The 69,857-nt window shown below is 40.1% G+C and overlaps 3 protein-coding genes and 2 pseudogenes across 7 annotated transcripts in view; 2 read left to right on the plus strand and 3 right to left on the minus strand.

Moving 5' to 3' along the window:
* Positions 1 to 359, minus strand: part of BTNL2 (butyrophilin like 2) — a 12,025-nt gene extending 11,666 nt beyond the window's left edge. Inside the window, exon 1 of the mRNA XM_012804739.1 lies at positions 281 to 359. Coding sequence (XP_012660193.1) covers positions 281 to 359 — 79 coding nt within the window. The remainder of the gene's footprint in view (positions 1 to 280) is intronic.
* A 31,050-nt stretch (positions 360 to 31,409) lies between these two features.
* On the plus strand, positions 31,410 to 36,177 carry LOC100957422 (HLA class II histocompatibility antigen, DR alpha chain). 4 transcript variants are annotated; one of them, XM_023512954.1, is made up of 5 exons: positions 31,410 to 31,597; positions 33,683 to 33,928; positions 34,388 to 34,669; positions 34,937 to 35,112; positions 35,779 to 36,177. In XM_023512954.1, exons 1-4 carry the CDS (start codon positions 31,516 to 31,518, stop codon positions 35,095 to 35,097), a joined length of 771 nt encoding a protein of 256 aa, XP_023368722.1. In that variant the 5' UTR covers positions 31,410 to 31,515; the 3' UTR covers positions 35,098 to 35,112; positions 35,779 to 36,177. The 4 variants fall into 4 exon arrangements, with proteins under 4 accessions (XP_023368722.1, XP_023368723.1, XP_003789115.1 ...); XM_023512955.1 differs by having other exon boundaries at positions 34,937 to 35,098; XM_003789067.3 differs by having other exon boundaries at positions 34,937 to 35,108; positions 35,779 to 36,167.
* A 10,349-nt stretch (positions 36,178 to 46,526) lies between these two features.
* Positions 46,527 to 46,667, minus strand: LOC111725115 (annotated as a pseudogene).
* A 1,090-nt stretch (positions 46,668 to 47,757) lies between these two features.
* Positions 47,758 to 58,168, minus strand: LOC100957117 (HLA class II histocompatibility antigen, DRB1-1 beta chain). 2 transcript variants are annotated; one of them, XM_012804740.2, is made up of 7 exons: positions 57,998 to 58,168; positions 51,467 to 51,741; positions 50,412 to 50,417; positions 49,600 to 49,870; positions 48,866 to 48,976; positions 48,381 to 48,404; positions 47,758 to 48,085 (listed from the first exon to the last, which is right to left on the minus strand). In XM_012804740.2, the coding sequence occupies exons 1-7, from the start codon at positions 58,095 to 58,097 to the stop codon at positions 48,072 to 48,074; spliced, it is 801 nt and encodes a 266-aa protein (XP_012660194.1). In that variant the 5' UTR covers positions 58,098 to 58,168; the 3' UTR covers positions 47,758 to 48,071. The 2 variants fall into 2 exon arrangements, with proteins under 2 accessions (XP_012660194.1, XP_003789114.1); XM_003789066.3 differs by lacking the exon at positions 50,412 to 50,417 and having other exon boundaries at positions 49,600 to 49,881; positions 51,472 to 51,741.
* Positions 58,169 to 63,212: 5,044 nt separating this feature from the next.
* Positions 63,213 to 69,857, plus strand: part of LOC100966036 — a 13,739-nt pseudogene continuing 7,094 nt past the window's right edge.

The raw sequence follows: 69,857 nt of genomic DNA on the forward strand, positions 1-69,857 counted from the left end.
CTCATTTAAGCCCAAAGCCTCCGCTGGCCTCTCCCACGTGGGGACTGTTGTTATTCTCATCATAAAGATGAAGAGGCTGAGGCACAAAGTGCTCCAGTCACTTTCAAAAGGCGCCACGGCTGGGCGTGGAGAATCAGTTCCCTTTTAGGAACACAGGGGCCTGGGCGCTGGACCTTCACTCTCAGATGTCCTAGTCCTTTTGAGTTTAGAACTCTGCGCAGGACTGGCTGCCTGGTACGTGAGAGCACGTTACACGTGCAGAGGAGGGAGGGGGTCCTACCTGACTGCCTCACGGTCAGCAGGACGAAGAAGAAGGAGGCGGCCACAGCACACAGACTGGACCCTGGGAAGTTCACCATGCTCCCTGGAGCAAACACAAGGGAAAGTGTGACGGTGCCTCAGTGAGGCTGTGACAAGCCCAGGAGACTCCATGGCTTCCCTGGCTGTGTCCACATCAAGCTCTTCGCAATCAGTGAACCCGGCTTGGCTCCATTTCTCTGCAGTACGGTCACAGCCGACCCCCTAGCTAATGTGTGGTATGTTAAATTATTTTTTAAGCCCTAGGGAACCTTTCTGGTTGGAATGAAAAACACTCTTTAGCTGAATGAACAATAATATTAAAAATAAAAACACTCCTTAGCCCCATCTGTTGTGAACATCCAGAAATTATAGAGGAGAATTCAAGTATTTTTTTCTCATCCTCCTCCCACCTTGTCTTGCAAAGTCCTTCCTCACTACAGTGAAACAGAACAGCAAAGAGTAGGAAGGCTCAGCCTCCCCACTCTGCAGCCAGTAAGCCAACATGGGGTCTCAACATCCAGAGAAGCCAGGGCCACAGGGAAGTCTTGGAAAATGAAGGAGAGTGGTGGAAATCCGGCTGCAGCAGAAGACAAACAAGGAAACCCCTAAACACCCTTTTAAAACACCCTAAATTTAGTATCTTGAAAACACATAGCAATGAATAAAAGAAATAGCCCAACTGGCAGAGACTGACAAACACGACAAGCCCACTGTCCTAGCATGATAAAAATATTCCACACAGCTCAGAAGTCTAAAACTGATTAGGAAGGGCAAACACTGAATGCTCAGTTTAGTGCTGAAAGAGAAAAAAATCAGAGTGAAAGAAGTCTAAGCCTTATTATAGCTGACGTGGCAAGTATTTTACTGATGGAAATTTGCTTCATACCAAGTAGAAGAACCAACTCAGGGGCAATGTTGAATTAATTACCGCTTCCTTTTCCCCAGAAACTAATTCTAGTAAGATTTTATGGGACGGGAGAAAAAATCAGCAGTCTGAAATAGAAATTAATAATCAAATAATCAAGGAGATTATTATTACTGAAATATTACTTTTATTTTGTTTTCTTAAAAAAATAAGTACTTTCATTATAACATAGATATAACTGATATGAGCCCAGTCACAATACCTAGAACTAAAAAAGCACTGAAATATTTGTATTAAAATGGGACTGAGCCTAACAAGATAGCACAGCCATCACCATCTTGCTACCTGAGATGTACCATTCAGCTCCTCCTCTACTGAAGGTCCTTGCAGATGTTTGCTCAGTCCCTCTTATGAGAAGCAGAAACATTATTTTTCTGCCGAGTAAGAGCAAGGAAAGCCCCACACAGACCACACCATGAGCCCTTGGTCAGTTGTGTGAACTAAAAAGAGCCCACACTTGCTACAAACCACTTGATAGGTTTGTGTTCTGTCTTTTATATTAAAGCAAGTGGTGGGGGAGCCTACAAATGAACTCTAATAAACATGGCCCTAATCAGTGCAACTTCTGAACAATGTTGGGGAAATGCAGCATAACCTCCTCTGGTGCTCAGGGATGCATTTGTGAGAGAGAGAAAAGGGAAGAATACACTGCTGTGGACCAGGGTTCTCAGTGGGGAAGGTGATGGTTTTGCCATTACAGGACATTTGGCCACCTCTGGAGACATTTTCAGTGTCACATCTGGGGGAGGTAAGTATAATGGGTGGAAGTCAGGGACCCTGCTAAACATCCTATAATACACAGGACACCCCCCAAACAAAGAATCATCCAGCCCCAAAGGTCAATAATGCCAAGGAGAGGGATGCACCTGTGGCTCAAGGAGTAGGGCACGAGCCCCACATACCAGAGGTGGTGGGTTCAAACCCAGCCCCAGCCAAAAACTGCAAAATAATAATAATAATAATAATAATGCCAAGGAGAAACCTGCCATAGGGTTGCTGTCGGTGTGTTCAAAATATTTGGCATTTCTTTTGTAAATAGGTAACTGGACCTAAATTGCAAATTTAAATAAAAACATTTTAATTGTAAGCTTTGACATCCCTGTTGTACTATTTGAATATAGAGCAAGAATCTTCTGAAACTGCTATTCTTATTAAATGTGTAAACTTTGTTAATGTCAAGATATAGGATCTAATGTGTAGATGTATTATCAAATTCTCAACTCCCATATTTAATTTCATTTTCTGGGTGAAGTGTAAGTATTAGAATGAAACAATAAGGGAGAGTTTCTGTTTAGGCATTAGGTGAATAACAATTCTGAATTTTAAGGCCTACCTTGCACTACTAAAACTCATATTGATGAAAATTACAAATCACTACATATCCTGCGTCATTAGAATTTTTTTCATGTAAGAGCCCAGAATATTTTAATCCTCAAAATGACAAATAGCTATAGTTAGGAAGTGGCGAGAATAAAGTCAGTTCATGAGGTGAGACGCTTATACGTATATGTATCCACAATATAGACTTTAAAACAGCTACAGCTTATCCTATGAAACAGCACATTTTTATGAAGAGAAAGCAAAAGAAGAGTTCTAGGACTCAAGGTGACATAGGACATTTTACTTTATTTTGCTAAACCTCTAGTTTCTCTCCTCTCTGACGGAGACCATCATCCTAACATTTTTCTAACTGTGTCATCACCAGGTGACAGATGAGGAAATCAAGGCTCAGAGACCAGACAAAGGAATAATGCCATCCTGGTTTTTAAATTTGTAATCTAGAGCCTGTTCCACACCCTGCCAGCTTTGCAGGAACCCTGTGAGGATCAAATGAGCTAGGATAGTGCTTTGAAAAATACATAGGATGGGATATAAGTACACAATGTATAGGTGGAAGGCAGCGTTACAAGTAGCAGCACTTCCCTACCCCTACGGGGTGCTGACATTTCCCTACAGTCGACTTCCCACAGCCATCCTTCACCAGGGACTTTCCAAACCGCTCACACATCTCCCTCTCTCCTCCAGGGGTGAAACCCAAGGCTGCAGGGTCTTCTTACCTGGTCTCAGGTGTAACCTTCATCCACAAGCAGGTGTCCAAAGACAGATCAGAGCTCTAGGGTGCAGGGATCTGAGAGAGAACCACGGGAGACAGAGCCAGAGGGGGTAGAGGTGTCCCACTTCCCCCAGGCTTTGGGTAAAGGAAGGATTTATGCAGGCTCACCCAAGCTGAAGGCAGAGGCAAATCCCTGAGGCCCTCTGAAAAAGAGACTCCAGTCAGAATAGCACAGTCATCTGTCAGTTCTAAGGCGCTTAAAAGTGAAACTCAGAGGACAAGTGGACTTTGGGTTGTGCTGTGGTTCTCAGGACCTGCAGACAAAATTGTGATGCTGGTGCTCATCCTCCTCCCCCAGAAATCCGGGACTCATGCTGAGCCCCCACCTGACACTGGTCTGTGCACAGACGTCTCCAGTTAGGCCCTCGCACAGACCTGCTGTCCCTGCAGCACCTGTGCCAGTGTTGCTCTTTCCCCTTCCCTCTGCCCCACCACACACCAAAGATTCCCCACATAGTGCCAAGTTGCCACCAGAACACGGCACTCCTAGGGCTGGAAAGGTGGAAGCAAGACTGAATATGGAATGTCCCATCCCGCATTAACTGATGAAAAGCTAGAGGCCAGGAGAAAGGAATCTCCTCCCGATCAGAGCCCCGGGCCAAGGTCCCCTGTGGGCCAGTTTATTACTCCTCTTACTTTGGTTCTTTATCTCCCTTTGCCAGGTAATAAAGGCTTTAATTACTCTCAGATACTTACCTAAGAAATGTAAGAAACTTTTCAACACAGTGTTTGGGCACAAAGTGCATAACCACAGAGATTTATAGGCATCTTTTTTCCTATTAAGTCCGTTTCCCTTGCTCTGGAGTGTGGGGCAACTTGCAGATATTGTCTCAGGGTCTCAAGAGTTCTACAGAATAATTTTTAATTTAATTTTAGATTTTTATTTCAATGTAATAATATAAGCATATGCTGCATAATGATGTCGTAAGTCTTGAACTAATTTTTTTTCCTGAAATTTCCCTCCCTTCTCCATTATGATCAGCCTATAATTGGGCCACCTAATTTGAAGTTACTGTTCTAAATATAAGGATCTCCCCCTCCACCCTTCAGTGCAGATAAAGACCCTCCCCACTCCGGCGGATGAGTGGTTTAAAGAAGAAATAACATTAATGAGGTTATGAGGTCTCTTTACTCCATCTGTCTCTCAGAGTAGAGGGGACTGCACCCCACTTCACCTCTGGCCTCCAGAATAACAGCGGTGCCCACAGATGTCCCTCCTGCAGTGACACTGAAGAGTAACAACAAAAGATGGACCCTAAAAGGCTCGAATAGTGGAACAAAAGGTTGCCTAAAATGCTGTCATGGAATGTTCTAGCAAGAGGAATGTGGAGTCATGGACATAGCAGTCATGGTCACTAGTATGGGAGGGACAGTGACATCCAGATGAGCACCAGGGGATATACAGGCAAGAACCTTTGTACCAATCCTGCACTACCTCCCACCTCAAAATTCAGAAGTAACTCTGGGCAGGGTGGCAGTGGTGGGGGAAGTGTTTTTAAATTAACTGTATGAAAGCCACTGAATTCATCTGGAAATTCCCAGATAAACTCCTCTGCTATAAGACATACTAGCATCCGGCATAACCATTAGAATAATTAATAGAAAAACACAGAAGTTTATTTTTTCACCTCTCAATGGTGTGAAAATATACTATCTGTTACACACATTCTGTATCATCTTGAGATACACAGTGTTGGATTCTTCTAGGAGTCTTAGTATCCACCTTTGCACTTTTGCTTGTGATCAGTCACCTAAGCACCAACTGACTGTGCAGAAGCTCTGCTTGAACTCTTGTGCACCTTTTCTCACAGACCCCCTACATTCACTTCCTCAGAGGTCCACTTGAGCTGAGACAGAAACTGTGCCCTAAATTATGCTATGCATTATAGATGGCCATTTTGCATAGGGACATATGGATATATAGGAGAGAAAAAAGAGTCACAATCTCTTTGCCATTCTGACTAGAGTCCACTTCTGGGAGAAGCAGGACAGCAAGACAAATGCAGCCCTGAGGAGAAGACAGGAAAATAACGGGAAGGGGCGGCATGGATCTACACGGCCACCAGAGGGCAGCAGCGACACACCCACGGTCTTGGTCATCAAGGGCTTTTCTTCCCAGGCCTGACTCACTTGGATGATTCCTCGTTCAGAAGCAGCTGTCATGTGTGGCCCACAGTCACCACTCCTTCAGACGGTAGATGACAAAAAGAGGCTTGAGCTTAGGAAGACTGGCATTTTAATTCTAGATTCGCTATGAATTTGGGTAAGTTTTATTTTGGATAAGTCCATTCATTTCTGGGGTCTCAATTTTCTTAGTTTCAGCATAGGGATAATGGTGCACTGCTCACGTGAAAATATTGTTTAAAAGAAGAGTGAAAATATAATCATGGCACAAAAATCCCCATTTAGATATAAGGCATCGTTATTGGGAGTGGAAGGTCTTGGGAGGAAAGTAGACTAGAAACTAGAGGAGATAAGAAATGAGAATAAGAAAACATTAACGCAATAGATGTCAGGGTTTTTGCTGCGGATATGGAGAAAGGCAGGTGGGGATCATCAGCTGCTTCTTTCGGACCTGGTGGAAAGGTTTTCTGAAAGTTGTCAGATCAGCTCACCAGAAAGATAATTTATTTGGTAGAGTCGCTCAGTAATGGGACTTAGAAATGCACTTCCCTGGGGAAAGGAAAGGAAAGTCAGCAGCCCCCAGCTCCTGGTGGTGTCACAGTTAGTTGTTCCATAGTCCTCTTGTGTGCTACTGTCTGGGGGGAGAAAGCACTGACAGGAGCCCTGAGATGCCCATCTAGATTTTGTGTCATGGGCCTGGCATTTCCAAGGACACTGAGGGGAGGACGATGCTCACAGGTGGACAGAGGCCTTTCTTCACGAGTGACCGCAGTTCAGGGAGCACCTCAAGAAGGATCCCAATCTTCCCATCCCTCCCCCCATCACCTGTTACACCCTGGAACCACCAGAGACAAGAACCCCACTCTCTATTGTTGCTGTTCTTACTGTCAAGGAACTGGATTTGTTCCTTTTCTAAAAGTATTTTTCTCAGACAAGACTGCAGATAATCAGCTTTGGAAGAGGGGAATGAACCTGGAATGATGGGTTCAGGCTGGACATTGTGGGGTCATTCCGGGGTGGAAGCAGATCCTGGAGTGGGCTATGGGCACAGGAGGACCATTCAGCTGACTAATCAGGGGCAAGTCAACACCTCCAACTTTCAGGAAGGTTGTCCCCACAAAAAGGTATGTCCCAAGGCATAAATAGTCTGGGGATCAGCTCAAGTCCTGTAGGGACAGGAAGGAGTTATTCTTTGTCTGTGAGTATTGGGGGGGGGCTCCTCTGTGTTATCTCAGGATCCATAGAAATGGAGGAAGTATGGGAATAAACCTGTGAAATGTCTGATTTTGATCAAAGTTTATTTTATTAGAGTGGAACATCCTCTTTCAATATCAGGGGAAAATACATTTGTGGGCACACGGAGAAAAAGAATAATTAATAGATTAGCAGAGAGAAAGGAATATAATGCCCCCAAAGATACCCTAGCCATTAAAGTTGATATAAGCTGGAATATGAAAATAATTAGTGGCTATTTAGCCTCATGATCATTTGTAAGACAAACAAATGAGTTTAACAAACTCTGGTTATGATTTAACGGAAAATTGGGTATAGGAAACAATTTAAAGTATTCTTTAATTTTTTAATTAAGTTGACTTATATTTTAAAATAACGTTATTTCAAAATAATTGTGCACACCTGTAGTCCCAACTACTCAGGAGGCTGAGGCAGGAGGATTGCTTGAGCCCAGGAGTTGGAGACCAGCCTGCACAACACAGCAAGACTCTATCTCAAAAACATAAAATAATTTAAGCCAGGGAGAGTACACACAATTTCACACTCCTTTTGGCAAAGAATAAACATTGCAGCCTGAATGGCATGACTGCCTTCCTAAGAAAGCTATGAAAAAATGCCTAGAACTTAACTACAGCAAAATATAAAAAATTACAATTCTGTATACAATCAGTAGAATCTTGCATATAAAATAAAAAAGTGATTTAATTATAATAGCAACTAAAACATAAAGCACTTAGTGATGAGTTGAGCCAGATGTGTTACGTCTCTTCAGTGAAAACTACAAAGCACAGATGAGAGAAACTAATGAAATCCCAAATCTGTGTCTTTTTTTTTTTTTTTAAGAGACAGAGTCTCACTTTATCCCCCTGGGTAGAGTGCCATAGCATCACAGCTCACAACAACCTCCAACTCCTGGGCTTAGGCGATTCTCTTGCCTCAGCCTCCCAAGTAGCTGGGACTACAGGCACTCACCACAACGCCCGGCTATTTTTTTGTTGCAGTTTAGCCAGGGCTGGGTTTGAACCTAACACCCTTGGTATATGGGGCCGGCACCCTACTGACTGAGCCATAGGCGCCATCCCCAAATATGTGAAGGGATATGTTATGTTTTGGTTTAAAAGAATCGGTATTGTTGAAATACCAATTCTATCCTGATCAATGTTTCCATCAAATTTCTTTGTAGAAAAAGACAATTCTAAAATTCAAATGAAAATGAAAAGGATCTAATATAACCAAGCCTATTTTGAAAGAGAAGGACAAAATGAATATTCAAAGTGTGATTCATACATAGTTACCATTTAATAAAAAAAAAAAAAATTCCCCCAATCCTGAGGGGGGAAAAAAAAGTGTGATTCCAAGTTACACTTCAAACCTACAGGGAATATGTCAGGGCTAGTGATGCGATTTAGACTTCAACAGAAAATATGCTAAGCTGCAGGCATGAATGAAAGATTCTAGAGAAGGACGGTACACAGACAACAAAGCAGCAGATGAGCCCTGAGCCCTCAGTCATGCAGGCGTCCTCAAACTACGACCCCTGCAGGCCACATGCAGCCTGCCGAGGACATTTATCCGGCCGGCTGGGTATTTTTGCTGCTGCTGCCCGTCCTGCTTAGCCGCTGCCTGTCCTTTTAAACTATAGTCTGGCCCTCCAACGGTCTGAGGGACAGTGAACTGGCCCCCTGTTTAAAAAGTTTGAGGACCCTTGAGAGGTTGGGGACTCAGCATAGCAGACAGAGATAGGACTATCGGTCTGGTGTGATGAGAATCCCAAGAGAGCAATGTTTACTGACAAATCAAGAAAATATGTTGATTATGCAGCAGTGATTAACTATGTATAATACTTCTAATACAATGAATAAATTGACATCCTAGAAGCAACCATTGGAGTTAGCAACATTGAGCTAACTTAGGACAATAGCAGGGAGGATGTTGGTTAAAGATGTGGACTGTTGGTTACCTGATTTGTGTAGGTTGAAGGAAGGATGGGAGGGGATGAAATGGCAGGGGCAGCCAATATTTTTAGGGCTTTTCTTCAAAGTAGAAGTAAAAGTCCATTATCATAGTCAGACTTAAGAAAAAGAAAATGCTTTTGCATGTTTGTGTGCTGATGGGAATCATCTCCTGCAGAGGGGAAAGCCCTAGTACGCTGGGTAAATCAGGTGCGGCATGTTAAACCATAAAAGGCTCAGTATCTAGAACATGTAAAGATCTACAAATCAAGTAGTTAAGGTTTATACACAAATCAACTAGTAAAGGAATGAATTTATCTGAGGGAAAAACAGTGGGAAAGGCAAGGAGAAAATTTCTATAGCATAGGATTGGATACACAAATGACACATATATACATGAAAGTTTATCTAACTCCTCATGGCTAATCAGAAAAACACAAAGATAACACTGGAAAAATAATAAAAATGTCAAAATGTATCAATTGGATGTGGTACAATATTTATACCAATGTGCTATTGGTAGAAATATTATTAGGATCATTCTGGAAAACAAGTCAACATTATGTGGTAGCACTGAAAATATATTTGTTATAATAGTTCATTCTACTCTTGAATATATACCTGGAGAAACTATTGCAAGTTCCTAACAACTTTATTTGTAATAGCAAAACATTGAAAACAAGTAGCCATTAACAATTGAATGGGTAAATAACTTTATATACCTTCGTGTCAATTATAGGTAAACAAACATGAATAACTTTTGAGGGGCTGTTGAATGCCTTTCATCTAGATTTTATAAACAGTGCACCTTGGTGAACTGGCCCTCTCCCTTGGGCTGCGGCGCTGTCATTATGAGTGTCGTCTAACAATGAGTGTTCGTAGAATTTCTTTCCTATATTTTTCCAATATAAAAAGCATGCTCTTATTGAACATTGGTAAATAAAAGGGGCAGGGGCAGTGCAGAAAATAGAGACCATAGTTAGGATAGAAGTCAAGTGAGATTGGTTCATTAGGAATGATCATGATTGTGTCAGTGCCGAGGCTCCTAGAAGGCTGATCCAGTCACACTGCTGCAGTAATCACTTTCTGACAATGTTCGGTGCTGACCACACTGTATAAGCACTGAAGTAAGCCACCTTAAGGAGGCAACCACCTCCCAGATGACCTCACTAGTCCCACAGCCTTCGTTCCTTGCTCCAGTAAGACATGAAGTTCATTCCCTGTGAATGATGACTGCCGTGTAGGTGACGCAATCAGAAGGCTTAAAAATGAGACGCGTCACATTACGAGGAGCAAACCCACATGGGGAAACTACTGATTGTGGCTGGTGTTATGGCTATGTTTTTCTTTTGTTCAGATAAATAAAGGATGAAAATAATTTTGTGTTTAGTCAAAGAAAAATATCAAAATAACTGGAAGGTAGCAGTGGGGGAAATCCAGGACTGGTTGGTAAAACTAGACAACTCCATGGTAAGTTAGACTTTTTGCTCTGGTATTTGGTCACATTATTGCTTTCTGGAACCAGTTCCAGCTGGGCCTAAACCCTTCTCCCTAGGGTGCTCTGCATCCCCTCCTGACCTCGTTACTTTAACAGCTGCACTCTGCTGCATTTGTTCAGTGAGTCCTGTGTTAACAGACATCTGTTTTCAGTCTTGTCCCATCACATGCAGTTCTGCACTGAATAGCTCCATGTATCCTTGGGCAACAACGTTCTCTGTGGTAGAAGTGAGGAGCAATGAAACTGAGGAGGGAAGAGAGAGGACAGAGGGTGGCAGGAGGCTTCTTCAGCAAAGTACTGGAGCCCCTGCCGACCCCAGGACACCCCCAGAGCATCCGAGCCAGTCTTAGAGCCAATTCCTTTACTGATTCCTGCACTGTATCTATGTTGCTCCAAACTTGCCACAGCCATTCACTTTGAGGTCTGCTGAGCAGGTGGGTAGCACCACCTTCTTCCTCAGATTTTCAATGGCCAAGGACACCCTCAGAGCTTGAATACCATCCTAAGAACAAGCCTCTCTCTCAGGAGTGCATATCAAGCTGCCAAACCCACACTGCCTCTTCTCTGATGTGTCTTACGCACCGGACCTGCGCTGAGACTCATGTTTGTAACCATGAATTTGGGTCTGAACAGCCAGGGTGATACTCAGACAGCCCTGACAACTCACCTCCACCCTTATCTCACCACCCAGCTCTGAGCATCCACCCTGCCTGAAACCTTGTCCTGACACCTTCTCTGGTTGGGGGCCGGCAAAAAGCAGCAGCTCTGACTGTTGTAAAGTCGATGGAGGGGCCTGGTTATCACAAGGCTTTCTCGTGACCTCCAGATCTGTGTTCAAGGCTCTGCACAAGCAGGCGTGGGTCTCCAGGTGCTGACCCTGACCACCAGTTCCTCAGCTGTCTCATCCACAGCTAACCAGCCTTGGATGCTGCAGCTGGAAACAATGAGTTTTCCCACATGAGACGTTGATTTCATGCGAACCTACTGGAAACCCTACCCAGCTGCCATGGAAATCAGCCCGGTAGTGGGACTTACAGGGGAAGTGTCACCAGCTGTCCAGATGCTTACTGAGGCACAGCGAGTGCAGTGGTGCATGGTCTGCGTGAGTTATGCATGGAACATAACCCCAGCATTCATATGGGGTCACTGTCAGGGACCCGCACCGAGTGCTAGTAAAGCTCCTCCCCAAGACTAGAGCCTGCAGGTGGTGGGCAATAAATGTCCAAAGGGTCAATAATAGCAGCTCTCATCTCCCTTTTTCACAGGAGACCCTCTGCTCTCTGCATCTCCCATTCTCCAGCATCCAGGATAGTTTAGTGCCCAGGTGAGGGCCAACACAGCTGCACAGCTGCATCTTAGACCTGAGCATAGCTCCCTCCACACACGGACATCCTGAGGGGTTTCTGGAGCTGAGAACTGCTGGTAGTTCACAGGTCTGAATGCCACTTCCAGAAACAAATATGGACTGGGAAAACCTTCAGGAGTGGAAGGTGACATAGAAATGGACATGGACTGGTTTTTGAAGCAGTAAATAGATTCTGGAGTAGCCCTAAAATAAACCAGACATTTTTATTCTAGAATGCATAAAAGTAATATTGTAATTTCTGAGAGTCCCTCCATCTCTTCTTAAATCCAAAAGCCTATAACTTGGTTAAGATCAGTTTTTTGTTTATACTATACCTTGTTGATTCTCCCTACAGCTCCCCCCCCCGCCCCGCCCAATACACACACTTTGATGTGCCGGCTGATTCTAAGGCAAGTTATGGGCTGTTCTCCTTTCCTTTGGTCTAAGAGCTCTGCGCCTCAGTAAAGCAAGGAGAGGCTTCCCCTTTCCACAGGCCCACTCTTAAAAATACTGGGAAGGGAGCTGAGAGCTGGCCCAGCAAATGCTGAAGCTCAGGACTGAATCTCTCACTGACATTTGCAGGGATGAAGACCTCCTGGGGTGTTAATTAAAAGCTCTGGAAGGGGAGTTCTGGCCTCCAGGTGGAAGAGCTTACATTGAAATAACCCTCTTGCTGGTAACAATTATAAATCCCGAATCACTTCTTTATTTTTTTTTCAGTTCATTTTATTTTGTTATTGTGACAAAAACACTTAACCTAAGATCTTCTCTCTTAGCACATTTTCCAGTGTAGGGGACAGTGTCATTACCTATAAGCACAGTGTTGTTTAGCAGATCTCTAGAACTCATTCATCTTGCATAACTGAACCTTTATATTCATTAAACAGTAACTTCCTATTTCCCCACCCCCAGCTCCTGGCAACCGCCACCCTACTCTCTGTTCTTGTGTGTTTGGCCACCCCTCGTAAGTGGAATCTTGTACTATTTGTCCCTCTTTGGCTGACTGACTTCCCACAGCATCACCTCCTCCAGGTTCATCCGTGTTGTTGCATGTGGTAACATTTCCTTCTTTCTAAGGTTGTATGATAATCCATGGGATGCTTATGCCAGATTTTCTTTATCCTCTCAGCCACCATGGATATTCATTTCACCGAATGTCTCGGAGGCACATCTGTAGTCCTGAGCTTCCTATGGCCTTGTGATAGGAGTGCCAAGTGCTGGAAGCCCTACCCAACTGACATGGAAATCAGACCGGTAGTGGGACTCACAGAGGAAGTGTCACCAGCTGCCCAGCCGCTTACTGAGACACAGTGAGTACAGTGATGCATGGTCCGTATGAGATTCTCTTGATCAATCCCTAATCAGCTCAAGTTGTGTTACCACTGGAAGTTTACATGGTGCTGTAGTTTGAATGTCTGTGTCTCCCAAATGTATATGTTGGAACCTAAGACCCAGTGTGGTTGTATTAAGATATGGGGCCTTTTGGAGGTGATTAAGTCATGAGTGGGATTAGTACCCTTATAAAAGGACTCAAGAGAACTGGCCTGGACCTTTTTACCCTTCTATCTCTTCAGCCACAGGAGAACACAACAAGAAGACCACCAGACACCAAATGCCGGCCCCTTGACCTTGGATTCCCACCTTCAGAGCTATGAGAAATAAATTTCTGTTCTCTATAAATTACTCAGTCTAAGGCAGTGGTTCTCAACCTTCCTAATGCTGCAATGTATTTTCATTGTTACAAAGGGGTTGCAACCCACAGGTTGAGAACTACTGGTCAAGGTATTTCATTGTAGCAGCAGGAACAGACTGAGACACAAGGCAAGTTAGATGGCCCTTAGGGAGCTGTGCCCCTCCCCTCTCTGTCTTCAGGCCACAGTTTTTCTCCTGTCGCAGCGCACAGCTCTCTCAGATTGATGTTCTATTAAGTGATCAATGTCATGGCTCGCTATCCCTCTCTCTCTCTCTCTCCCCTCCCTATACACACCTTTCTCTAATTAATGTGGATCTGCATGATGAGTTGATCTTATTTATTCTTACTTGAGATTCTCAATTATTCTTCCTTAATTTTGTCACACCCCTTTTATATCCTCCCCTGTGGTGTTGGTGGTAAGATCTGATAATACTACAGACTTTCTTGCCTTCACGGTCTGTACCCACTAAGCTGGGCACTTGCTGTGAGCTGCTGTTCTCTGGCTGGAGGTGCTTCCCTGAGAGGTGAGCATGGCCCAACCCACTGTCACTCTAAATTTTCCAGCAGGTGGCAGAAGCTGAGTATCCATAATGTTCCTTTTGAAAGTTATAAAATATTGCCCCCAAATTCTGTGAGAGGTGGTGTCTATATCCACCTCCCTTAAATGTGAGTTTTGTTTGACCAGCAGATGCAGTGAAGGGACACTATGCTAGTTTCTGAGTTCTTGCCTGGAGAAGGTGACAACTACTCTGGTTGTCTTTGTCATGTCCACACATGGAACATGGTCACTATGCCATGAGGAAGCCAAGCAGCCTCATAGAGGGGCCACCTGAGGCAAATCCCCTGCAAAGGTTCTGGCCAATAACCAGAGTCACCTACCACACATTTGCCTGTGTGAGGCTGCTCAGGCCAGAACACCGCTCCACACAGAGCCTGACCCAGGTTTATGTTCATGTTCATGATCAAAATAGTTCTTTGAAGTCGTTAAATATGTTAGTGATTTCAAACCACTAATCCGGGGTGGTTTGTTACATAGTAATAGATAACTGAAGCAATACCGCTAGCTGTCTACATTAAACTTATTTCTGGTGATCTTGCTAAATTTGCTTTTTAATCCAAAAAGTTTTCCTATAAGGATTTTCATGCAAGATAATCGTATCATATAATAATGACAATTCTATTTGGCCCTTCCAAATCTTTCTTTTGCCTGGAAAACATTTTTATTTTACCTTAATATTCAAAGAACATTTCACTACACATAGAATCCTAAATTGGCAGGTTTTTTCTTGCTCTTAGGTTCACTAATCCTCCCTTCTACCAGATCTAATCTTCCTACTTGGTCTTTATTCAGGATGAAGTTTTTATTTCTAAAGAACCAATTTCAGTGCTTTTAAAAATATATAGTTATGTGAAAATCTCTATTCTGTTTTCTTAATTTATTCTATTTAAACATGTTAATTATAATAATTTAAAGTCCTTTTCATTTTATTCAGGATTATCGGTGGATTTGTTTCTATTAGCTGTTACTTTTTATTTGATTACCAGTCATATGAGTGAGTATTGTCATTCACATCATATATTATAATTTTAATTGTATGCTAGATATTGTGGAAAAATAAATTGTAGTGAGTCCAGATGATGTTTTCTTCTCCCACAGAGTGTCATCCTTTTCCTCTGTTAGGCAGAGAAGATGGGCTGTTGGCCACCTCTATTGACTCAGTGATTGAGCTGGTTAGTGCTGGACATGGTTTGCTATGACTGAGACTACAGTCATGTGCTGCATAAAGACAAGAGACCGTATGTAGTATGGTGGTCACATAAGACTATAATGAGGCTGAAAAGTCCCTATTGCCCAGCGACATCACAGCAATCATCATAACATCATAGCACTCATATTCCTCACATGTCTGTGGGTGATGCTGGTGGAGACACACCTACTGTGCTGCCAGGCATATACATGGGCCATCCATTGCTGCCTATGGCTCTGTAGCTCACTGGCAGTGTTGGCTTTTCCATATGTTTGAAGACCCTCAGGCATATACAGGCATGCACAGTCATAATACTTGATAATAAATGATGATGTGACTCTTACACATGTTTGCTGTACTATATTTTTGTTATTTCAGCACGTACCTTTAACTGTATTAAAAAAGTTCACTGCAAAACCACATGCATGTTACAGCAGCAGCCCCACACATCTCATGCCTCTTGATTGCAGCATTTCCTCTTATACATGATTTTTTTTCTTTTTTCTTCTTCTTTTTTTTTTTTTTTGTAGAGACAGCATCTCACTTTATTGCCTTCAGTAGAATGCTGTGATATCATATAAATCACAGCAACCTCCCGCTCCTGGGCTTAGACAATTCTCTTGCCTCAGCCTCCTGAGTAGCTGGGAGTACAGGCACCCACCACAACGCCCAGCTATTTTTTTGTTGCAGTTTGACTGGGGCTGGGTTTGAACCCGCTGCCCTTGGCATATGGGGCCAGTGCCCTACCCACTGAGCCACAGGCACTGCCCCTCTTATACATGATTTAATGTCATGTTGTATTTTTCATCATGATTCCTAAGATACAAAATCCACTGCTAATGTTGCCAGTAACAGGCCATGCAGAGTGATTGACCTGGAAATGAAATTAGTTAAAAGTGATTAAGGACTAGCAAAGTGGAGAATCAGTGATGGTTATTTCCCTCCAGGTAGGCAAGTCCTGGTGCAGCACAGGTATGCGCTAAAAGGACAAGAACAAAGGAATTGCTTCATTGAAGGCAATGAGACTAACAAAAAACCTATATCGGTTATGGAAAAACTTCTAATGACTTGGATTGAAGACCAGACACAGAAGCATATCCCTCTCAGGAATTGTTAAGATTAGCAATCATTACCAAAGTAAAAAGTTTGTTTGCAATGTTGAAATGAGGCCTGACTATGATATTGAATTTAGGTCAGGCATTGAGCTCTAGGTATTGTAAACAATTCAAAAATCATTATTCATTACTTGCCATGAAAGTGAGTGATGAGTCTGTGAGTGCTGATGTGAGGACAGCTAAAGAAATTCTGAAAACTCTAGATAAACTGTGGGGAAAAAATTACTTGCCAGAGCAAATCTTCAATATGGATAAAACCTCCCTATTCTGGAAAGGGATGCCTGAAAAAACTTTCATCCATAAGGAGGCAAACTCAATGACAGACTTTTAAGGACAAGATAATATAGTCCTTCTTGGGGGAGATATTGCAGGTTACACATTGAGATCCTTTGTGATCTGGTATGGTTAGAACCTGAGGGTCTTCAAACATATGGAAAAGCCAACACTGCCAGTGAGCTACAGAGCCATAGGCAGCAGTGGATGGCCCAGCTCTCTTCTAGATGTCTCCTTGAATTGCTGTGCCAGCAAAATGGAGAAGTACTGTTTGGAGAATAAACAACAAAACAACATTCTTTCAAGATTTTGCTTATTGTTGATAAACACCCTCCTTTTATCGGTGGTCTTCATCTCAATTGAAAAGTGGTGTTTCTCCCTAATACCATCTCTTAGTGCAACCAATAGATTCAAGGAGTTATAGCAGCTTTTAAGGCCTACTTCCTATCTCAAGAAGACCTTTTCCCAGGCTACTGCTGTAACTGAGGAAAACCTTGAGCAATTCTGGAAGGATTACAGCAGTTATGATGACATCAAGAATATTTCTTGGGCCTGGATGATGTCACCAAGGACATCATGCATGAATGGCATCTGGAAAAAGACATTCCAGAGATTCATCCATGACTTTAAGGTTTGCCAAGGGTGAGGAGATTGCAAACATCAACAAGGCTGTGGCTGAGATGGCAAGCGACTTTCATCTGGGTGAGAATGACATTGAGGCACTCCTAGACCTAGAGGTAGTTCCTAAGGAATTGACTAATGGACTAACGAGTTGCTGGAACTGGAACAAGAATGTATAGCTGAAGAAGAGGCAAGAGAAAAGGAAACTGCAGGAGAAGAAAAAGAACAACCACCAAGAAAATTCACCACCAAGAGCTAATCAGAGATTCTTGCACACCAAAAATCTCCTTAAAAAGTTTGAAAATATGGATCCCAACATTAATACATTTTTATTAATAAAGAGGAATGGTCATTGTGTATTATCTGCCTTATAGCAGATCCAGGGTGAAATAAAAGCATCAGACCAAGCAAACCACCATGAACACATTTCTGAAAAGAGTGACACTGCCCCAGGAAAAGCCTCAGGCAGGTCCTTCAGGAAGTAGTCCAGAAGAAGGCATTGTTATCATAGGAGATGACAGCTCTTTCCAGTGGGACAAGATGTGGAGGTGGAATACAGTGATGGTGATCATCCTAACTTTGTGTAGGCCTAGGCTAAAGCCTACACAAAGGTTTCTGTTTCAGTTCTTAACAAATAAGTTTAAAAAGTTTAAATAGACAAAAAAGCTTATGAAATGAAAATATAAAGAAAGAAAATAATTTTGTGTAATGTATTTGTGTTTTAAGCTGTTATACAAAAAAGTCAAAAAGTTTTTAAAAAAATTGTAAGTTTATGGAGTAAAAAAGTTACAATAAGTTAAGGTTAATTGATTTTTGAAGAAACCAAGACTTTTTCATAAATTCAATGTAGCTTGAGTGTACTATGTTAAGGTCTGCAGTAGTGCTCAGTAATGTCCTGGACCCTCACACTCACAACTCAATCACCAGAGCAACTTCCATTTGAGGTAAGTGACCTGGACAACTGTACCATATTTATCTTTTATACTTTATTTTTACTGTACATTTTCTATGTTTACATACACAAATATTTACCATTGTGTTGCACTGCACACAATATTCAGTATGTCACATGCTGCCTGGGTTTGTAGCCTTGGAGCAGTAGGCCAGCAGCCAGGCTGCACCCTTGAGTTTCCTGTTAGTGCACTCTTGCAGAATGACAAACAGCCTAACGGTGCATTTCTCATGCTTCCCCCCAGTGAAGTGACGCTTGACTCTACTTGTGTTTCTCCTCCTTCCTAGAGCCTGGTCCTCCATGACTTTTAATGACAAGGCCAACAGTTTTCATCTTTTCAGTCCTGAAGGGCTGGAAGGAGATTAAGGCTGAACTTGAGAAATTTTCAACTTAGCTCATTAGTCTTCTACTCTTTACATCTTCAGTATTTGCCAACTCTCAAATATCGCCATTTCAGTACTACAGCAAATGACCAAATATCTGCTATTTTCTTAATCCATTGGGGGTGGGGAGCCAATTGTTAGAGGCCAAACCTGGATTTTTAGCTACTTAGCGAGCATTCAATAGTTGCCCTTGGGTGATATAGTATCATTTCATCCCTTCTTCCCAAAATTATATCTCTGGTCTGTTTAGTTTTAGGGTCCCTCCCCACAGTAGGTCTTTGTTTCCTAAACACCATTCAGCTTCAAGAGAGTTTTGTACCACCTTTCAGAACTTGTCAGTCTAGTTTTTTCTTTGTTTCACCTTTCACCATAGCATCAGAATTTAATAAATGTGTTATGAGTAGAATCAAAATGTTTGAGGTGCCAGAGTCTTCTAATTATGTCACTTCAGCCCCATAATTGCTGCTGGTCTCATTCCTCCTGCAGTAAACCTGTGCCTGAGATAAGCACTAATTTGTAGCCCAATATGCAATCAGCAAATGTCACCAAGAGTAAAAGTCATGTCCAATATTAGTTTCTATTTGAATATCTTCTTGGGAATTTTAGTTCACCTAGTACTATTTGCTTTCTTAGCTAAGAATGCCTCTAAAAAATATGAGTGTTAAAATTTATCCCTGTTTTTCTAGTTGTTTTCAGTAGGCAAATTTGTTTTACCATGACTTAATGCTTCTTATACTAAAGTGGAAGGCAAAAAAAAGATTTTTAGTTGTTCTTACAGAGAGACTGAATATAGAAAGACAATGCCCAAACTCTAAATACAAATGGACCTTTTGATACTGGACTTTGGGTTCTTGGTCTCTAAGTCAACAGAAATTGGCACAAGACCAGAAAGATTTAGGCAGGCAAGGCTTTATTCGGGGCTTTTGCTCAAATAAAAGGGAGAGAGTACTGGTTAAAAAGCAAATAGACTGACTCTGTGAACAAAGGGCTAGGAAATTTAAACAGTAAGGAGAGAAAGTTCAAATAATAAATCAATAAATAAATCACAGCATGTGAGGCAGGGTTTTGTTGGCAGCTACACACCCAGTGATCATGCTTCTTCATATATCACATGTCTCAGTAGCATGTTAAATTTCCAGCCTTTGGTGTGATTTTTAGCATTAAAATGAGGGTAAAGTTCTGAGAGGTCAACTTTGGCCTTTATCTTGGCAGTAACCACTTTGTACTGGTTTGACTGGGGCCAACAGGCTCCTGCTCCCCTGCTGGCCCCATCCTGTTGAAGAAAGCAGAACTACCTTCTATTGAAACTGGATGTTAACCATTTTTAAGGCTTTTGCTCAGTATTATAAGCAAACTTAAGCTTTGGCTCAAGGCTCAAAGTTCATCTCTCATATTACTTATATCACTTTGACTCAGAACCTGTAGCAACCTGTCCAGGGAGTCAATCCCCTTGTCTACAATAAACAATCCAAGAAGCCCACCTGCTTGAGGTCAGACTCGCAGGAAGCCAGATGGCTGTTTCTAGTGACAATCCGGGAAGGTAAATAATAACTTCTATAACAATTGGTCCAAAATGACAAGGGCTTAATAATGACAGCTTTCTCAATATTTGTCCCTACTGCTAATTCATTTGGTCAAGCCGCATTACTAAGCTTCATATAAATTAAAACTCAAGAGGCTGGGCAGTGCCTGTGGCTCAGTGAGTAGGATGCTGGCCCCATGTACCAAGGGTGGCGGGTTCAAACCCAACCCTGGCCGAACTGCAATGACAACAAAAAAATAGCTGGGCATTGTGGCAGCACCTATAGTCCCAGCTACTCAGAAGGCTGAGGCAAGACACTCACCTAAGCCAAAGAGCTGGAGGTTGCTGTGAGCTGTAACTCCATGGCACTCTACCAAGGGCTACAAAGTGAGACTCTGTCTCTAAAAAAAAAAAAGAAAAAACTCAAGAGGCTAATATTTATCTAATAACGATTAAGGTTTATATATCAGATAATGTTATACCTAATGTAATTAATATAAAAAGGATTAATATCCCCATTGAATATAGAGTCAGTAAGCTACTAAAATTGACAAACTTTTATCGATTTTATATATGTATAAACAAAGCAAAAATTAGGAAATATATAAAGGAGGCATTACGTGATATATTTGCAAATAACTAGTCAGGAAATTTGAGGTTGCAGATACTTCCTTTTGTTACTAAATCCATTTCCTCTTTTTTGTGCTCTTTTTCTGTATCATGTGAGGCTGAAGCCTGGACAGCGTGTTTTCCAGAGCCCCTTGCTATGAGAGGCATTTACTCGCAGTTATAAAGCAGAGGTAAAATAGCTGCCAGTTTCCTTCTAAAAGCAAGTAACAGCAGCCGCCAGGAGCGTGGGTCTATTGACTACTACAGGGCCAAGGGGAGCTTCCTGCAGTACCTGACACCTGGAAGCACAATTTCTCAGTTTCTGTCCTTGTATAACTTTTGCAATCCACTTTACTGTAGTCATCTCTCTGGGCTTCAAATACCTTGAGTGTTTTTTTTTTTTTTATTCTTGTAAATCTCGGCCAGACAGAATCATATAAGCACACAAAAATAAGCAAGTAATTTTGTTTAAGCTGGACACCATTAATTGGAAGGCAAGTGATTTTAAATGACCCGGAACGTTTTTATGGAATACAGATGTTCCTTAACTTACTATGAGATTATGTATAAACCTGTAAAACCCAATGGTGGGTTTAAACCCATCATAAATGAAAATGTAGAGTATTTTTTATTTGCCCTCATGGTCGTGTGGCTGACTGAGAGCTGCAACTTGCGGCCACTCACAGGCATCACCACACAGTTTTGTACTGCATGTTGGTGGCCCAGGATAAGATCAAAATTAAAGTATGGTTTCTACAGAATACACACCACTTTCCCATTCTAAGTTGAGCCATCATAAGTAAAGACCTGTCTGTACTGAAAAAAAGTCTAAAAAGCTATTCAGTGCTGTTGGGAGTGCAGAGAAACATTTACTACTTAGGTAAACATTAATTTGTTCAAAATTTGAGAGAAAAAAGATAATAGGCACCATGATTTTTTAATTTAAATTTTGAAATAATTATATAGTCCCAGGATATTGTGAAAATAGTACAGAGCGGTCCCTTGTACCCCCCACCCAGTTCCCCTAGTGGTTACATTATATATAACTACACAACAACATCAAGCCCAGGAAACGGACATTGACACAACAGGTTTGTATAGCCCTCTACTTTATCATATATGTAAATTCATGTAGCCACCATTGTGTTCAAAATCCAGGACTCCACACCATTACCACAGGATCTACGCTGCCTCTTTATATCACACCCATCTCCCAACCTCCACCATCCCTAACCTGTGCCAACCACTAATTTTATCATCTGTATAATTTTGTTCTTCTAAAAACGTTATATAAATGGAATCATACTGCATATGAGTTTTTGAGATTAGTTTTTTGTGCTCAGTGTATTGCCTTTGGGGTCTGTATTAGTGTGCTCCAGAGAAACAGAACCAATAGGATGTGTATGTATAGAAAAAGAGTTATTTTAAATAATTTGCTCACATGACTATGGAAGCTTCCATCAGACTCTGATGGAGGAAGCCAGCAGTGGGAAGATGGGACAAAGCTGCAGTGTGAGTCCGCAGGCAACCTGCTGTGGAACCAGCACGAGCTGATGATTCAGACAAGTCTGAAGGTGTCTGATGGAGAAGTCCTGCTTGTGTGATTCAGGCCACCAGCTGATTGAACGAGGCATACCCGTGTCATGGAGGACAATTTGCCTCACTCAAAATCTACCAATTTAAATGTAATTTCCCAAAGCTGCCAGATAGATGTGATATTCCAGATACTCTACTTGGCTCCATTGACACCAGACTGAAGAGATTAAACAAAGGAATATCAGTTGCTTCAATGTTTAGAGAGACATTTAGTCCTCACTTAACATCATTGATTGGTTCTTGGAAACTGTGACTTTAAGCAAAATGCTATATGACAAAACAATTTTATCATGAGCTAATTGATTCAAACAAGATTTAAGTTCCTACAATAGATGTCTGCTCACAAAAACATCACCAAACTTTTAAACAAAGATCCAAAGCACTTCTAAGATTAAAATAAACGTGAGCTATGCATACACTTAAGGAGGATTCGTAAAAACCATTTACCTGATTTTTGGTGAACTAGTGAGTGAAGGAGGTCACAGTGGTGGTGAGTTAAATTGAGGAATAACTGTTTGCAAAGTGACAACTGTAAAGAGCATCCCCTCCCACCATGCAGTTCAAAAACAACCACGAGCACAGTGGGCTCACTGAGTGCCTTTGTAGGACGTCATTACTGCCATTCAGTTGTATGATTACAGGAGCATAACCCTACACATTTTTGTTTTACAATAATTTGTATTCATTTATTTATTCATTTTCTAGTTATTCTAGTTTAGAGTCTCAAGTGACCTGAGCCTGTCCTGGCAGCTCACAGGCAAGGCAGGATCCAACTTTGACCAGGATACCATTCCATTGTAGAGCTCACTCACAAATCACCCACAATCTCTCTACTGGGACAATGCAGACCTGCCAGTTAATGTAATATGCACATTTTGGGGATTGTGGCCAGACCCAGGAGTCTATCCTCCTGTCACCCAAGGCAATCAACAGAGAGGTGGATGAGAGAGCAACAGTTTCACTTTTGTACCAACATCATACTTTAAAGAACTTGAAAAAATAGTACTTCACTTCATGTGAAATCAGAAAAATCCTTGACTAGCCAAAACAATCTTAAGAAATAAAAACAAATCTGGAGGCATTGTGTTACCAGACTTTAGGTTTGGCTACAAGTCTATAGTGATCAAAACAGCATGGTACTGGCACAAAAATAGAGATACATATCCGTGAAATAGGAAAGAGAACCTAGAGATGAGCCCAGCCACATATCTTTGATAAACCAAACAAAAGCATGCACTGGGGGAAAAAAACTCTATTTAATAAACGATGCTGGGAAAGCTGGTTAGTCACATGTAGAGGACCCAAATTGAACCCACGTCTCTCACCACTGACAAAAATTGACTTCTTGTTGGATAAAATATTTAAATTTAAGTCATGAAACAATAAAATTTCTAGAAGAAATTGTAGGGAAAACTCTTGACAAAATCAGCCTAGGAGAGGATTTTATGAAGAAGATGCCCTTGGCAATTGCAGCAACACCAAAAATAAATAAATGGGATATGATCAAGCTAAAAAGCTTCTACACAGCTAAGGATACCCCAACTAAAGCAAACAGAGAACCTTCATAATGGGAGAAAGTATTTTTATGCTATGAATCTCACAAAGGACTGATAACTAGAATCCACAGAGAATTCAAGTTAATCAATAAGAAAAGAACAAACTGTTCCACTTTTATTTACAGAAAAACCAGCAAGTAAGGAAGAGTGAGGATATCTCTGCAAAGAGGTGTTCTGTTCTCCTGTTACCTTTTGTTACTTTTATACAGCAAAAACATACATCAGCAATGTTATTAATCAGCACAATATACATTAAGCAGATCCCCCCACCCCTACGGGTTACAAAGTCAAAATATCTCTTGCTTTCAAGGTGGCTATATCTTCAAAATATTTCTAGTCAGACTACATTTACAGTCAGTTAACACTCCACTGGGTGCACAGAATGCCCTGGGTCCTTGACTGGTACCATAGAGTCCAATTTCCCAGTTATCTATGACAGTAGGCCTTGGAAGTGAATAAACCATCTCAGTTGTTGGCATGTAGGCCCATCCAGGCTTGTTAGGGCCTAACCAGCAGCACTCTGGATGAAACAGCCATTCAGGTGAACAGTGACTGCTATCAGAATGTGGGAGGAAACAGGGGTACCCAAAGAAAACCAATGCAGACATGAATCAATTATTTTTCTCATCAGCATTGTAACAAAATGACATTGAATAAAACAATGCTATTTGAGGATCTGCCATATTTCTCACCGTCCTGGAGGCTGCAAAGTCCAAGAGCAAGGTGCTGACAGGTTCAGTTTCTGGTGAACTTGAAACTCAGAGCTCTCTTGTGGGGGTGCCTCGTGGCTTCAGGGTGCTATAGAAATTCAGGATCCCCGCTAGGCCTTCACTTAAACAATCCAGATTGGGAGGGTTAGAGACACCTCATTGCTGTTCCCACATGGCCTCCTCTGGCAGCACCCTGGTGGAGTGGGTGAGTGGGTGAGGGCTCCCTCATGACAGCTGGTAGAAGTCCAGTTTCTTCACATAGCACCAGAGCGTGGAGAGTGTCAGGTGTTACTGACAGGCAGTGGTAAAAAGCCTGGCTCCTTAGTAAGCTTCCTATGACACAAGCTCCATGGGTTCAGGGAGTAACTCTTTATATCCAAGAGATGGAGGCTTTGCTGATGGAGGCCACAGTGAGAGCCACAGATTTTTCTGTGGTGTTTGGCTGGAGTAGTGTGGTCATTGTCTAATTTTTCTGCCTTGCTGGTTTGCTCTTTCCTGTTCCTTTGGATAAAGAAAGTATACTTTCCTCAGGACATTTCTGTCTGTGCCTGTTGGTGTTTCCTGTTTTTCAGTTTCTTCAGCACCTATTCCTGAACATATTTGGCAAAAAAGAATATCCAGAGAACTCCTGGCATATTCTTCCTCAATCCCAAGGTCTCAGGCAATTTTCCTCTTCTCTCCACTATTTAGTCTTCATATGTTTGTAGCTGTACTTAACAGGAGGATAGGAAGAATTGCATCTACTCCATCTCATCCTGAAACCAGAAGTCTCTCACCAAAAATTTGTAGTATGTTTCTTACATATATCAAAATATTGTGCATTTATCCTTAAATAATTATGTTTATCTGATACAAGTTAATTTGCTAACAAAATAAAATAAAACTAAAACAGCATGAGATTAATTATGCTGTTTTACGCAGATTGTTTTATATTTTTTATTTCAAAATATTAAGGAGGTACAAATGTTTTTGTTACATGGATAACTTTTATAATGCTTTATTCGAGGCTAATAAGTGTGCCTGTTACCTAAATAGTGTTCACTGTCCCTGTCAGGTAGGTTTTTGCCCCTCCCCTTCTCCTCCCTTTCCCATTCTTGATTTCCAATGATTTTTACTGCTTTCTCATGGGCCTCCACCAATTAGCTTCAAATTATTAGAGATACATGTGGTGTCTGTTTTTCCATTCTTGACATACTTTGTATAATGGTCTCCAGTTTCATCCAAATGGCTGCAAAAAAACCTTTATTTCTTTTCATGGCTGAGCAGTACTCCATGGTATATACATGTATATATACCACATTTTGTTAATCCACTCATGAATTGATAGGCACTTGGATTGATTTCACATCTTTACAATTGTGAATTGTGTTGAAAGAAACATTCAAATGTAGGTGTCTTTTGATAAAATGACTTCTCTTCCTTTGTAGATATCCAGTAGTAGGATTTCTGGATCAAATGGTAGGTCTATTTAAAAATTGGTTCTTTGAGAAATATTGATACTATTTTCCATACAAGTTGTACTAATTTGGAGTTTTACCAGTAGTATTCCTTTTTCTCTTACACAGGTTCTTTTAAAAATATCATGGGACACTGTGTGTGTGTGTGTGTGTGTGTGTGTGTGTATACATGTATATATATACCATGAATACATACACAGTATTGCACATATAGATATGTACCAAAAAAAGAAATAAAATGAAAACTTTCCATATCAAGACCCAGCATGTCTTCTTAGGTTTCATTAAATACTCAGATTCACATGATTATCATAGGCCACATTTGGCTCTCAGATTCACTTAGAAGGATATCAGACAGGCAGCAAAGCATGCCAAGGGCTCTGCATTGAGTATTTCCTTTCAGTGGGAGAAGTTTTGAAACAGTCCATAATTTAGTCCAGGTCTGATTTCTTCCCACCTCATCTCCCAAATGCCAACTTGGCTTAGAATCCTCATGACACAGAGGAACCAGTACCTCTTATAAGAAGTCCATGGGCAAAGCTTCCAGAATCTCTGTAAGGAAATAATCAGTGTCAAGGGTCAGTGCATTAAGATATACTCACACTATGGGTTCCCACCAAGTGTTATAGTTTATCCAATATCCTTCCCACTCAATATTCTTCCCAGCCAATTGCTAATCAAAGGCCATTGTTTCTTTTTACCACAGCAATGTTATCTGGAAATCCAGCTGACATCGTTTCTTTTACAGATTTTTGGGAGACAGCAAGAAAATTAGCCTAAGATGAATTTAGCCATAGAGAAGTAGAAAGGATATTATTAAGTATGAATAATTATCTACAAGAGTAAAAAATGGTATAGTTAATTTTTTCCATTTTGAAAAATTATTTCTGGCTGGGTACCCATAGCTCAGTGATTAGGGCACTGGCCACATATACTAGGGCTAGTAGGTTTCAAATCTATCCCAGGCCTGCTAAACAAGCAAACAACAACAACAAAAATAGCTGGGTGTTGTGCCAGGCGCCTATAATCCCAACTACTTGGGAGGCTGAGGCAAGAGAATCTCTTAAGCCCAAGAGTTTGAGGTTGTTGTGAGCTGTGATGCCACAGCACTCTACCTAGGGAGAAAAAAAATGAAACTCTGTCTTAAAAAAAAAAAGAATTATTTCAATTTCTAAATTATTTTTAATAACTACATACTATATTTTGTGTGTTTATTCAAAAAAGACATGGTGATACTTAGTATAAAAAGACTTGAAACATTTCAACATTACAATAAAGCAAGCTAATGAGATCAAACACACCTGAGAAGTTTTGAGTATGTACATAAGGAACAAAATTAGTTAAAAGCATCCTGAATTAAACAATACCTGACCTTTCAGAAGGTATCTGAAAAGTCAAACGTCAAAAACATTTATGTAGAAATAAATACACTGACCACAAGAGGGTAGCCTAGTCTCACTTACAAGTTAGAAACTGGGAAAGGATGTTTTCTGAGAATCTTTCAAATAGTCACCTAAACCTATGTGCCTAATGTCTTAGTGTACAAGAAAAAAAGCAGCTGTCATCCCCACCCATGGCTATGTTTGTTGCTGAGTAGTCTTAGTGTTTTGAGTGGACTGGTTTTTAGATTCTACATATTACTGGTTACAGAGCTAGTAATTCAGAAGGCCACAGTTCCCACTCTCAAAAAAACTAGACTTTTAAAAAATCTAGGTTTCTCAGAATGAAATGGAAATACAATTATTCTTCAATAAACATAATGACATGGTTTCCTATGTGTCTATTAGTCTTAGCAGTATTTTTAATTTTTGAGAAAATGTGTTCCAAAAAGAATTTCCGTGAAATCAATGACAATCCTCCAACAGATTTCCACCTTTCTTTCTACCTTGAAAGTTTCAAAGTTCAAAAGTAACTCCAGAAACCTAACATAGGTTATTCTCTATCATTACTCCTGAGGTTTAAAAACATTTTGCAGTATTGGTTACTTCTCATGTACAGATGCTCCTCCACTTATGATTGGGTTATGTCCTGATAAACCCCCCGTAAGTCAAAAATATAAGCTACAAATGCATTTATTATGCAATAAACCCATCATAAAGTTGAACCACCGAAAGTCAGGGACCTTCCTTAGTAGTTCCCTCTGTATTCTTTAGATGCCATTTATCCACTCCCATTCTCCCCTCTCAAATGGTAACAACTTAACCAATTTCCCTCTTACACTCTATGCCTGACTCCTGCTATACACAATGCAAACAAGACCCACCTTCTCCACATGAATGTATTTTTGTGAATTTTTTTTCATTGGCTTATGACATTCAGACTAAAATCTTAACTACTTAAGTAATTCTCCATCATTCCTACTACATTTCTCTTCCTAATCCAATTACGCAGGAGGCTCCAGTCTAATGATTGATCCTGCACATTACTTGACTTCCTGACTTCTTTATGATAAGTGTTTTGCTTGTCTAGGGCCCAGCTCCCATATTATGATTGCTGACCAAATACATTAAATAAACCATCTTCAAGGTTTCAGTTTCTTACCCTCAATTATACCTCTTAGAAAAGCATAAGAGTAGAAAAGGACTACTACACAGACATTCTTTCAGACCAGAAATGAGCAGAGATCATGCTTAATGGACAAACATTTCCGAATAACACTGCATATTCCCAGAGAAAAAGTGGCAGAAACGACTATTGTCTGGTGACACTATTGTCTGGACATAGTCAGTTCTCAGAACTCCAGTCCCTAAACTACCTCCTGACTTTAAAAAAAGGTCCTTATAGAAATCCAGTTATTTTCCCCAAAAGGATAATCTTTAATTCTACTCGGTTGTGCCTCAGCACATGCCCAAGAGTAGACGTCTTTCAGTAACTTAGAAACCCACTGACACTGTAATGCTGAATGATTGAACAGAGCACAGCAGTGACTGGTGCCTCACATGTCAATTTTACTCATGGGGAAAAAAGTAGGATACTTAAAAGAGGTTTAAAAAAAACCCCTCTTGTTTATTCCTTAACGAGAGACAGCTGTGTGATGCTTAGTCTGGGAAGGAAATGCCTAGGTCACTATCCTCTCAGCACCCCCGGTAGGAAGTCCTCAGTAGGAGAAAACACCTGGAAGACCCTAAGTGCAAGAGGAAAAGAGGAGGGAAAGGGAGTTTAAAAGAAGGGGCTGGAAGTTCTCAGAACATGAACTACACAAACAAATGAATTATTGAGGTCTCAGACTTGATTTTGACCCAGTATGAAAGGTTTCTCAATTCTAAGCCCTAATCTATTCCTCCAAAAAGTATATGTCCTGGGGTTTTAGGCGTGGCACTGTGGGGGAGAACTAGAGTGAGCTACAGTGAAGATATACATATGCATATTCATATATGAACACACAGATACACATATATATATTTGCGTTTAGTAATTTTTATAAAATTCCCACTTACTTCTATGGTCCTGTCTGCATCTTAGAAGTAAGAATATTACATCTCCCAGGTTCTCCTTGTCCACAGGCTTCTGAATGTGGTGCACAGTTTTCCAGTGAAACTTAATATTACGAGACTTGGGAGGTGGAAGTTAGGCTGACGCCATCTCCTGTGGTAAACATGATGTTTCACAGACATGAGTTTTGGGATCAGCCTAGTGTTCCCAAGACATTTCAGTCTGGAGGAGCTGTGACATCAGCAGAGCTTCCCCTGGGTTCCTGACCTTTTAAAGCTAGGGATCTGCGCTGACTTGAGTTCCTCCAAGCTTCCTAACAGTTTTAAGGGACAATTCCCATAATAGATTCAATTCTGTTAAGGGTGTCTACAGGGATTTCTATTTCCCATCTGAACTCTGACTGTTGCTGTGGATCCTCACCATTTAATACACCAAGAAGACCTCATTCAGGTACCTTCAGAAACTCCCCAAACACAGGAAGTTAGCTTGGGAGTAATGTCCAAATCACTTGTGTCCAAATAGAAATTTCTCTCCTGCCACGGAGGAAGGGAACTGAAAGTCTTTCTAAAGTCTCCCAAATTTAGTAATGTCACTAGAAGAACCAATTGGTGTTTTAGGACTAAACAACATCATAAGTCGCTGAGCAACACCTTGGGTTGAAGGTGCTATTATGACATGTAAAATGTCTTCAAGTTTGCCATATATTTATTATGCATTTCTTAAGGACAAGGAATTATGGTAGCCAGCAAAGGATAGACCCAGTAAAGTTTCACATGATTTTGCCTTTGAAAGAGACAGCAAGCCTAAATCATAGAATCAGACTCTCAACACAAACTGATACTGTAGAATTCTAATCTAGCCCATTCTTCAGCTTCTAGGAAATGTACTTCTGAAAAATTTTAGGATAGAATCGTGCTGTGGGCCTCCTCTTAATGATCTAGGGGTTATTGTCAGAGGGTGTTCAGAACCCTTTGATGTGATCAGATAACTGATAATGTGAAGGGTGTTTGCCCTCATGATTTGTGAGGGCAGCTGTGTGGCAAGATAAGACCTCGGGATAACAGTGTGAAAATCAAATCTAAGTAAACGTGTTATGACTGGCATTTAAAGATGGACTCACCCCCTTATGGGCTCCCTCACTGCCAAGTCATTATCTTTGGATGTATTTGGCTTCAAGTCCTTTCTTTCATTCTTTTTTTTTTTTTTTTTGAGACAGAGTCTCACTATGTCGCTCTCGGTAGAGTGCCGTGGCATCACAGCTCGTGGCAACCTCAAACTCTTTGGCTTAAGAGATTCTCCTGCCTCAGCCTCCCAAGTAGCTGGGACTATAGGCACCTGCCTCACCACCTGGCTATTTTTTTGTTGTAGTTGTCATTATTGTTTGGCAGGCCCTGGCCAGGTTCGAACTCACCAGCCCCAGTGTATGTGGCCAGTGCCAAGCCAGATTCAAGTCCTTTCTATGTATAAACATTTTCCTTTCTCTTTTACTGGAGCACATGACAGGAGAAAAACTTTCATGACCCTACGACATTAAGGAAGAAATAGCAAAGCCCTCCTGTGGATCATCATTCTTAGTGTTCCAGGTAAAACAAGCTCTTCCCAGTTACTCTACCCTACTCATTGACCCAAGTCATCAAATCAGGTGTGTGCAATCTCCAGTCTGTGGTCATATTTAAGAAGGTAGGGATTAGGAGAATGTACCCCCTTTACAGCCCACTGCTTCCTCTAACCACTGCCTGTGTTCCAGGGTACAGCTTCCCATCCTTCTCCAGCCTTGGGAGTACTGAAACTCAGTGTTTCCTCCAAAGTTCTCTTAATACAGCACAATGCCAGCAACCCCAACCTCTGGGGCTCAGTTGGTCATCTTGGGGTCTAGGACACTGCAGAATCATGAAGCAATAAGGGGCTTCTTCTCCATGGCCTGTCTACCTTCTCTTTAGATGATTTTTTGTCCCTTCAGTAAACTTCCCAGCTGTCACGTCACACAGGTTTGATCAGTATTTAGCTCTCACTTTAGGGCATTTCCATTGATTCTGTCCTCACAAATGTACTTCAGGTATATCTCTTTCTAGAACGTGGATTGGGATGGAAGTCTGTGACTGACTGATTAGAAATCTCGAAGACTTGATTTGTTTACGAACTTATTTCATCTGTACCTTCTGTCCTAGACCTTTTGCAAGAACCCTACCCCTAGCAACAGATGTGTCATCTCATAAGATTTTTCTGATTGGCTGGAGCTTGACTGATTTGAATTTTAATCATGCCAGACTCTATCACACCCCACATTCTCTTATATTCTTAACTTCTCTGCCTCTCTCCTGAGCTGTACTGACCCTCATCAAAGCACCCAAGAAGAAAATGGCTGTTAGTGGATTTTCTGTGCTAGGATTTTTCATCATGGCTGTCCTGATGAGCCCTCAGGAATCCTGGGCTATCAAAGGTAAGTGCTGAGAGAATCAATACTGGGGACCATAGACTATGAAGCATTGGAGAAAGAACTGAAAGCATTTGCAAGACATTCTTGGAAGTAAAAGAAAAGTGGGACAGTTATGATGTGTGTCTAAGTTGGAAAGCATAATAAGTTGCAGTTTAGAGTTCTCTCACTGCAAAATGAAGTAAGTCAAATTCAGTTTAGAGGAACAAAACTGAGCTGTAAGTTGATTATTGTCACCAACTTTATATTAGACAAACTTTAGGGGGAGGTAGAATATTTTCTGACAGGCATTAACAAGCTACATCTGTGAGCTTTAATTTTTCTTTCTGTGGCTCAAAGGAATAGGGCGCTGGCCCCATATATCAGAGGTAGTGGATTCAAACCCAGCCCTGGCCAGAAAAAAAAAAAAAACTGCAAAAAAAAAACTCATATAATTTTGTTAGAATTAAATGAAAAACTTATGAGAAGTTCTTAGCACTGTTCTTAGCTAAAAACATCATACATTGTTATTTGGGGGGCATATAGTTTCTGTCAGCATATTTTAAGCACAGATGCTGTGTTGAAGATCATTGAAAAGAAAAGTCACCAAAAAGCAACAATCAACCCAAGGGAGGTGGGAGTGCATTTAATTTACTGGCCCTCAGGACAGTGACAGCCATCGCTCCACCATCACCACCCCCAACCCTGTGCTACAGTAGATATTACATAATCTTTGCTCACTGTTACTTAGTAATATTTTTTAGAGAGTAGAAAAATGAATAAGGAAGTGGGGAGTCTTGTAAAGATGAATTATGAAAAGGTATTCTTCATGTAGAATAACCTCTACAGGGGGTGTCAGGTAGACTGGAAATAAGCAAAAGTTATAATGCAGCTCCCAGACCCATAATGGCAATTACAGGTTTCTACTGCCCAGAAAGGGCCATATATGGGGTGCTTACCTGGAAAGATAGAGGTTCTTCTCTTGATTTGGAAAGGGGCAGGTAAAACATTTATGTGTGTGCATGTGTGCATAAATTCAAATGATAAATAAATCCCTAGGTTTATCAATATACAGTCAAACATTAAAATCTCTCACCTTATTTGTGAAGACTAAGGAGAAAGACAGCCTCCGTCTCACCCACACACACCATGGAGGCTGCATACTCTCCAGCTGTAGCCTTTCTCACTCAGGCTGATTATTCTCTTAGTGTTGGTTATTCTTAGTAACAACTGGAACAGAATATGCCCCATAGTAACAGTCTCAATTTAAGGAACATTAAGATATTACAAAAGGTTGAGTTGCCAAGGTCCATCCAAAGGGGACTCTTGTCACAGAAGTATCACAGTGTGGGTTTGGGCCCAGGGAGCACCACAAGGTATCATTGCTAATTTCCCGGATACCTCTGGCCCAGTTATATTTTCTATGGATTTGGTTCATAAATACAAAGCAGTCTTTTATCTCAAATGGTGAATAGTGCCTGTTATAGGCTTGTTGATGCACATAGAAATTATTTACCTTATTTCATTTAATCATACAAACAAGTCCACAACAGAATATAACAGAATCAGAACCACAGCAGAACTATATAACCACATGTAAGTAGGTAGAAAAATCTACCGAGTTCACTAGGTAGGTAGCTTAATAAGAATTTAATATTTTACTTGATTCCGCCATTCAGTCCCCAACCTTTCAAATGGTGTTTTTATCTTCTTAGAATACAATGTGCTGAAGATGCCCTGGAATTCTGCCTAAGTGTATTTCATGCTTGGGTAGAGAGTGAGAGAACATTTCTCTTTCAGGGGCTGCTGCTGGATTTCTAAAGGGAAAGTTATTTCTCAGCTAGTAGCAAGGAGCCAGACAACAGACAAAAGACTGCGTTTTTCAGCCCTCATCTCCTTCAATCCACCCTCTCTAACATGGATGCTCCTATTTTTCCCCTGACCCTCAGTCTTGTTCAGAATGGTGTCCTCCACCCAGACCCAGTCTTTCTCTTGTCCCTGCTCTGTCACTTCTCTATTTCACTTGGCCCAATCTCTCTCCACCATCTCCTGCCACTGTACATGGTTCTTCTCCATCTCCCTCTCCTCACTGCCCCCTTCCTGCCTTTCCAGAGGAACATGTGATCATCCAGGCCGAGTTCTATCTGTCTCCTGACCAATCAGGAGAGTTTATGTTTGACTTCGATGGTGATGAGATTTTCCATGTGGATATGGGAAAGAAAGAGACAGTCTGGCGGCTTGAAGAATTTGGACAATATGCCGGCTTTGAGGCGCAGGGTGCATTGGCCAACATAGCTGTGGACAAAGCCAACCTGGACATCATGATAAAGCGCTCCAACAACACCCCGGACACCAATGGTAACTCTCTCTCTGCTGCACTCCTGGGTATGGGGATCCATAGCTTTAGAATAGACACTTAAGCTCTTTGTGTCCTATTGTTGTGACTGACTTTCCCAGGGGCCTAACCTTGTCATAGGCTCAAGAACTTTATGGGTTTGCTCCTTTCTTGATGTGCTCAAGCCTGACTCTGTCATCCATGGTCACTCACAGGCACTGCCCTCAGTCCATGCTGGAGAGCCAGGAGTGAGGTCTTCAGATATCTTCTACTCCAATGTTGGCTCCAGTTCACAGGAGAGGGTGCCAGAGATTGGTCTTTCAGAATGTGGCATAGACTTCTCAGGGTACAATGTCAAATGCTTTTTTTTTTTTTTTTTTTTTGCAGTATGGCCTTTAAATAGATGTGTACCACAATTCAGTGTAGGAGGGGGAGGCATGAGACTAAGCAGCAAGGGCTAACGTCAGTCATGTGTCCCCTAGTGCCTCCAGAGGTAACTGTGCTCACGAACAGCCCAGTGGAACTGGGAGAGCCCAATGTCCTCATCTGTTTCATTGACAAGTTCTCCCCGCCGGTGGTCAACGTCACATGGCTTCAAAATGGAAAACCTGTCACCACCGGGGTGTCAGAGACTGTCTTCCTGCCCAGGGAAGACCACCTTTTCCGCAAGTTCCACTATCTGCCCTTCTTGCCCTCGGCCGAGGACGTCTATGACTGCAGAGTGGAGCACTGGGGTTTGGATGAGCCTCTTCTCAAGCACTGGGGTATGGACCATCCTCCAATCTGTGATGCTGTGTCTGGACCTTTGGGACCCAGAGTGTCCGGATTCATAACATCTGTTACCACTCATTTATCTGCCTTATCCCGCTAGTCATCTTACTCCATTTTTTAATCTGCAATTTTCTCAGTACATTGCTCTGTCTTCCTCCTCTTTAATCTAACTATTCTTTTGACAAAGTACCCCACATTTTGCCCTACATGTTATTCCCAACCTCATTCATTACCATGTACACTCTCTCATTTTTCTCTAGAGTTTGATGCACGAACTCCACTCCCGGAGACTACAGAGAATGTGGTGTGTGCCCTGGGCCTGGTTGTGGGTCTGGTGGGCATCATTGCTGGCACCGTCTTCATCATCAAGGGCGTGCGCAAAAGCAACGCTGCAGAACGCCGGGGCCAGGGCCCTCTGTGAGGCACGTGGAGGCAGGTTAGGTGTGGGTGGAGGAAGACATATACGGGGAGCCTGAGGGAGGAAAACAGAGTAGGTGGGGAAAGGGAGAGAATGACATGTGATGCTTTTAAGAGAAAGGGTAGGAACAGATGAGGCTCTTGAATTCTCCTTGTTAGATCGAATCAGAATTGGCATCTTCTGGTGTCCCAAAGCTTCAGTGTCTCTCAGGCATTTCTGTAGATGTGCACCTAGAACACACTTTCAATCATGGAAATCATCTCCAGTGCCCCAGTACCTAAGGCCGTGGTTTCAAATTAGAATACTAATCCAGAATTCAGTAATCTAGGAAAATGCCTCAGGTTTTTCCTGGCTTCTATTTCCTCAGGCAGGCCATCAATTCAGAAGGTTTTACAGAGCTTGGCTCCTTAGGGGTTGGGGTAGATTGACTGCATGAAATGGAAATCTCTTAGAGGTCAAGGGACCAAATGCAATCAGAAACTCTAAAAAAAAAAAAAGGTAAAGCATGGTTGCCTATTCATGTTCAGTTGGAGAGCAGAGTATACACTTCATGTTAGAAAGTTCAGACGAATATTAAAAGACTTTCTAAAGTCAAATGATTAAGAGAGAGAGGATGGAATTTGAAGGAAAGAGCTCAAAAGACTCATCTTAAACTGTTTACTAACAATGTGTGTCCTATTACAGGTGATGGTGTTTCTCAGGGAGACCACTGAAAAAATTTCTGCTTTAATAGTTTTACAAAGCTGACAATACTCCCAATTGCTGATCTCAGTGAAACCAGCCACCTTCAGCCATTTCCAGACCTTTAGCCACCCTAAGAGTGGTGATCCCTTCCCTGATCTCTCCATACTCTAACATCTGGTTAGATTCCCTGACTGTTGCCCTTTCCTGTATCAGTTTTACTTCTGTTTTCCATTATTTTATTATTAACATGCATTGCCTCTGGAATAAACTCCATAGGATTCTCTTCCATAGAATGTTCTAGTCATCCCACAGAGGCTCTCTTGTGTCCTTGTTGCTTAGAGTTTCTTCAAACTGATTTTTCTAAATACAATAAATTATCCTGATGGGTCTTCAGTGGAATTTTTGTCTTTTGAGCTAGTTCTTTGGTTGGGGGAGAGGAAGGAGCTGGGGAATATGTGTGATCTTTGCATCTTGAAATATCTGAGTGCTGAATGTATCTTATAAGCTCTGGAGTAATAGAAATATCCAGGTTCATTAGGGCTTGGTTTCATTCCAAGCATCTACAAGTGACCCTGTTGCCGTGGTATAGTCCTCAACAGGAGAACCCTAATGCTGGTTGTCTGTGAGCCGTGGGTTCAGAATCTGGTTTTGGTTCTTGAGACCGCAAGTCAATGACATATCTGTATCCTCAGTAGAGTGAACTTCAAACCCCAGGTTTTAGCCTTTGCAGATGGGTGTACCAGATGGAGAGGAGCAGATGAGGGTGGAGTGGGGAGCAGAAGAAGAAGAGGGTCCACATACATTACGGGATTTGCATGTCAAAACCACCCATTCCAGACTTAATGAGGAATGAGACTGGACACTGAAGACTGGTATTACCCATTTGATTAGACATGGCCTCAGATGCCCATTTCACTTCTGGGAGAATAGATTGATTCATGCTTGGAACCATATTATATTTGGAGATGTGTTTTCTTGAGTGGAAAGTAGAAGGGGAGATGGGGACAGGATATGGCACTAAAATGAGAGGCAAGTATGTGAAACACAGTGAATTATTGCTCATTTATAAGTTTAGTTTTTCTGAAATGGTTGTGAGAACCTACCAAAAATCATAAAGAATAACTATTCATCACAGTATTGTAGACTTCAGGTGGCTCTACCATTTACTATGTATTCATGGGTATCTTAATTTAGCCTCAGATTCCTCATGAAAATATTGATGTTAATTTTTATTGCATTGAGTTGTTTTCAGACTTAAAGGGAAAATGTAAGCAAAGTAATTAGGTACTATGCTTAGTAGTAATAAAATATTTCACAAAGTATATATTCCATTGTTTTTCTCAAAATTTCTACAGCCTGATGATAAAATAGAAGTGACATAAACACAAACTAAAGCATCATGGCGTTATAAGATTCATGAGTAAATAACAAGATTCTCTCCATGTGGTACAGAGAACCAAAGCAGAATCTTTTTTTTTTTCTTTTTTGGTAGAGACAGAGTCTCACTTTATCACCCTCAGTAGAGTGCCATGGTGTCACACAGCTCACAGCAACCTCCAACTCCAGCCTCCCGAGTAGCTGGAACTACAGGCACCTGCCACAACGCCTGGCTATTTTTTTGTTGCAGTTTGGCGAGGGCTGGGTTTGAACTCACCACCCTCAGGATATGGGGCTGGCGCCCCATCCACTGCACCACAGGTGCTGCCCCCAAAGCAGAATCTTGAGAATGTTGAATGTAGAATAGGCAAAAGTGTTTTTTTCATGTCTGCTATTTTCATTATAAAATAAATAGATGAACAATAGAGAATACAGTAAAACTCAGAATAAGAAAGCAAAAAGTAAGCTCATATTCTCCAATATGAGAAAATGCCTTTTAAAATATACTTTATGTTTTAGAATAGGTTTTTGTTTTTGTTTTTTTGAGACAGAGTCTCACTGTGTTGCCCCAGCTAGAGTGCCATAGCCTCAGCATAGCTCACAGCAACCTCAAACTCCTGGGCTCAAGAGGTCCCCCTGCCTCAACCTCTCAGTAGCTGGGACTATAGGCACCCACCATGATACCTGGCTAGTTTTTCTATTTTTAGTAGAGACAGGGTCTCCCTTTGCTCAGGCTGGTCTGGATCTCCTGACCTCAAGCAATCATAGAGAAGTTTATAGACAAACTTCAGAGAAAGTGCAGAGTTTTCATACACCCCCTTCCCTAAAACCACCCACCACCTAGTTCTCCTATTGTTAACATCTGCATTAGAAGGGTACACTTGTTACAATTGATGAACCAGTACTGATACTAGTATTAACTCAAGACAATAGTTACATTAGGGTTCACCCTGAATTATACAGGTCTCTGCATTTTGACAAATGCCTAATGTTATGTATCCACCATTGCAGTAAAATAGTTTCACTGACCTAAAAACGCCCCCACGCTCCACCTAATCACCCTTCTCTCCTCCCCTGAACTCCTGGTGACCACTGATCTACTCACTGTCTATAATTTTGCCTGTTCCAGAATGTCATGTAATTGTGATTATATAATATACAGCTTTTTTGGAATCATTTCTTTCACTTGCAATATGCATTTAAGCTTCCTCCATGTCTTTTCATAGCGTGATACTTTATTTCTCTTTAATGATGAATAATACTCTGTGTTGGATGTACCACAGGTATCCACTCATTGAAGAATATCTTGGTGGCTTCCAATTTTTGGCAATTATGAATAAAACTGCTATAAACATTCATGTACAGGTTTTTGTGCAGACATAAGTTTTCTACTCATTTGAGTAAATACTTGGGAGTGCAATCTCTGGATCACACAGTAAGAATATGTTTAGCTTTGTCAGAAACTGCCAGAATGTCTTCCAAAGTGTCAGTACCATTTTGCATTCCCACCAGCAACAAATGGGAGTCCCTGTTGTTCTACATCCTTGTCAGCATTTGGTGTTGTGAGAGTTTTAGATTTCAGCCAGAAACTCAGTTTTTACTTTGAAATAATTATAGATTCACAGGAAATTGTAAAGACAGTACAGAGAGATTCTGCACACCCCATCACCCAGCTTCTCCAAATGTTTGTATTTTAAGTAACTGTAGTACAATATCAAAATCAGGAAACTGATATTGGTGCAATATGTGTGTGTGTCATTCTGTGCCTGTTTTATCACATTTGTAGACTTGAGTAACCACCACTGTTGTCAAGTGCAAAGTGATTCCATTGCCACAGAGATCTCCCCTGGGCCAGCCTTTAGTCACAATCTCACCTCCTCACACCATCACCCTAACATCTGACAGCCACTAACCTCTTCTACATCTCTGTGACACTGTCATTTTGAAAATGTTAGATAAATGGACCCATGCAGTAGGTGACTTGTTGAGACTGGCATGTTCACTCAGCAAGATACCCTTGAGATCCATGCGAGCTGTTGCATGTATCAACAATGCGCTCTTTTTTCTTGCTTAGTATTCCATGGTATGCATGTGTGATACAGCAATTTGTTTAACTATTTGCCCATTGAAGGACATTTTGACTATTTCTAATTTGAAGCTACTATACATAAAGCTGTTATGAACATTCGTGTAAGGTTTTTGTATAAAGGTGAGTTTTCATTTCTCTGATATAAATGTTGTGCAATATAATTACTGGGTCAAGTGTTGAATATATGCATTTGTTTAGTTTTTTAAGCCAACCTGTTTTCTGGAGGGACTGTACTATTTTAAATTCCCACCAGGAGGATATATGAGAAATCCAGTTTTTCTGCATTCTCACATACTTACCAATGTCAGTATCTGTTATTTTAGCTATTTTAGCAGGTGTGCAGTGACATTTGCATTTCCGTAATGAAGAGTGATGCACATAATTCAGTGTGCTTATCTGACATCAATCCATATCTCTTTGATAAAATGTCTCTTCATGTCAGGCTGGGCACGGTGGCTCATGCCTATAATTCTAGCAGTCTGGTTGACCAAAATGAGTGGATTGTTTGAGACTGGGAGTGTAAGACCAGCCTGAGCAAGAGAAAGACCTCATCTCTACTAAAAATTGAAAACCCAAGGCAAGAGGATCTCTTGAGCCCAGGAGTTTGAGGTTTCTGAGAGCTATGATACTACAGCACTCTACTGAGCTGTTCAAGCAGGTGAAGTGCATTTCCTGCGACTGGAGGGTGGAGATGATGAGGGCTAAAAAGTGAGACTCTGTCTCAAAAAAAGAAAAAAAAGCCTCTTTCTGTCTTTGCCCATTTTGTAATTAGGTTTTTTCGTACTGTGGAGTTTTGACAGATCTTTATATGTTCTAGATAACATGTTTTTTTGTGATATGTGTGGCTCATAAACACGTCCTCGCTATCCATAGCTTATCTTTTCATTCTTAACAGGATATTTTACAGAACAAAAGTTTTTAATTTTGATAAAGCCCAATTTATTTTTTAGATTGTACTTTTGGTATCATGTCTAAGAACTCTTCACTAAGTCTGAGCTCCGGAAGGATTTTCTCACATGTTTTCTAGTAAAAGTTTCACATTTAGGGGTGGCGCCTGGCTCAAAGGAGTAGGGCGCTGGCCCCATATTTCGGAGGTGGCAGGTTCAAACCTGGCCCCGGCCAAAACCTGTAAAAAAAAGTTTCACATTTAAACTTATGATCTATTTGGGATAAATTGTTGTATAACGAAGAAAAGAAAATTTACTAAATGTTTTTCTTCTTCTCCTCCTACCCTTCCCTCTGCCCCTCCTCCTCTTCCTACTCCTCCTTTTTTTTTTCTTTTGGTTTGGTTCAGTTTTGGTTTTGTCTATGTATTGCCACTTGCTCCAGCACCATTGCTTGCAAAGACTATACTTCTTCCATTGAATTGCTTTGTACCTCTGTCAAAAATGAGTTGGTGAAAATTTCTGGATTCTCTGTACTGCCCATGAATTCCTGTGTCTATCTCTGCACTAGCATCAATCAGCCTTGATTACTATCACAGTGAGAAATTCTTACTTGATTAGAGTTACTTCCCCAACTTTTTCTTTACCAAATTTATCTATTCTAGTTTCCTTGCTTTTCCACATAAATTTTAGAATAACTTTGTCTACAACTATTAACATTTTTTTCTGGCATCTTAGTAGAAATTGCATAAACCCGGCTATTAACTTGGGGAGAATTGACATCTTTCCTGTGTTGGGCTTTCTAGTTGATGAACACAGTAAGTCTGTCCATTTATTTAGATCTTTTATCAGCACACAAACCCTGTATATATTCTGTTAGAGTTATGCTTCTATATCTTTTTTGGAGTGATTATAATTCATGTTGTACTGTTAATTCTTTTGTTTCTATTTCTTCATTGCTACATATAGAAATGAAATTAATTTTTTAGTTGATCTTTAATACCATGACCTTTGTGAACTCGCTTATTAGTTGGAGCTGAACAGGAAAAGCACCCAGTCTTTCACTGTTAAGTTTGATTTATCTGAAAGATTTTTGGAGAAGTTATTTATCTAGTCAAGGAAATTCTCCTCTATTCCTACTACTTTGGGGTTTTTTATTACGAATCTATGTTGAATTTTGTCAATTTTTTTTTCTGTATCAATTGTTATAATCATGTCATGTTTCTTCTTTAGCTTGTTAATATGATGTATTACATTCATTTAAACATTCAAACAGCCTGGCATCCCTAGAATAAATCCTATGTATCAGAGTTTATATTTTTTATTTTTTTATTTTTCATTGAAAACCTGATATCAGACTAAATATATGTATTTTTTAATTAGGCTGATTTTTATTTGCTAATATTTTGTTGGTTTTTTTTTTTTTTTTTTTTTGAGACAGAGCCTCAAGCTATCCCCCTGGGTAGAGTGATGTGGTATCACAGCTCACAGCAACCTCCAACTCCTGGGCTCAAGCGAGTCTCCTGCCTCAGCCTCCCAAGTGGCTGGGACCACAGGCACCTGCCACAACACCCGGCTATTTTTTGGTTGCAGCCGTCATTGTTATTTGGCGGGCCTGGGCTGGTTTTGAACCCGCCACCTTAGGTGTATATGGCTGGCACCTTAGCCACTTGAGCCACAGGCACCGAGCCTGCTAATATTTTGTTAGGGAGATTTGCACCTATAGTCATGAAGGTATATTGCTTTTTCATTTTTTTTTTCTGTTGTACTATCTTTCTCTGCTTTTGATATCAGAAAATGCTAACCTCATAAAATAAGTTGGGGTGTGTTTCCTCCTTTTCTATTTTTGAGAAAAAAATTTATAGACTTTGGTTAATTCTACTTAAAACGTTTTTTAGATTTCCCAGCTAAACCTTATGGAGCTGGAGATTTCTCCTGCGGTTTTTAAATTATAAATTCAATTCCTTTAATAATTAATGTAGCTATTCAATTTGTCTACTGCATACTGAATTGTTTGCAATAGTTTGCACATTTGAAGGAATTTGTCCATATCATCTAAGTTGTTGTTTGTTGTACTCCTTAGTGTAATGTTGATATTTAAAGGGTTTGTTTCATTCTTATTTTGGCAATTTGGTAATTCTTTTAGTCTTTTCAAAGAATGACCTTTTTCTTTTATTGATTTTCTCTATTGTGTTTCTATTTTCAATTCCATTGATTTCTACTCTCGTATTTATTATTTCCTTCCTTTTGTTTGCATTTGGTTATTTTGCTCTTCTTTTTCTAGATTATTTTATAGATTTCTAGAGGTAGGAACTTAATTGATTATTGATTTGTGATCTTTTCTCTTTTTCAATGTGTACATTTAGTACTGTACTATACATATTTTTTCCAAGTACTGGCATAGATGAATTGTATAGTACTGACGTCAGGGCTTTCTTTTGTCATGTCCCACAAATTCGTATTTTCATTTTCACTTAGTTTGGTATTTTTTATTTACCTTAAGAAATGCTTTTTTTTTTTTTCCTTTTTAACTTTTTTTGGACACATGGTTTACTTACGAGTATGTTATTTAGTTCCCAAGTTTTGGGAGTTATACTGTTTATCTTTATGTTTTTGATTTCTAGTTCAATGTCATTGTGTTCATGGAACAAAGTCTGTGTGATTTAAATTCTTCGACATTTGTCGAAGTTCCTCCTATGGCCCAGGATATGATCTACCTTAGTAAATGTTACATGGCTACTTGAAAAGAATGCTGTCGTTGGGTGGAGTGGTCTGTAGGGTCAATTAGCTCTTGTTGGTTGATGGTATTGTTGAGTTTTATTATTCTCACTGAATTTTTGTCCAGTTGTTTCATTTATTGTTCAGAGTGAGGTGCTGAAGTCTCCAAGTATAACTGTGAATTTGTCTAGTTCTCCCTTAAATTCTATCAGAGTTTGCTTCACTTATTTGTGACTCATTTGTTTTGTACATACTCATTTAGGATTGCTATGGCTTCTCTGTGGATTAACACTATAATCATTATTTAATGATTCTCTTTGTCTCTCATAGTATTTTGAAAAATTTATTTCAGTAGATTTAACGATACCCATGGTTCTTTGTCACATAGATGAATTGGATAGTGCTGATGTCAAGGCTTTCAGTGTTTCCATCAAGGAATACCTAGCACTATAATTTTTGTGCTGAAGTTTACTTTATCTGACATTGTAGCCTTTTGTGCTTTCTTTGATAAATAATTGCATCATTTTTTTCTATTCTTCTATTTCAACCTTCCACTGTTGTATTTAAAGTGTATCTACGTATATAGATAATATACATATGATATAATTTTTTCCACTCTGACACTTGTCTTTTTGATGATTTAGAAGATTGTTGTGTAATGTAATTATTAGTATATTAAGGCTTGTGTCTGCCATATTGCCTTTTGTTTTCTGTTGTTTTCTCTGTTTTTCCATCTCTCTTTTCTTTTTCTACTTTTCTATTGGTTACTTAAACACATTTTGGAATTCCAAATTTTTGACCTATTGTGTTTTTTAGTGTATCTCACTGTACAGTTTTTGTGATTTATCTAAGTATTACATTACATTACAAATACATAACTTATCAAAGTCCACTGTTGTTGATGTTTCACCAATCTGAGTAAAATGTAGACACTTTACCTCTTTAAGTCCCTTTATCCTCCCCCATTTATAATACATTTGTCTTAAATAGTTTCTCTACCTGCAGCAAAACCCACATCTGACAATGTCATAATTTTTGTCTCAATCATCAAATTTATTTAAAAAATTGAAGAAGAGAAGTCTATTGTATTTGGCCATATTTTAACTTGTTCTATTGTTTGTTCTTTTCCCCTGATGTTCCAAGATTTCTTCCAGTATCATTTCTATACCAATTCAAGTATGTCTTTAGGCCACTGTTTTAGAGTAGATCTACCAACATCAAATTCTCTTGCTTTTCCTTCCTCTAAGAATGTCATGATAGCCACTTTATTCCATAATATTTTTACTAGATATATATTTTAGGTTTATGTTTTCTTTCAGCAACTGAAAAATCTCATGCCACTTGTTTCTGGACTTCATAATTTCTGATGAGAAATCTACTGTCACTTCATTAACTCTTTCCCCTGTACATGAGATGTCATTTCTTTCTTTTTACTCTCAAGATATTTTTGACATCAATTTATTTGGATTTATTTTCTTTGGAGTTCTCACACCTTGAATCTTTAAATTTAAGTCTTTTGCCAAATTTGGGGAATATTTAGTCAATATTCCTTGAAACATTCTTTCAGCATCACCCATTTCTCATTTCCTTCTGGGATTCCAATGACATGAATTTAATGTCTTTTGCTATAGTCACACAGATTCTTCAGCATGAAATAATAATAAATAGTATGAAAACCATCACAAAAACAGATTTGTGTTTTATGAGTAAATTACTCAAATGTACCATGTACTAAGCTGACAAATAATAAAAAATATGAAGAGTTCCTCATCTAATCAAGAAAGTAAATCTATTCTGTATAACTTTCCCACAACAAAAACCCAGATTCATCTCATTTCAGTAATTATTTTAAAATGTTTAAGGAAGAAACAACACTAAAAGTTCTAGAAGGAGAATCAGCTGTCAGAGAAGAGTAGAAACACATTATATGGGGACCTCTATAGATTTCAATCCATCACATAGGTCCATAGGGCTATTTAATACTTTGCTGGTTTCTCCTTACCCCATCACTATCTCCTTTTCTGTGCCAGGCCCATGTCAAGATTCAGCAGATGACCCTAGGGATAAGTGAGTCCCTGTTCACCTAAGCAGAATTTGTCCATCTCTGGAATTTAGAATTTGGAAGCTTCCTTTCATCTATGGCTTTTTGGAGTCTTTAAAGATAAGATTCTTTTCTAATTTATCCATTTAGTTTAGTTTATACATTTTTTGGTTTTTATAGTGACAGTAATAATTCTTGTAATTTTCTATGTACTTACTGACATTATGATTGATGATTTTTTTCCAGTCCATGCTTCATTCATTTAAAACACAATATATTATTCCTTTGTATGGCTATGCCACAATTTACCTTTCCTCTGTCTAGAAATTCAGAATATTTCTTTCCTCTTCTATTACAGTTTTCATACATTATCTTGGACATATATATGAGAGTTCATCTAGATGTATAATGGCTACAGTGAAAGTACTGAATTATTCAAACTACCTAAGGGGTATAACAATATGTGCTCATATTGCCGTACACAGTACTCAAATGTCACCTTGCAGTATGCTGTCACTTCAAATATTTTATAGTTTTCTGATGTACAGAATTTCTATAATCAAGACTAATTTATCAGTTTGTCTTTTAGAAATTTTATTATTCCAAATCCTACTGCAACAAACAGCCAGTTTTGTGTCCTTGAGCACATGTAAGATTGATTTGTTGAGAATTTTACATATGTTTCAAAGTTTTCCTGGGCCTCCCAAATTTCTTTTAATTTTATTTTCTCCATGCAAAGAAATTTATAATTTTATTCAAATACTTTTTATTTGTGTCTTCTGGATTTTCGGTCTTGCTTAGGGAACTTTAGTTTTTAAAAAAGAATTATTTTATTACGGCTTTTTCTTCCATTCTTGAGATACCTTGCTAAGAAGAATATGTTCCAGCTCCATCCGTGTAAACATAAAAGAAGTAAAGTCTCCATCTTTTTTAAGGTTGCATAATATTCCATGGTGTACATATACCACAATTTATTAATCCACTTGTGGATCAATAGGCACTTAGGCTTCCTTTCACAAGGGTACATGTTAAATCTATTAAGTGTAGAATATAAATGTCTTAACACAATAACTAAGAAAATGAGGTGAAGGCTATGTTAACTAGTTTGATGAAAAAATTTCAAATTGTATATAAAACCAGCACATTGTACCCCATAATTGCCTTAATGTACACAGCTATGATTTAATAAAAAAGAATTATTTTAGTAGGTTTATTAAGACATAATTTATATACCACAAAATTTACTCACTGAATATTTAAAATTCAATGATTTTATTAAATTAACATGTACAACTGCCATCACAATCCAACTTTAGAACATTTCTATCACCTCCAAAATTTTTCTATTTATAGTTTATTCTCATCCCTACCCTAAGCCCTAGGCACCTGCTGATCTGCTTTCTGTGTTTATAAAGGTGCCTATTCTAGACATTCATGTAAATGAAATCATGACATGTGGTCTTTTGTGTCTGTTTCCTTCACTTAGTGTAAGTTTTTGTAGCATGTGTATCATCATTTTGTTACTTTTTATTTCTTTTCTCCTTTTTGTGTAAAGGAGTTTTGTGTATCCCACTTGTGTGGGGTACAAGTGTACTTTTGTTACACACATAGATTGAGTGTGGTGGTGAAGTCAGGGCTTTTAGAGTATCCATCACCCAAACAACGTGCACTGTACATTAAATAATTAAATAATCTCTTCTCTCCCGGGAGTGCAGGGGACAAGCTTTGCTCTGGGGGAACCACCTTCATGATCACAGTGTCTCCCCTGCCAGATAAGTATATATTTTTGTTTCTTTCCATTGTTGAATAGCATTATATGTATAAATATAGCACATTTTGTTTAGCCATTCACTAATTGAAGGATATTTGGATTGTTTCCACTTTGGGTCTATTATGGCTCATGCTGTGGCCATTTGTACACATATCTTTGATAGATTCCAAGGAGTGAAACTCCTGGATCACATGACAAATGTATATTAATCTTTTAAAGAAATTCCTAAATTGTTGTTCAAAGTACTCTCACCAGCAATTCATTAGGGCTTAGTAAGTCTATTTGTCTTCTGACATAATTATGATGATAGTAAGAGAAATAATTATGTTTTATTAATTCTATACTTTCATGTTTCAATTTTATTCACCAGTGATCCATTTTGTTGAAAGTTATGAATTTGGAATATACCATACTAACAATTAAAACTCTCCACTTATCTTAAGCTAAATCTCAGCTGTTTGAGATTATAATTCTGGACTCTATTCTACTGGTGTATTGTATTTATCAACAATGGATCAGTACGGTCCCCGAGTGTATTTACTAAGATAGGTGTATACTATATTTCAGCATCCTATAGAGCTAGTTATCCCTTATTATGCTTCTTTTTTTTCAATACTTTCCCTAGAAAGTACATTTTCCTCACAAAAATTACATATCAGCATACCGCATTAAATTCATTTTGTTTGCTTTTCTGTTTTATTGTAATTTTATTAATGGCTGGAATTTAATATACAAATTAGTTTTAAAAAAAGACTCAGAACCTTAAACTGAGAACACCTATCAAGAATCTATAAGCCTAGGCAGGTGTCTACAGTCCCAGCTACTCGGGAGGGTGAGGCAAGAGGATGGCTTGAGCCCAAGAGTTTAAGGTTGCTATGAGCTATGATGCCATGGCACTTACTCAGGGCAACAGAATAAGATTCAATCTAAAATAATAATAATAATAATAACTTATAAGCCTTCATGGGGAAATTTACTAAAACACTAACAACTTGGTGATCTGTAAATGAAAACCACTATCGTATTAGAACATGATTTTCCCTTTCTCTTTCCTATTTCTTGTCCTTGAGCTATATGAGGCACATAATTTTTCACTCAATGTTTATTTGAGAAAAATTTAATAAAGTAATTTGACATAAGGTCACTGCAGTTGCATGGGAGGCAACAGGGCTGGGTACAAAGGGGATGGGAAAGAATGGTGATAAGGTGCTGAGCTAATACTGGGACTTCCAGGCCAAGGGCATGGGCTGAGGAGTCATCAGGGAGGACATTGGTCTGCAGGGTCTCTAAACAGGAGCAAACAAAGTCCTGAGAAAGCACTGTCTGTGAGGAAGAACAGAAGCCAAGCAGGAAACCTTTTCATGCTGCGAAGCTGGAACAGAAGTTTCCTCCCTGAGTGTCACCATCTTCACTTCAGCTCAGGAGTCCTGCAGGAGACAGAGGAGAGTGTTGTTTTCAGGCTCTACTAATAGCTTCCTTTCCCCTCTTGCAGGGCCTCATGTGAGAGAACCACAGGAAGAAAAAAATAATATTAAGTCTTCCTGAGCAAGTGCTACCTCAGAGCACAGGACTTTCATTAAGCGGAGAGCAGCTTTACTGTGAGCTGCCTGAGAAGAAATTCAGATCCGAACTGTTTCCCATTACTTGTCTCGTGTCTTGTCACCTTTACCATTGTTCTAAAGAAACCGAATCTGTCTCTAAATAAGAATTAAAGGGCATTACCTGTTGGCTGAAGTCCAGAGTGTCCTGGGAAAGAGAGGGAAAGGTACATACTTAAAAAATAGGGAATCAAATTTGTCCCCAAATACAATGTCCCCAGTCCCAGATCTCCCACGTGAGATTTCTCTAATAACACAACCCACACCAGGGAGGGCTGAGAGGGGAGCAGAAACTGAGAGCTTGTGACTCATGAAGCGTCTGTCACACAGACCCTGTGTAATGTCATTAGCCTTTGTGGTTCTCCTTTCATCTGCCCCCCGGATCTCCACACATTAACCTTTCTCACATCTCTGCTGGCCATGAGCCCTTATGCTTTGACATAGTAACCAGGATTTGCTAATTTTAGGATTTCCAGGAAATCTGAGCTCAACTGTGGAAAGAAAGGCTTTGTACCAGGCCACTGATCCACTGGGAACCAGCCTCAGCAAACCCTTATTTCTTCCTCCAGAAAAGCCCTTGGAGAGACTCAGCTACAGCAGGTTCCTCACCTTTCTGATTCCTGAAGTAGATGAACAGTCCTGCCCCAAGGAAGAGCAGACCCAGAACAAACCCCCCGACTCCACTCAGCATCTTGCTCTGTGCAGATTCAGACTGTGCTCCTGAGAGAAGAAGCCAGGGTTAGTGATTTTTATCCCCAATCCAACTTCTCTAATTGAGACCCTGTGATTCAGAGCTTTGAGAATGGGGGAAGAAGTTTGCTTTGGAAGAACCAAAATACTTGTTCATTTCTGGAAAAGAGATTTCAAAATCCTACTCAGTAGCTACAAGGTTCAGGCATTGAACTCATTCAAACATTACTGCCCTGCCCTGAAGCATGACTTCAACATCTGACAAAGAAATAGCCCAGGATTCAGTGAGTTCAAACAACTCATCTAGAGTGACAGAGCTAATAAGAGGCAGAGCTGAGACTGGATTCCCCTTCCATGAGGAAGCCCCTACATTGCTCCTCTTCTCAGATCTCCAGGAACAACTCAGAGCAACATGCCAGCCCCAGGGCCAAGAGGGTGACCACTACCTGTGACATCTTGCCTGACAGACAAGATTACTTCCCCAGGATGTATAAGTAGTGTCTGGAAACTACCACAGAGCTCCCCCAGTGACCTGTGCTAAAGGAGAGGAAAGCAAAGAACAAATGAAAATAAGATGTGGGAGTGGAGAAACAGGGATAAGCAAAGACCCTTCTTGGTGGATAAAAAAACTATGAGGTTAGGAAGTTGCTCACTCCATTCCACTGTGACAGGATTCATCAGGCTCGGATGCTCCACTTGGCAGGTGTAAACCTCTCCACTCTGAGGAACTATTTCAAGCATCACCAGGGTCTGGAAGGTCCAGTCTCCATTCTGAATCAGGCCTGTGGAGACCACCCCAGCCTTCTCTTCCTGGTCATTCCGGAACCACTTGACTTCAATCTTGCCTGGGTAGAAACCATGCACAGAGCAGACCAGGAGGTTGTGGTGCTGCAGGGGCTGGGTCTTTGCAGGATACACAGTCACCTTAGGCTCCCCTAGGAGAAAAGGTAGAGGGATAAGTGAGGAAGACATGGTGAGTCTCCCTGGTTGGCTGTTTCTGCCTCTCTCCAAACCCAGGCTTTGGTCACAGGCAGGCTTCCAGCAAAGCTACCATGTGATCTAACAATGTCATGAGACTTGAATTTGATCTCTACAGCAGGGACTTATTAGATGTCAGAGATGTTGAGGAAAATTGTGTTTGTTTTGTTCATAGCTTGAAACTGTTATTATTGACTTGAAAATCTTTGCAAAGCATATAGTGTATTAATTAACAGTGTGATTCCCAGAGCCAGGCTGCCTGGTTCAGATCCAGGCTCCTACTGGTTGATCCTGGGGAAGTTTCTCAATTCTTCTGTGCCTCAACTTTGTCAGCGCTAATGAAGGCTAATAATACTAATTTCTCTCATGGGATTATTGAGGATCAATGCACCTAGAATATATAAAACATAGACTAAGTGCAGCCTTCAACTGCACTTATGTTAGCTATTGTGCTTGTTTACTATGAGAGAAAGCAGTATGGATAGACTGTGGGACAGGGTAGGGGAGATGGGGACATGGAGTATGAAACTTTAGGAGTGCTACCTCCATGTGCTCACACCTTAGAACACCACAGAAATGGTTCTACCTCCAGGAAGGAGGAATAGAAAGAAGTGATGCTCTCTTTGTGAACTGAGCCTTTAGAAAAGCATGAGTCCTAAAAGAGAGAGAAAGGAGTAAGGAAAGGCATTCAGTTAAAAAAAAGTTGTTATATTTATATTCAGCTGATCAACCTGTCTCCATTGTTAGATAAGCATCATTATTATTAGAGCTATTATTTTTGCATATATATTGACTGATTGTAATTATTGCTCTAAGAAACATGTATGCAAAATGTTCAAGAGCCTTAGAAATCAAAGAAGTATAAATTAAAAAGATAAATTTTCAACTGTTAGGCAACGTTGTAAAAAATCAACAAAAGGGAATGTGAGCCACGTTGTGTCAGAATTCTATGAAGTAATAATATGTAACTACATAAATACTGTTAGCATTGCTACAAAATGGTAACAGTATGTTGAACAAATTGTAATTCCAATTGCTAGATCCCCAATAATTTCAACTACAGTCTATAAAAATGTATACACTAGGAAAAAAACAGGAAGAATTTAGAACTGAAAGAAGCTTCAGAAAGGTCACAGTTGTCTCAGGAGTCTCCTCACTGTGAAAATTAGTCTAACACCTTCCGTGAACCACCTGCTCACACAGACTCTGCACCCCTTCATTTCGGGGGTGTCAGGGCTATGAAGGGCGTGTGCGGACAGTCTGGCCCAGATCAGCCTCCTCGCGTCACCCCAACTCTTCTCCTTTGAATACTCAGCCCAACCCCGGGTACGTCACGTTTCCCTCGCCGGTTTCTCTCAGGGCCCCCACAGTCAAGGTCCCCTCCGGCCTCCCACCGCCGCCACCTCCCGTCACTACTCCCGCCGGGTCCATCAGGAGCAGCCCCGACCCTCCTGCCTCCCCGCACCCCAGCCGCTCACAGGAGGCGCCCAAAGCTGACTCTCGCTCTCCCGCACTCTCCCTCCGTCTCTCACACACCCCGCGCTCACCTCGCCGGGGCACCAGGAAGCGGTCGAAGATCTCGTAGTTGTGCCTGCACACCGTGTCCACCTCGGCCCGCTTCTGCTCCAGGACGTCCTTCTGGCTGTTCCAGTACTCGGCGTCCGGCCGCCCCAGCTCCGTCACCGCCCGGTACTTCCCCACGTCGCTGTCGAAGCGCGCGTACTCCTCCCGGTTGTAGATGTTTCTGACCAGTAACCGCACCTTCTCGGTCCCGTTGTGGAAATGGCACTCACCCTTAAACTGCACCAAGAAACGCGCTGTGGGGACAGGAAGAACCCGGTCACGCGGCGGCCTCCTGAGAAGACGCCGACAGCTACCCCAGCGGTCCCGGCCCTTGGGGCGGGGTGGGGGCGCCAGGACGGGCTCGGGGTCCTGCGGGCTCCTGTCCCCTCTGCCGGGCCGAGCGACGGGGACAGGGGGAACCCACCCGACCCGGAATGTGACCTTGAGCTGTGGGGGATCGGCGCGCCTTCGCCCCCAAACCGCCGCCCCGCCCCGTCCTCCTCCCGGTTCCCAAACCCCCCCAGTCCCGCTCAGCCCTGGAGCGTGTCGGGTCCCCCGAATCAACCCCCGGCCCCCGCCATTTTAGCTGCTGCGGGGTCACAGTGACAGTACAATCCCTTGGGACTGAGGGACGGCAAAGGAGAAATCGGTGGTGGGTGACAGAATAGCGGGGTTGTCTGAGTCGCGTCCGGGTGTCCGAGAGGGGCTCCGGAAAGAGGGACCGGAAGATGTGGGGGACGGGGTGGGGGTGGCGGACAGAGCGGGGCGCGTTGGCACGGAGGGGACGCCGGTGTCGGGTGAGGGCGAAGCACGAGCAGAAGCTGAGAGAATTGATGCGCTTCTAACAAATACAAGAAGAAAGTTCGGGGAAGCGCGGGGTGAGGGAGCGGGGAGGGTGTGAAATCAGACCCAAGAAATCACAGCAAGAGGAAAAGAGGGCGCTTAGGAAAAAAGCCGCGGGCGGTGTTAGCATCTTGGCTTTAAACTGATAATGTTGAAGGACACTGAAACCATAATTCCAGTACAGGTCTACAAATCCCTTTTTGTTTTTCTAAATCCAGAAAGCACAGACAACGGTGCTTTTTAAAAACCAACGGTGGTTTTTAAATTTAGTGCCAAGACTCATTTGGCAAATCTGACCTGAAGATGAAGGGGTCAAAGGTGTCTCTGAGCTTTCATTGGCCACATGTGCTTTTGTAGCTTCAGTATATGTGTAAATAATGCATATGTACACATTCTGTATTTTTTCTTTATGTTAAGTCAAACTGTGCAAATGCGAGACAGTTAATCTCTGTGATTAATAAGTTAGATTAATACATGTCCATGCCCACCTCCGCCCACTTCTGCTCCATCTTGCATTATCAGTATTACAGTATGTAGAATTATTGCAGAAATCTGATGCATTATACTGAAAATACTTGCCCCAGTCAGCACTACTTATGACTTATAATGGCAAGTTAGTGAAAGTTAATAGTGATGACCAAGAACTCATTTCCAACCAGATAATTTTTGGTTGGGGAGGAAACTGTCTACCCCTGTCCCTGGCCTTTGTTCATTAAATGTCAGAAGAAACCCCTGGTGTGACAACTGACAATGGCTTTAGACTGTGCCAAAGTTTCCCAGGGGAGGGGAGAAGGGAAAAGGGGAAAGAGGAAAGAAGGGAGGGAGGAAGGTAACTATCCCTTGTGAGAACCACTGGTGTAAACCCTCTGAAAGATCTGTGCAGAAAAAGCCATGAATTACGGAGCTGCTGGCGGGGACCCTGTGGCTTAAAGGAGTAGGGTGCCAACCCCATATGCTGGAGGTAGCAGGTTCAAACCCAGCCCTGGCCAAACAAACAAACAAACGAACAAAAAAAGAAATTATGGAGCTTCTGAGAATTACAATGAAAAAATCAGCCAGTTTTACATCTGTTAAAAGTCTTATTTCTACATAAAAATTACATTTTTAAAGAATCTGGTCCCATGGTAAAACTATTTTTACCAATAAAATAAATTTGTTTAGAATCAAGGTTGATTTCTTTGCCTTGCCAATCAGTCATCAAGTCATATAATTTATCTTTTCCATCATCTTCCTTCGTAATTTCTCTGCCACTGGTCTGCTAATTACTTATCTGTAGTGATAAACTACAGCCACAGCCATTTTATTCCTGTTCCAGGCCCCAACTAAGTCATTTTCTAACTTTCAATCTCCTGCTCTCAGCAATACAAGTAGGCATCAAATTACCAGCTTTGGCCAGATGTAGATCTCTCATTTCTGTAGTCAAGTCCCCTCAAAAGGGGAGAAACTAAGAATGACATTTTCATAGAAACAGTTTACAAAAAATGAGCAGGGCCCTGTACTTTGTGGAGGTAATGGCAGAGAAGAGGGCTCCCTGGATCAGACAAGGCCTTCTCTAGGTACCTTCTTCACAGATGAGAAAATGAAAAAATAAAAATATGTGAACTTGCTGTCACTAGAGTGACATGCTCATGTACCCAACTTAGAGTTGCCAGATTTAGCAAATAAAAATATGGATGCTCTGTTAATTTGCATTTCAAATAAATTATTGTTTATCTGAAGTTCAGATCTCACTGGGCATCCTATATTTTATTTGATAGCACTAACCCAACTTGCTAGCAAAACCTCAGAAGAAAAAGTGAATTTCATACTTCTTTGTGTTCTTCAACACAAGCCCATGACAGTCTGCACATAGCATGAACCCATATGGAACTTTTCAAATAATAAATGAAAAATGAATTAAGGTTTTTCCTGTATATTGGAACTAGCATCCCTTGCATCTCTCTCATATCCTAAAACACACCTTGGCACATCTGAACATCAGGAATTCTATTGGTAGAATTCACATTCATTCACTAATGGTAGTTAGAATATCAGGCCCTAAAGTCAGAAAATATGAATTTAGCCATGACCTTTTCTACTTAGGTTAATTTTTCACAACCATGAACTTTTTTCTTTATCTATAAAATGGACTTAATATTAGCATATTTCTCATGAGATTATTAGTAAGTGTAAAAGCAAGTAGTAACTCTTCTTAGTGCTGATCACACAATACACTCAAATGTATATTTCCATTTTAATTTGTATAATCCCTGTAAATGCAAGCTTACATTATCTTTCTGTTTCTTAGCCCCTTAAGCAAATGATACCATGATTTGACAATTGTCTTCTATTAATTTTATCACTAATTATCTTTTTGAACACATAAGGGCCCAGACATTGGTTATATATAACAATACAATATCTAAACCTAACACAAAAAGAATGGGCTGACATAGACAAGAGGGACTTTCTATATACTCACATGGCAATCTTGTTTCTACCTCTAACTTTGTGAACAGGGTAAGTTACTTACACGTTTGAATTTTAGATTCTGCAGATGTGTTTATTTTTAAGTGCAACAGATAAGATAGTTATTGGAAGTGCATACCAAAACTCACAGGTCTGGTATACAGTCACTGCAATATTCCATGCTAATAGAGATCAAATTTATTTTGTTTATAACTCCATTTTCTTTCTTTCTTTTTTGAGACAGAGTCTCACTATGTTGCCCTCCATAGAATGCCGTGGCATCATAGCTTATAATAACCTCAAACTCTTGGGCTTAAGTGATTCTCTTGCCTCAGCCTCCCAAGTAGCTGGGACTACAGGTGCCCACCACAACACCCTGTTATTTTGTTGTTGTTGTTGTTATTGTTGTCATTGTTTATCTGGCCTGGGCTGGGTTCAAAGTTGCCATGCTGGGTGCATGTGGCTGGCATCCTATATACTTACATGGCAATCTATACTCACATTTTCATCACCTTGAATAACATCTGATATTTTCTAAGTCACTAATAAGTATTGGCTGTATGAATTAATGACCTTTTGCATATCCCATCATCCCTGTATCCAAGGGCCATGCAGCACTTCCTTGCTAATGCCTCAATGTCTCAAGTCCACCCACTTCTCTTCAGCTTCTTTATTCTTTTCCTTTAGGACCATCTGGACCATCTGGCTTTCTGATCCCAGAGCACACTCCATTCCTGAGGCCAGCTACTCAAAAGAGTCAACTGTAATCCTGCCTTCACTTCTAATTGCCCTACAGACAGTCCATTCAGTTTCCATCTTGTATACTGCATTGACAGCAAATGTCAAGTCCACCAACCCCAGTGCTCACTTCTCTCTCATGTTATCACTTCACCCACTTAGTGGTACTCACCACAACTGGCCATTCACTTGCCCTGAAAAAAATCTGTTTTTCTTGACTTGCACACATCATGTTCTCTTGGTTTTTCTTCAGCATCACTGGGACTCCTTGTCAGTTCCTTTTTTGCAGCCCTTTGGGCCACTAGCTTGGCCCTCCAACCTCTTCTCTTTTCCTACACACAATCTATTTCCCTATGTAACCTATTATATTTTTCTGGAATTTAACACAGTACATGGGTGGATGATGCCATCATACCACCAGCCCTGGCCTCACCCTGAACTCTAGTCTCTTATATTCAACTGATCTCCCAATGGCTTCACATAAATGTCAAAAAAATCACCTCAAACTTAAACAAAGCATGTATTGCTAACCACCTCCCACATTCTTCCCTATATCAATAAAAAGTATCACCATCCACCTATTTATTAAGACAAAATCCATAGAAATGAGATTGATTTTATACTCCACTTACATTTAATCCATTCACAAGTTATGCAAAAACTTACTCTGAATATGTCCACTTCATCTTTGTCACTGTCCTTATCACTACTACACTAAATGAAGCCACAAGCCTATCTTCGCTGGGGAATTCTGCTGTGCTCCTAAAAAGTCTCCACAAGTCTGCTTGTAATCCCCAACTATACAATTATTTTTTTAATTGAGTATAAATTGACTTTCCTTGTAATGTCCCAGTAGCTTCCTAGGTCTGTTTAACTATAATTCAAATTTCTTGCCCGAGCCATCAGGGCCTACTTCAATGAGGCTCGTGGCTTCCTTGCCATCATCCTTCATCTCATGCCACTTCAACCCTTTGCTAGATACACATCAGCCCCTCCAGCTTTCTTTCTGTCTCTTAAACACAGTATACATCTTCCTCACTTTGGCCTTTCCCCTGTTCCATCTCCCTGGAACTCTTATCCCTTACAATTTCACAAGACTGTCTTCTCAGTATTCTTATCTCAGGGAAATGTAACTTTTTTAGGGAGAACTCACTAACCACCTGAACTGAAATTGGGTGAATCCAACACTCTCTGCCCGCATCACCCTGTTATCTTTCTTCAGAGAACGTAATGCTGTATGAAATTTTCTATTTTATTGAATATTTATTGGGTTATTTTCTGTCTTCTCTGATAGGTAAGTTCCATTAGAGCAAGAACCTTTTCTATCTTATTTAAATAGAATTCTCTGAGCCTAGAACAGAGCCTAACCATAACAGTTGCTCAGAAAAATATTTGGGCCTAAATTAATAACCTAGGGTTCTGGGAATTGATCATTGTGGGGATCTTAGAAAGCAAGAAGGGGTCAAGCTCCAACACTCTTTTATTGTGATGACACACTAAACCCCTTCCACTCCCTGTGAGAAATTCAGGCAAACTTCCTCTTTCTCCTCCTTCAAGTGGAAGGAAGAGTCACAGGTGAGGAAATGGTGTTTTAGGGAAGAGAAAATTTTTAAATAAGTTTCATCTCTTTTGAGGGATCTCATAGCACTTAGAGTCTATGAAAACTTTAGGGATTTTCAGTAATGCTGATGGCATAGCTAGGGGAAAAAATAGAGAAAATAGGTTCTCTCCTAGATGGTCCTATGTTATGTCCTGGAGGTAGAGATAGCCAGACATGACTAGTAATAGAAAAGAGAAAGCATGATGAGTAAACTTGAATTTGTGAAATTTGGAATAAGACACCAGTAGAACAATAAACTCACTTACCTTGCTTATTGACTTTCAGCCCTATAGGATGAAACCTTAAAACCTCATTTTCTCTATAACCTCACTCAAGGCATATAGTTTGAAATTTCAGATGAAATTGTCAATATGTGACTATTTTTTGAGTTATTGCCATTTGGGGAAAAATGAAAGGGGCCAATAGGAGAGGCCTTTGATACACATACATTTTCATACATCAGGGAGAGACACCAACACCACAGATGCTGTCAGAGACATGACACAGGATCTTCCAGGATACACCCTCTGAATTGCTTTTGACTACCCATACAATTTTCAGAGGAACCTCCCTTTTTTCTAGTATAACTTAGGGAATTTATTTTAACAGCATTATTTTTAAAACTTCTCAAGACCCTGAGGAAATGTGATACAGGCTGAAGAGGTCTTACTGAAGATTTGAGAAGACACACGTCTCATAGGAAAGGCAAGTAGCCAGGCTCCTTTTGTTTTGGAAATAACTTGGGAACCATATGATAAAGATAGGTGGTCCCTGAAGAAAATGTCACAATTTTTTAAGGAACATGACCTGGGCACAGAGACAAAGTTAACTCCCTTTCTTCCCCAACCCCCAATAGCCCAGCATCCAAAGTGGGCACTTACGCCGTGTGTCCTTAGCCAAAGCGAGGGGAGGGCTCAGCACCATCAGTACCACTGTCAGAGCTGCCATCCAGGAGCCCCCAGGGAACCACAGACGCACCATGAGGAGAACAGGAAAGGACAGATGCTAGAGGCAAGTCTCACTCAATAGGAACTATGACCATCCTCCACCCAAACCCCAAATCATAGAGACCAAGGTATTCATCTCTTTGCTCCTTGATTGGGTAATCTCAGTGGGAGAGAACCAATCAGCATCAAAGGTGAATAGCATCAGCAGTTACTAGTCAGAGATTCTGTATGAAGAGCCTCTTTCTGAAACTTAGATTTTTCTTCATTAAAGGATTGTTTTAATTTAGTACTTTAAAGGTTTAATCTAGTTCCATCTGAAACACTTTACTATTGTAAAATGAGTCTATTGTAAGCCAGTCTGTGGCTAGTCAGTGATGTGTTCACAAGTTTGAGCCTTGTAGAAACAATCATCTCCCACTTTGAGACACACACATGCACGCACTTCAGACAAGTGTGTGTGTGTGTAGAAGAAAAGGGATGGAGGGAACATGACTGCAAGTCAGGAGACCTATAATCTGGTCCTTATCACACCATAATTTAGTGTTTTATATTTGAAAAAATTACTTAACCTCACACAGTTGAAATGAAGGCCCTGTGATCTTTCAGATATTTTAATACTGGAAAGTGGTGTGATTCTGAGGATAGCTCAAGAAGCAGCATCCCCTGGTAACTGATGATATGACAGAATTATGGCTGTTAATTGGAGAATATACTTGGTACCTCTTTAGAGGTAGAGAGGTCTCTGATAAACTAAAGGAAATTGAATGGTAGTTAATAATTTAATCTGAGTAAACAGTTTTTCAAGTTTGTCTCCTGAGGCTTTCACCAAGTTTGATGACAACTCCAGAACACACACAGGCAAGGGTCTTAGAGGAAGCCACATATGTGGAATGCAGAAACTTGAAGGTACCTTGGCGTAGTACTTAACCAAACAATGTGATAAGGCCAGCTGTCCAAATCAAAATATGCAGTGTAGGCTCGGCGCCTATAGCTCAACCGGCTAAGGCGCCAGCCATGTACACCTAAGGTGGCGGGTTCAAATCCCCAGCCTGGACCCGCCAAACAACAATAATGGCTGCAACCAAAAAATAGCTGGGCGTTGTGGCGGGCGCCTGTGGTCCCAGCTACTTGGGAGGCAGAGGCAGGAGACTCGCTTGAGCCCAGGAGTTGGAGATTGCTGTGAGCTGTGATGCCATGGCACTCTACCCAGGGGGACAGCTTGAGGCTCTGTCTCAAAAAAAAAAAAAAAAAAAATATGCAGTGTAGAGATAAGCACCCCATGGTCAGACATGGCAGTTCGCTTCAATGTGCTCCCCCAGGAGAATGATTCTGAGAAAGATTTCTTCAAAGATCGAGCTTCTGCACCTGCCTATAGATATGCAGATATGCAGAAATATGCAGAAAGACTCTCTTAAGAAGAGATCAGGAGAATCAGGCCGGGGTCACAGCTGGAAGCTCGAACACATGTCCTGTTCTCTGTCTTCTTCCTTCATTAACATTATAATCTCTAGTTTTGGTTTGGGCCACAAGAACAGTCAGTCTCCTTTATGTTTTTACTCTAAACAAATCAATTGTATATGTGTTCCTCAGCCTTCACACTGAATTGTAATCTTAATGGTAGCTTCCTAATGTTACTTCACTTCTTTGTATCTGTGTTAAATTCTTACTGAATGTTTAAAAGTATATAAGATAATCAGTAAAGTCAGGCCTGATCACTGACCTGAGCGAGTCTCGACCTCCCTTCAAATCAATCATCTCATCTGCAGTTCCTTTTCCCTGCGTCTCTAATCAGAGGCTCCAAGAACACCTTCATCGCAGGGAGTTGAGAGTTTGATAAAGGACTCAAAGTCAGCCTTTGACACAACTCTGCTTTGAAATAATTAATATTTTATGTTTGCAAGTGTTCAGTCCCTTAATCCTGGTTCTTATTATGTTTTCCTCATTTTATTGAGGCTGTGCCCTTCTCTCCTTTTATCTGAAGGAAAGATATAAGAAGACTTTGCTAATGAGTTAATTGCATAGTGTTCACAAAAGAGAATGCTATAGAAAAAACTATGAGTTAATCGTTCAATGTAATCCTACAATTTTAAACATGTAATCTACTTTTAAATAATTATTATATTACACAGTAGATTAATATGTGATGTCTCAGATTCAGGATGGACTTTAAAGGACAAGTATATGCATGAAGTTCTGCATTAATTACATTCTACCACAATGATGATAAGCAGCCATTCTTTATGTGCCTTCCTATTTCTATTAACAGGACAGTCATCATGCTACAATAAATGATTGAAATTATTGAGTGATTTTTGAGCATTTTATTTTCTACTCAGAATTGTATTAAGGGCTTTCTATACATCATATCTTTGTTTAATTCTCACATAAGTCCAATGAGATAAATATATTTTCTTCCCTATAAATGGAGAGAGTAAAAATGATGGAGATTAAGTAAATTCTGCAAGGATGCAAGGCCACTCAATCACACTGAACCAAGTTACATGTGATTCCAAACTCCTCAAGCTCACCCATTATATCATAACTACTTCCCATTCAATTTCTAAAGAGAATAATGTCCCTTACATTAAAATTATTTTTATCACTTTAATTCATGAATATGCATATCAAAAGACTACTCTTTTAATGAATGGCAGAATTTTATATGATTTGGGGGCAGACAGTATATAACAATTCTAGTTCCTTCAAAAGATTCCCCTCATCACTACAGTTACCCTCCTCTGGAAATGACAAAATTTGCATTTATCTTATGCATTGACACCTTTGTCTTCTGTACAAATCTCTTTCTTATTAAAGATAACAATGGCTTCAAAATTCCCAAATCCAATGCATTGCTCTCAATCATTATTTCAGATTTCTCAGCACAGTGTAGTACAAGCTTGATCATCTTGCAATAGGAGTAATCTCTCACATTAGGAAAGTGATAATACATTTTTATTAATGTTAAAAGTTCAAAGAAATTTTTAAGAGATTGGGTATAAGTTACTGTAGTTCTTAGATTAGAGAATAAACTATGTCCCTATATCCTATTGATAGTTCACACTATTAGAAACTGTACAGTTGTAATTAAATATGATATTATAGGAAAATCTCATATATATATGTATATATATTTGATCTTGAATACATTTATGCATATGTGGGATACAATTGTGTTGATTTTTCTTATACAATCTGATGTGGTTACATCAAACCAATCAACATAGCTTTCCCCTCATTTACTTGATTATTGTGTTAAGACATTTATGTTCTACACGTGACAGCTTTTACTTGTACCCTTGCAATATACTCCATAGGTGTGGTCCCGCCTTTTACCCTCCCTCTATCAAGCCTCCCCTCTCCCCTCCCTTCCCACTCCATTTGTCTCCTTCATCCTGGGCTATAGTTGTGTTTTATCTTTCATAACAAAGTGTGGAGAATATCATACTTAATTCAACAAACAGAAAATGATAATTTACTCAGAAACTAACTAATTGTGATATGTGGTAATCTAGGAAAGCCAAGCTAAGGTTCATCTCAGTATTATAGGACAAAAGAATGGCAAAAAAGTAGTAATTCTACATCAAGAATATACTGAAATAATGAAGAGAACACTTTCAAAACTCATTCCTATAAATTTGACATGCAATTTACAAATCATGCAAATTTGTAAAGAATGGTCAACAACTATGAACTAAATGTTGTATACATTTATGGTAACAAAGATGTCTTAATCTGTTTGTGCTATTGTAACAAAATACCATAGGCTGGGTAATTTTAAAGAAAAGACATTTATTTCTCATGGTTCTGGAAACTGGATAATTCAAGATCAGGATGCTGCAGATTCAATGTCAGGCAAGAGACATGGCATCTTCTAAGATGGTGCCTTGCTGCTGTAACCTCCTAGGGGAGAACACTATCTTCACATGGCAGAAAGCAGAAGGGCAAGAGAGTAAATGCTGTGTGAAGTCTTTATTATAAAGGTCATGATTCCATTCATTAGGGAGGAACCCTCATGACTTAATCACCTTTCAAAGGCCTCACCCCTCAATACTACCACCTGAGCTTTGGAGAGGATACATTCAAACTGTAGTAGTGCTTCTTTAGATATTGTACAGGGTGTCCATAAAGTTCATGTGCAGTTTAAAATAGTTAACTATTTTAACTGTATTTCACAAATTTCTTCATTATTAATTCAATGTCAGGATAGCTCAGGTATCCTTTTGGTAGCAACTGTCACCAAATCACTACTCTTCCAGGTCAAGTGATCTCTAGGTTGAACTTCTTCACTGAAAGCAACAGACCAGTCCTCTCAACCTCTGTCATGTGTGAGAGGGGTCAAATAAGAACTTAGTTCCTCAGGGAATCAGTCCTGAAGGCAATTGGTTCTACCAGCTAGGAAAAATAAATAGCAGCTATTTTGTTTTTCTTCCAGTTAAAATTCTTTAACTCTCAACATTTCCTCCAACGCTAACTATTGCTGACACAAATTGCAACATCATTAATCTGGACTATGGCTTTATAGCCATGTAACTTCAGACCATCAAAAACAAACTTGTTGTGCTCCCATGTAGGCAATTCAGTGACATGTTTACCTAGATGGCCTTCTAAGAGTACTCTAGTTGTTTTCTTAATTAGTTCAAGACAAAGTCAGTACCATGATAAATATTTAAACTGTTAAGTGAGCTAGATGGATTCAAGGATGTTCAAGTGATTCATAAAATATTGACAGAAATTTGCGGCATCTAATATTGATTGGAACACCTCTGACAGATCACTGTTAGAATATCACCTATGAAATCTGAAAATAAAACTTCTCTTGAACTTCTCTAAAGTGAAGTGAATACTCAAACTCTCCACAGGTTTCCTTATACCAAGGTACCAGCTAAGTCAGTAATAGGAGGCTTCTTCAACTTCTGAATATCATTCAGCTTACCTATGTTATCTGGTATTTTCATAGTAGCAGATGTGGCAACTGTGAAAAAAAAGCCATTAAACTCAAAGGTAATTTGTTACCAGTAATCATTAAAGTACCATCCCCCAAACAGGAGCCATGAGCCATCCAGTGGCACAAAAAGCCTGCTATATAGGCTTATCCTACAGCCATGTACAACCATCATCCAATAGAAGGTATAGAATTTCATTTGGTATCATGGCAGCCAACTGCTGGTAATAGATTAACTGTCCTAGAAAAAACCGAATCTGTACCTTAGCCAGCCAGATGCTAGTGCAAAGTACTGAAAAGGATGAAGAGCACTTCATGAGCATTTACAATGCTGATTACTGCTTCTGGAAATAGCTTTCAGACCTGATGAAACACCAATTCACATATTCAAAAAATTTAAAATATTTCAAGCAGTATTAAAAAAAAAAAAAAGAACACACTAGACATACTATGGTAAAACTACCTAAGACAAAGAGAATATCTTAAAAGCAGCCAAAGAGAGAGAAATAAGGACTATTTTTAAAGAGTGAAATTTATGCTAACTGATGACTTTTCAGCAGCAATAATAGAAGCCAGAAATAGTGCAGTGATAATTTCAGTATGCTCAATGAAAATAACTGCCCACTTTGAATTTAATACCCAGAGACTATATCCCCTATATATATCAAGAATAGAAAGCCAGATGTGATGGCTCACACCTGTAATCCTAGCACTCTGGGAGGCCAAGGTGAGTATATTGCCTGAGCTCACAGGTTTGAGACCAGCCTGAGCCAGAGTGAGACACCATCTCTAAAAATAGCTGGGTGTTCTAGTGGGTGCCTGTAGTCTCAGCTACTAAGGAGGCTGAGGCAAGAGGATCACTTGAGCCCAAGAGTTGGAAGTTGCTGTGAGCTATGATGCTACAGCACTCTACTGAGGGTGACAAAGTGAGACTGTCTCAAAAAAGAAAAATGGTGAAAACATTTTAAGATGAACAAAAATCAAGACTATTTGCTACCAAGAGATTTTAATGAAGACAATTCTAAAGGATGTACTTTAGTCGGAAGAAAAGGGACCTCAGATGGAAATTCTGGGATGAAATGAGAAATGAAGAACGAAGTGGTAAGTATGTGAGTCATTCTAAAATTTATCAACTTATAAATATACCAGTTTATAAAACAGTAGTAAAATTATTCTGTGGAGTTTAAATAATAATATATAATTAATATGATGACATAGTAATTATACTACTACATTATAAAATTAAATATTTTTTAACATATTATTAAACAATAATATACAAATGTATGGGCTGTAAAGCATTCTAAGATCCTTATGTTTTGCAGGATTTGGGTAAAGATCCGGATTCAGTTTGGACTTAAGTGTGTATATTGTCATTTCTTCAGTGACCACCAAAAATTGAAACAGTGTAGAACTCCCTAACTTGTAGAAGAAAATAAGGAAATTATTAATATTTACATCACTCATCTGTACTTATTCTTATCTGCATTCTACATCTCTGTGGATCTCTCCTTTAATGATAGATACAACAGAAAAAAAAATCAAATAACTTTGACTAATCTGGATACCACTCACAATACAGGAGTTTACAAACACAGCATGCCTCTCATTGTTTCATTCTTTTATTCTTTTACTTTGCCCAAGGGTCTCTACACTAAAAAAATAATGAATAAATATGCATATTGTAAGTTTATAACCTATTATAATTTATGATTTACTCTTTGGAAATAAAATGGTAGTATGTTAACATAGAAAAATAGAAAAGATGACAAAAATATTTGTAATTGCGACTGCCTCAATACCAAAAAATAAAAAAATAAAAAAAATTGACCTCAGGAGACAGGATGGAGCAAAATGGCTGAATAGAAACCTGCAGTGATCATCCTCCATAAAAATGACAAATTCAACAGCTTTCATACAAGCAAGCATCTTCAGAAGAACCAAATATCACATGAGCAATCATACTACCTGGTTTTAACATTATATTAAGGAAAGAGGCACTGAAGAAGGCAGAAAGGGCAGTCTTGCATTACCTGCACCACCCCTCCCCCAGCCGCTGGCAGTGTTGCCCCAGCATTCACAGTGAAGAGAGAATCTATGTGCCCAGGGGGGAGGGAAGTGATTGTATTACTTAGCACTGAAACTCAGGCCACCCTGCCACAGGGGAACACAGCACAGGGCAGAATTATGCTGGTGGCCATGTACTGAACATTTACACTAGCCTGGCCAGAAGAAAATTATTCTCCCTGAAAACTGAGTTCTGGCTATATACCACCACCAGCCTGAGGCCTGGACTAAATCCCCAAAGCAGTCAAGCCACAGATTAGGCAGACATTGGGCAATTCCTATGGCAGTGCTGGCTCAGAGTCAGTCAGACTTGGGGTGCACATGAGCAAGTAAGCCAGTATATGTATCAACCTTCCCCCAAATACAGGCAGAGTGGCTCAGGGAGAGTCTTTTTCCACTGAGGGAAAGGAAAGAGAAAAGTACAGATGACTCTGTTTTGCAACCTGGGTGCCAGCTCAGTCACAGCAAAATAAAGTATCATATAGACTCCTAAAGACACAGATTCCCGGTCTTGGTTGCTAGATGGCATTTCTGGCCCCACCCTGGGCCAGGAGGAAACATGCTGCTTCAAAGAGAAGGGCCCAATCCTGGCAGGATTTACCACCTGCTGACTAAAGACCCCTATGAGCTTTCTCACTAAAAGTCAGAGGTAGCCAGACAACTGTGACTACAAGCTTTAGGTGAAACTTAATTGGCTTCAGGGCTGCGGTGGTCATGAAGAAATGCCCACATCATTCCTCTTCTAATTCCAACAGCCCTGCATAGAAAATGATAGAGGAGAGTGAGAGATTGCCTGGTAATCCAGGGAATTCTCTCACACCTTACACAAGTTAACCAAGGCAATACCATCAGGAATCTGCAAGGGTCACAGCATTACTGGGCTTGGGGCAACCACAATACTGATATGACTACAGTGACCAAAGACCTAAATCACAACAAGCAATTCCCTTGAAATATTTTGAAAACCCCCTCTAGAAGGATAGGTTCAAAAAAGCCTAGATAGTGAAGATTAAAATAAATTAACTCTTCAATGCAGTCTTCAATGAACATCCACAAGCATCAAGAACATCCAGGAAAACATGACCTCATCAAATGAACTAAATGAGGGCTGGGCGTGGTGGCTCAAACCTGTAAGTCACCTGGAAGCCAAGGGGAATGGATTGCCTGAGCTCACAGGTTCAAGACCAGCCTGAGGCAGAGCGAGACCCCTGTCTCTAAAAATAGCCAGGCATTGTGATAGATGCCTGTAGTCCCAGCTACTTGGGAGGCTGAGGCAAGGGAATCGCTTGAGCCCAAGAGTTTGAGGTTGCTGCGAGCTGTGATGCTATGGCACTTTAATCAGGGGTCCTCAAACTTTTTAAACAGGCGGTCAGTTCATTGTCCCTCGGACCGTTGGAGGGCCAGACTGTGGGCCCGGGACAAGTTGCTGCAAAGCAGGACAGTCAGTGGCAAAAACAATGGCGGGCCGGATAAATGTCCTAGGCGGGCTGCATGTGGCCCACAGGCCGTAGTTTGAGGACACCCAAGAAGGTGACAAAGTGAGACTCTGTCTCGTTAAAAAAAAAAATAAAAAGAACAAAATGACCAAACCTGGCGTTACGAAGACATGTGACTTCTTTTTCTTTCTGAAAAAGAATTCAGAAAAATATTTTAAAATCTCCTGATAAGTTCAGTGAACTTTAGGACAACACAGAGGAATCAGAGAAATTTAACAAAGATTAAAATAATAAAAATAAATCAAGCAGAAATTCTGGAGCTGAAGAATTCAGTTGACAAACTGAGGAATGATTCTGAATCTCTGATCAACAGAATTAACCAAACAGAAGAAATAATTAGTGAGCATGAACATGGGATTTTTGAAAATATACAATCATAAGAGAAAAAAAAATGAAGAATGAAGCATGCCCATAAGATCTAGAAAATAGCCTCAAAAGGGCAAAGTAGGAGTTATTGGCCTTAAAGAGGAGGGAGGGAAAGAGAAAAAAGAGAGAGAGATTGGGGTAGGAAGTTTATTAAATAAATGACAACAGAGAACTTTCCAAACCTAGAGAAAGATATCAGGCACAGGAAGTTACTGAACACTAAGAAGATTTAACCAAACAAGACTATCTTAAGGCGTCTAATAATTAAGCTCCTAAAGGTCACAGACAGAGAAAAGGTCCTAAGGGAATCAAGAAAAAAGAAAAAAATAACATATAATGGAGCTCTGACATGTCTGGCAGCAAACTTCTCAGTGGAAACCTTACTTGTCAGGCAAGACATATTCAAAGTGCTAAAGGAAAAAAAAAACCCTTAACCTTAAATATTATATCCTACAAAGATATCTTTCAAGCATGAAGGAGAAATACTTTCCCAGACAAACAAAAGCTTGAGGGATTTCATCCACACCAAATTTGTCCTACAAAAATGTTAAAAGGAGTTCTTCACTCTAAAAGAAAAAGACACTAATGAACAATAAGAAATTATCTGAAGGTATCCAACTCACCAGTAACAGCCATTTACATTCAGCATTATTATTGATGGGTAAGGGTGTACTACTGCTATGTTGTTATTTGATTTCTGCTGCTTTGTGGTCCTCTCTCTTTCTTTCCTCCGTTTCTGTCTTCCCTTGTTAAAAGTGATTTTCTCTGGTAGTATGTTTTAATTTCTTGCTTTTTTTGTGTGTGTATCACTTATAGGGTTTTTGATTTGAGGTTACCATGACGCTTGCAATAAAACACTTTAAAACCACTTGTTTTAAACATGTGACAACTCTGCTTACAAATAAGCAAAGATAAATCTAACAAAAAGAGAGAGAGAAGACACAAATAAATAAAATCAGGAATGAAAAAAGGTACGTTACAACTGCTATGGCAGAAATCCAAAGGATTACTAGAGACTGTTATGAGCAACTATATGCCAAATACAGAAAACCTAGAAGAAACAGATAAGTTCCTAGACACATACAACCCACCAAGACTAAACTGAGAAGAAAACCAAAATCTGCGTAAACTGACAACAAGTAATAAGATAGAAGCAGTAATAAAAAGTCTTCCATCAAAAAAAGTCCAGGATCTGATGGTTTCACTGCTGAATTCTACCAAGCATTCAAAGAACTAGTTTTTTGTTTTGTTTTGTTTTGTTTTGTTTGAGACAGAGCCTCTAGCTGTCCCCCTGGGTAGAGTGCTGTGGCATCACAGCTCACAGCAACCTCCAACTCCTGGGCTCAAGCAAGTCTCCTGCCTCCCTGTCCCAAGTAGCTGGGACCATAGGCACCGGCCACAACTCTGGGCTATTTTTGGTTGCAGCCATCATTGTTTGGCGGCCAGGCTGGATTCAAACCCGCCAGCTCAGGTGTATGTGGCTGGCGCCTTAGCCACTTGAGCCACAAGCACCAAGCCAATATCAATCCTACTTAAACTATTCCAAAAAAATCAAAAAGGAGGGAATGCTCCCAAAGTTACTCTGCAAGGCCTAGTATCACCCTGATACCAGAACCAGACAAAGACACAAGAAAAAAGGAAAACTATAGGCAAATATCTCTGATGAACATAGATGCAAAAATTCCTCAACAAAACACCAGCAAAAAATTTCAACAACACAGTAAAAAGATTATTCATCATGATCAAGTGGCATTTACCCCCAAGGATACAAGCATGATTCAACATATGCAAATCAATCAATGTGGTACATCATATCAACAAAATAAAGGACAAAAATCATATGATCATTTCAAATGATGCCAAAAATATATTTGATAAAATTCAACATTGTTTCACAATAAAAACACAAAAACCTGAGTATAGAGGAAACTTACCACAAGATAAAAGTCATATATGACAGACCCACAGCTAGTCATTCTGAATAGGGAAAAACTGAAAGCCTTTCCTTTAAGATCTGGAACAAGACATGATGTTTACTTTCACCACTGTTATTCAACCTGGCACTGGAAGTTCCAGCTGGAGCTATCATTCTAGAGAATAAAATACAGGCGGATTCAAACTGGAAAGGCAGAAGTCAGATTGTCCTTGTCTGCAAATGGTCTGATCTTATATCTAGGGAAATCCAAGAACTCCATAAAAAAAAAAAAAAAAAAAAAAACTATTAGAATGGATAAAGAAAGTCAGTATATTTGCAGGATACAAAATCTATATATAAAAATCATTTTTCATCACCATCAGTTTTCTTTTTTCTGGTTTATTTATTAATTTGAGTGGATTATTGCCTAATAACTGAATGTTAAAGTGTTCATGAATTGTGGTCTAAATATAAATGTTTACTAGATATATACAGTTGATATTTATTCAAACAGATATAGTTGATCTTCATTTTTATAGGATTCTGCATTTAGGAATTTGTTACTCAGTAAAATATGTTTGTCAAGGTCATAAAAAAAAAAAAATCACTAGCATTTCCATATGCTAACAGAAAACAACCTGAAAAAGAAACCAAGAAAATAATCCTATTTATCATAGCTACACATAAAGTAAAATATTTAGGAATAAACTTAACCAAAGAAGTGAAAATATCTCTGTAATGAAAACTATAAAGCATTGATAAAGAAATTGAGGTGGATAGAACAAAAGGGAAGACATTCTATGTTTGTGGATTAGAAGAATCAATATTGTTAAAACATCCATTTTATCCAAAGCAATCTACAGTTCAATGCACTCCCAATCAAAATACCAATGACATTCTTCACAGAAAAAGAAAGTATCATCCTAAAATTTTTTTTTTTTTGAGACGGAGCCTCAAGCTATCCCCCTGGGTAGAGTGCCATGGCATCACACTCACAGCAACCTCCAA

Source organism: Otolemur garnettii, unplaced genomic scaffold (genome assembly GCF_000181295.1).
Source record: "Otolemur garnettii isolate 467f Iridium unplaced genomic scaffold, OtoGar3 scaffold00031, whole genome shotgun sequence".
Lineage (NCBI taxonomy): Eukaryota > Metazoa > Chordata > Mammalia > Primates > Galagidae > Otolemur > Otolemur garnettii.

Bases quoted from the DNA above. Each gene is read 5' to 3' on its own strand.
- LOC100957422 (XM_023512954.1), top strand. From the start codon at position 31,516: ATGGCTGTTAGTGGATTTTCTGTGCTAGGATTTTTCATCATGGCTGTC. The intron at 31,598-33,682 runs GTAAGTGCTGAG...CTGCCTTTCCAG, and splicing joins GGAATCCTGGGCTATCAAAG to AGGAACATGTGATCATCCAG. The intron at 34,670-34,936 runs GTATGGACCATC...ATTTTTCTCTAG, and splicing joins GCCTCTTCTCAAGCACTGGG to AGTTTGATGCACGAACTCCA.
- LOC100957117 (XM_003789066.3), bottom strand. From the start codon at position 58,097: ATGGTGCGTCTGTGGTTCCCTGGGGGCTCCTGGATGGCAGCTCTGACA. The intron at 49,882-51,471 runs GTGAGCGCGGGG...CTTTTCTCCTAG, and splicing joins CTTCCTGGTGCCCCGGCGAG to GGGAGCCTAAGGTGACTGTG. The intron at 48,977-49,599 runs GTGAGCAACTTC...TTCTTCTCTCAG, and splicing joins TCCTGTCACAGTGGAATGGA to GAGCACAGTCTGAATCTGCA.